The 71,679-nt window shown below is 44.4% G+C and overlaps 4 protein-coding genes across 4 annotated transcripts in view; 1 reads left to right on the top strand and 3 right to left on the bottom strand.

Moving 5' to 3' along the window:
• The first annotated feature begins 2,420 nt into the window (after nt 1-2,420).
• Nucleotides 2,421-11,397, top strand: klhdc10 (kelch domain containing 10). Its single transcript, XM_056301639.1, has 9 exons — nt 2,421-2,607; nt 6,490-6,711; nt 7,413-7,567; nt 8,235-8,383; nt 8,709-8,793; nt 9,204-9,270; nt 9,364-9,411; nt 9,629-9,768; nt 10,182-11,397. The coding sequence occupies exons 1-9, from the start codon at nt 2,517-2,519 to the stop codon at nt 10,389-10,391; spliced, it is 1,167 nt and encodes a 388-aa protein (XP_056157614.1). The 5' UTR covers nt 2,421-2,516; the 3' UTR covers nt 10,392-11,397.
• A 1,862-nt stretch (nt 11,398-13,259) lies between these two features.
• Nucleotides 13,260-30,447, bottom strand: cax1 (cation/H+ exchanger protein 1). The gene is made up of 20 exons (XM_056301642.1): nt 30,396-30,447; nt 28,705-28,878; nt 25,535-25,665; nt 24,125-24,233; nt 23,320-23,436; nt 23,171-23,232; nt 22,022-22,201; nt 20,744-20,929; nt 20,170-20,269; nt 19,011-19,152; nt 17,674-17,857; nt 16,572-16,671; nt 16,353-16,471; nt 15,901-15,938; nt 15,648-15,775; nt 15,082-15,221; nt 14,209-14,303; nt 13,813-13,891; nt 13,580-13,688; nt 13,260-13,333 (listed from the first exon to the last, which is right to left on the bottom strand). The coding sequence occupies exons 1-20, from the start codon at nt 30,445-30,447 to the stop codon at nt 13,260-13,262; spliced, it is 2,319 nt and encodes a 772-aa protein (XP_056157617.1).
• Nucleotides 30,448-40,116: 9,669 nt separating this feature from the next.
• On the bottom strand, nt 40,117-62,531 carry smo (smoothened, frizzled class receptor). The gene is made up of 12 exons (XM_056301641.1): nt 62,272-62,531; nt 59,729-59,937; nt 59,140-59,349; nt 56,859-57,031; nt 55,499-55,718; nt 48,154-48,277; nt 47,551-47,643; nt 46,219-46,327; nt 45,394-45,579; nt 43,337-43,485; nt 42,327-42,461; nt 40,117-41,517 (listed from the first exon to the last, which is right to left on the bottom strand). Exons 1-12 carry the CDS (start codon nt 62,525-62,527, stop codon nt 40,886-40,888), a joined length of 2,496 nt encoding a protein of 831 aa, XP_056157616.1. The 5' UTR covers nt 62,528-62,531; the 3' UTR covers nt 40,117-40,885.
• Nucleotides 62,532-65,884: 3,353 nt separating this feature from the next.
• tspan33a (tetraspanin 33a) overlaps nt 65,885-71,679 on the bottom strand; it is a 16,998-nt gene continuing 11,203 nt past the window's right edge. Inside the window, exons 5-8 of the mRNA XM_056301626.1 lie at nt 71,602-71,679; nt 69,455-69,583; nt 69,016-69,177; nt 65,885-68,350 (exon numbers count right to left, since the gene is read on the bottom strand). The exon at nt 71,602-71,679 is cut by the window's right edge and continues 18 nt beyond it. Of these exons, the coding sequence (XP_056157601.1) occupies nt 68,249-68,350; nt 69,016-69,177; nt 69,455-69,583; nt 71,602-71,679 (471 nt within the window). The 3' untranslated portion in view covers nt 65,885-68,248. The remainder of the gene's footprint in view (nt 68,351-69,015; nt 69,178-69,454; nt 69,584-71,601) is intronic.

The raw sequence follows: 71,679 nt of genomic DNA on the forward strand, positions 1-71,679 counted from the left end.
GTTGGTGCAAATCCTTCCCACAGTGCAACATCTAAATCTTTTCCATCCATCCATTATCCGAACCGCTTATCCTGCTCTCAGGGTCGCGGGGATGCTGGAGCCTATCCAGATATGTCAAAAACAATCAAGTATCTCATCCAACACCACCTTGATTCTTTCCGACTTCCCGTCTATTTCAGCAGCGCAATTTATAACCACGGTAATGAACGCCAAAAAATCTTCTCTTGTCCATGCAGATATTCTGGTCAGCTCCATTTCTTTTTCTGCTCCGGTTCTTTTTGCACTTTCACCATCTCGTCATTTCTCCCCACTCTCTTAGCGGCTTCGGCGTAGGACAATTCCCTTTCTGCTCTCATCGTATTCACTTTCTTTTCGTTAACTCTTGTTTTTCTCCCCTTTTCTCACCAGTTGTATCCGGCCAATTACCCCACTCTTCCGAGCCGTGCCGGTCGCTGCTCCACTCCCTCTGCCGATCCGCGGAGGGCTACAGACTACCGCAGGCCTCCTCCCATACATGTGGACTCGCCAGCCACTTCTTTTCACCTGACAGCGAGGGGTTTCGCCAGGGGGGACGTAGTGTTTGGGAGGATCACGCTATTCCTCCCAGTGCCCTCTCCCCCCTGAACAGGCGACCCGACCAACCAGAGGAGGCGCTAGTGCAGCGACCAGGATACATACCCACATCCGGCTTCTCACCCGCACACACGGCCATCTGTGTCTGTAGGGACGCCCAACCAAGCCGGAGGCAACACGGGGGTTCGATCCAGCGATCCCCGTGTTGGTAGGCAACGGAATAGACCGCTACGCTACCCGGACGCTCTTTTTCGTTCATTCTTTTTTTGGACACCGTGCTGACGATTTCCCCTGCAGTACAGCATCTGTTGTCTGCAGTTCGCTTGTTTCCTTGGCCAGAATATTTATAGTTTATATTTGATATTTGAACTACTTTGGTTCTCCTTGCCCACTATGTCCTGTTGTCAATTCCGCCTTGGTGTTTTTATGTTTTGTCTTTGTGTGAGAGTTGTTTTTTTTTATACTGGCTGCAAACTAATTTCCCTGCAAGGGACAATAAAGATACTTTGAGTTTGACACTTTGCTTACTCTTTCTCAACTTTACACTCCTCCACTTTGCAGCTGTCCTCCCTGCATCTCCTGACTCCACTGCATACTGCAGCAACATGTCCATATTCTCAACAAAAACATATGAGAGGAGCTCTCTCATATGGCCTCACCTTGTCACTCACATTATCAAGGTAAACTCTTTCCGGCATCCTCCCGCACCACACCACCGACGGCAAGCGCTTTCTAACGTTTCTAATGTTCACTAATAAACATATTAGGAACCATTTCTACAGCAAAAGGAAAATTACTCCACGAGGGAGATTTATGTGGAACTCCAATTTTTTTCTAATATTCATTAAATGGTATGGCTTCTCCCATATAGTACATTTGTTATACCCAACAAATTGAAAGAAGTGCATTACAAAACTGCACACAATATTTATCCCACCAACAGAACAATCTCAAGATGTGTGGATATCGATTGTGAAATCTGTAAAAACGAAGAAGAAACTGTTAAACGTCTATTTTATGAATGTCAGTATACACAGCAGGATTCTGTGAAAAAAATTGAGGATTATTTTGTTGTTATTACTTTGTTATGTTGTTATTACTTTAAGCTGGAAGCCAGGGATGTAGTACGATATTATGAAAACAAAAACCAGAAAGTCCAGCGGACTGCCAGTCCTTTTAATTCTATCCATAAAGCACCGTGCCTGGGGCCTCGCCCATCGTTTGAGCCTTTCAGGGAGGAATTCAGAGAGCATTTTGAGTCTATCCAACTTATAAATAATAAGAAATGTATTCGTGCGGTTAGTATGCTATAATAATTTATTTTTTTTGAAGAAGAAACTTGAATTTTCTGCCTACCTCTGCTTAATTATTTTTATTGTCTTTTTATTTAGTTATGTTACATTTGCAACAACAACGCAAGTAAGCAAGCAAGTGCCGAACGAGGTTGAAATCCGACAGGACAGGAAGACAAGAAGAAATGAACACGGACGACCTGCTGTGGCGTCCCCTAACGGGAGCAGCCGGAAGTAGTAGTAGTATTTTGTTATGTTACATTTACCCGACGCCTCGATAACTTATTGATTGTAATGTCGTATTGAGAATGAAGTCATACTGTGTTATATGATCCTTACTTCCTAACGACGCCTTAATATGTTCTGTTTTTGTCTCAGTGTTTGCAGAACGTTTGTTACTGTAATACTCGTTGCTTCAATAAAGAGACAGTGAGGAAAAAAAACAAAAAGCACCGACGGCGAAGGGCTCAACAACGAGAATTCTTATTGGTCAGTTTTTGACGGGCCGGGCTAAAATTGTGAATGGGGCCCAAATAACCCGAGAAATGGAGGCGTTATGATTTGGGATGTTTTTATCACCGACGTGGGAAGATTCCGTGTCCCCTTCGTATAACGTTTCGGCCCTGGACTAGATTGGAAAACGAGGAGACAATGTCTGACGCCGACGATGCTCGCAGTCCGGACCAGCTCAACAAATTCGAGAGACTGACAGGGAGGCCACCGCACGATGTAGTGCTGGCAGGTCGGTCCAAAACATTAGCACGCTAGCTAAGCTAAACTGCAGTCAGATGTCAAGCTAGCGCGGATCAAGTTAACCCGGGAGCCATGAGCTTTGCACGGTTGAGCAGTGACGTTTTAACATTTTCCGAGATTGATCTTTCTCGTACGGGTTGCATTTGACTAGCAAAGAACACACACACACACACATATATATACATACATACAAAAAAGCAAGAGTGTTGTCTGTCTAGGAATGATGAAGCTAATGGTTACCTTGGTTAACCGCTGGGTGGTTGATACAAAGTTGTTGAGCTAGTGATCGAAAAAGAGAGCGTCGCTGCGCGTGTTCCTGTTTTCTGTGTGGTCACCTCAAAAGACGGTGTGGAGTTGAATTTGCGGTTGTGCGCTTTTGTATTTCGGGTTCATTGCGCTGACAAAAACACACGAGATGCAGCAAACTAATTCTGCAGTGCACAGTTAAAAAGTTCCCATTTAACAGTGATCAAGTTGTCCTTTTTGAGTCCCTGTGTGTGCAAGTCCCCTTGCATGTGTACTTGCAATGTGGTAAATGGCAAAATGCATGCATCCACCCATCCATTATCCAAACCGCTTATCCTGCTTATTCCTCTGTAAAAGTATATCCGCCCTATACGTCTGTAGCAGTACCAAAATATATTGCGGATGGCATTTCGAATGTGCTAATTGTCATTTATGAGCCACCCGGTCCTTGTATAACCAAAGTGAGAGCTGTGTCCGCATTCTCGGCACAAAGTCAAACACGTTTTCGGTGGGTGTCGGACTCCGCCAAGGTTTTCCCTGGTCTCCGATGCTGTTCGTGCTATTCACGGACAGGATCTCAAGGCGCAGCCAAGGTGAGGAGTGTGTCCGTTTTGGGAACCTCGGAATTGCGTCTCTGCTGTTTGCAGATGATGTGGTGTTGCTGGCCTCATCAGAACGCGACCTCCAGCGCGCGCTGGGGCGGTTTGAGGCTGAGTGTGAGATTGCCGGGATGAGAGTCAGCGCCTCCAAGTCCGAGGCCACGGTTCTCTACCGGAAAATGGCGGATTGCTCCCTCCGGGATGGGGATGAGTTGTTGCCTCAAGTGAAGGAGCTCAAATATGTCGGGGTCTTGTTCGCGAGTGAGGGTAGGATGGAGCGGGAGATTGACAGGCGGACTGGTGCAGCATCAGCAGTAATGCGGACGTTGTACCGGACCGTTGTGGTGAAGAGGGAGCTGAGCCGGAAGGCAAAGCTCTCAGTTTACCAGTCAGTCTTGGTTCCAACCCTCACCCGTGGTCATGAGCTTTGGGTGGTGTCCGAAAGGGTGAGATCGCGGATACAAGCGGCTGAAATGAGTTTCCTCCGTAGGGTGTCTGGGCTCAGCCTTGGAGATAGGGTGAGGAGCTCAGAGTAGAGCCGCTGCTCCTTCGCATTGAAAGAAGCCAGTTGAGGTGGTTCGAGCATCTGATTAGGATGCCACCTGGGCGCCTTCCTTTGGAGGTTTACCGGGCACGGCCAACTGGGAGGAGACCCCGGGGTAGACCCAGAACTCGCTGGAGGGACTACATGTCCAATCTGGCCTGGGAATGCCTTGGGATCCCCCAGGAGGAGCTGGAGGGCGTTGCTGGGGAGAGGGATGTCTGGAGTGCCCTACTTAACTTTCTGTCACCACGACCTGACCCCAGAGAAGCGGCTGAAGATGAATGAATGAATGAATAATTGTCGTTTGATAAACAACAACATCGGTTGTCTGTCATCATTTCAATGCCTTCCCTATATTTGACATTATTTGATTGACTTGTTTGTTTTAGTGTTTTGTGTGTCCATATTGCCTCTAACCCTCCAGCCTTTTGCTGAGACAAAGCCCATCCTATCGTACAATATAGGTCGGTGGTACAATATAAATTTAGACCATCAATTTGTGAGGATCTGTAAAAAATTGAAACTTGACAAAAATTATCCAATATCGGATGCCTGGAAAATGCCACCAAATCATGTTCTCTGACAAACTGGCATGTACAAGGAAATAAAAATGCTTTCATGAGAACACAACGACAGAAGTTGCACCCAAAACTGTAGTGCAAGACTAAGCTTTGCAATCACGGGGGTAATTTATCATCTCTGTTGCTGGTTCATGACAGATTCAACAGCAGGGCTAGATTTAGCCCTAGGTTCTAGTGCTGGCATGGGTGTACAAATCCACTCCTAGCTAACTGTCTCCATCACTTTGAGATTCTCATTTGCTGTAACAATTATACAACATGATTGTTCTAGACTGATCAAAACAGAGGGATCTAAATGTTCCCCTAAAGGCCAAAAATGAAAGGTTGACAGACTTCTTGTCTACTGTATGTCCGACTATCGTTTTTTTTTTTGTTTTTTGTTTTAGTACAAGATGAGATTTGGTAATTTAAATGGACAAATCACCATCGGGAATAAGATCTGGGGGGCGTCTGGGTGGTGTGGTGGTCTATTCCATTGCCTACCAACACAGGGATCTCCGGTTCGAATCCTCGTGTTACCTCTGGCTTGGTCAGGCGTCCCTACAGCCACGTGTCTGCAGGTGGGAAGCCGGATGTGGGTATGTGTCCTGGTCACTGTACTAGCGCCTCCTCTAGTCAGTCGGGGCGCCTGTTCGAGGGGGGGGGGACTGGGGGGAATAGCGTGATCCTCCCACGTGCTATGTCCCCCTGGCGAAACTCCTCAGTGTCAGGTGAAAAGTAGCGGCTGGCGACTCCACATGTATTGTAGGAGGCATGTGGTAGTCTGCAGCCCTCCCCGGATTGGCAGAGGGGGTGAAGCAGCGACCGGACGACTCGGAAGAGTGGGGTAATTTGCCGGACCTAATTAGGGAGAAAAAAAGGGGGACGGGGTAGAAAAAAGAAAAGGAATAATATCTAGTATGTTTGTTTGTTTGTGCGTGTGTATGTGTGTGTGTGTGTGTGTGTGTGTGTGGTCGTGTCACCTGTTTTTTTTGTATTTTGTTCTGTTTTGTTTTTGATTTGTCAGACACTATGGGGTAACTTTTATAAAAAAAAGTTTTATAAAGTAGACTACCTGGATATAGTATTTCATTCGCTGCTGAGAACCAAATGTCCAGTCCAGCAATGGTCAAAACATAGACGGGCCACAGACACGGCGAGAGGATGATTGTATGAGTGGGAGTGTGTTTTAGTGTAAGTGAGAGAGAGAAGGATTTTTTTTTATTGTCAAATTCGTGGATGCACATTTGGGGAAGTGTCTTGTGATCGCTCTCTTTATGGAGGGTGAAACAAGAGCCCTCTATTCCAAGCATGTCTTTTTAAAAGATGTTCTCCATCCCCTTAGTCATCCTCAATAAATTGAGGAGCCCTTTCCAGCTTGGTGAAATATTGTTTTGTTCCACCTCCTTGGCCTAGCTTATCCTGAGCATTAGCCAGGAATGCCCACATTTACTACCCATTGTTAGGTTCTTTTACTGTAATCTGTGCTGTGCTGTACAATACACCAGCAACTAATGAGTAATTTTTTCTCTGGCTTGGTCGGGCGTCCCTACAGACACAATTGGCCATGTCTGTGGGTGGGAAGCCGGATGTGGGCGTGTGTCCTGGTAACTGCACTAGCGCCTCCTCTGGTCAGTTGGGGCGCCTCTTCAGGGGGGTTTGAGAACAGGGGGGAATAGCGTGATTCTCCCACGTGCTACGTCCCCCTGGCGAAACTCCTCACTGTCAGGTGAAAGGAAGCAGCTGGCGATTCCAGCGGCTGGCCAATTGGGGTAATTGGCCGGATACAATTGGGGAGAAAAAAAAGGGGGGGGGGGTCCAAAAAAAGAGAAAAACTAATGAGTAATTAAATCAGGTATCTGTTCCCAGCACATTAAACCCATTTAATGTGATTTTCCTGTCTTCATGATTTCATCTTCCAGCCCATCGTACACCACCTGCCCGGAGCGGGCATCGCTGTGTGGCTGACAACACTAACCTATATGTGTTTGGGGGTTACAACCCGGACTACGATGAGTCTGGTGGCTCGGAGAACGAGGACTATCCGCTGTTCAGGGAGCTTTGGCGGTACCACTTTGCTACGGGCACCTGGCAGCAGATCCGCACAGAGGGCTACATGCCCACGGAGCTGGCCTCTATGTCAGGTAATAATCCTCACATTCCCAATAGTTTTCCATACAGGGAAGCAGTCAAGCGCTTCAGCAGTCGTCATGATTCCGTCCAAATAGCAGGCAAATTTTAAGCAATCTTTTGAAATTTTGGAAAAATTCAAATGCAAATTAGTTGAGCAAAAACACTCAAGAGAAAATTTTTATTTTGCTCTTTATTCCTTATCTACTTTATCAACTCTATGGACATGTCAACTCTTTCCACCTCAGGGGAGCATAAAAACTTGTGTGATAATTGTAAGGGTTTTTCGAATATTCACTTTTCACCGTTTCTTATTTTTTACTTCAAAATGTTTGCATAATAATAATTGTTTTCTGATGAAGAGTACTTTTTGTGGATGTGGTTGATGAGCAAGTCATTTTGGGTATAGAAATGGGTTTGCACTTGGATCCGCTCCAGGACAGGTTGTAGGGAGGGCTTAGGGATTGAGAATTGAGGCTAAGCACTGAAATGATTTATGAAAGATATCACATGGTCGTAACATCAGTTTGTAAAACTATGATAACCTAAAAAGCTTGAGATATGTCCCAGAATTATGATCACTAAACCTTCATTGTTCTGCCTCAGTTATTTTGTGGGACAAGGGGATAATCAGGATTCTTTATAGGTATCCACAACAATTCAACTTCAATTAATTTTCTCTGAAATTTATTGTTCATGTCTGTGTCCCCTTCAGCTGTTTTGCATGGCAACAACTTGCTGGTGTTTGGTGGCACCGGCATCCCCTTTGGTGAAAATAACGGGAATGACGTTCACGTCTGCAATGTCAAGTACAAGCGATGGTCGCTGTTAAATTGCCGGGGGAAGAAGCCAAACAGAATCTATGGACAGGTAGTCCCAGACATCACAGTCTATAATCTCCCTCCTTTTTAGGGAGCTCTGAACACTGTTCGTGTTTGTATTTTAAAAGGATTGCGGGGGACATCCGGGTAGCATAGTGGTCTATTCTGTTGCCTGCCAGCACGAGGATCATCGGTTCGAATCCCCGTGTTGCCTCCGGCTTGGTCGGGCATCCCTGCGGACACATTTGGCCATGTCTGCAGGTGGGAAGCCGGATGTGGGTATGTGTCTGGTCGCTGCACTAGCGGTCGGGGCATCTGGTCGAGGTGGAGGGGGAACGGGGGGAGCAGCATGATCCTCCCACGCGCTACGTCCCCCTGAGGAAACTCCTCACTGTCAGGTGAAAAGCGGCTGGCGACTCCACATGTATCAGAGGAGGCATGTGGTAGTCTGCAACCCTCCCCGGATCGGCAGAGGGGGTAGAGAATCGACCGGGACGGCTTGGAAGAGTGGGGTAATTGGCGGGATACAAAAAAAAATAAAAAATTGTGAGGTGTTGGTTAAGACCTAGTTATCTTGACTGACCTTTGAGCTTTTTGGGCACACTGCTCTCAAACATTTCTTATTTTCCTGCCAGTTACTATTGTTTTGTTATCAAGTATTTTTATTTTTTGTCCTAATCAGTCCCATTTTCACAACTTAATGTATCCCCCTATAGGCGATGGCTATTATCAACGGCTTCCTTTATGTGTTTGGAGGGACAACGGGCTACATTTATAGCACAGACCTGCACAGGCTGGATCTCACCACCAGGGAGTGGATCCACCTCAAGCCTAACAATCCCCCAAACGACCTTCCAGAGGAACGGTAGGACATCATTTTTTCAAGACTCTTCAGGATCGAACCGCACTAATAAGCAATTCACTCCAATACAAACACTAGATAATGGTATACCCTGAGGGGTTTGAGCCATGATTTTTCTGACCAAAAACCTAAACCAGCTGAACCAGTCATGTGTTCATTGTGCATATAGTAACAGTGTATAGAGCGATGTGGGTATAGTAATTCTTGAGCCCCAAAAAACAAACCAGTCCTGGACATTGCAGTGAAATGTACAGTAGTATTAAATGAAAATGTCTCACACTGCAGTGGTTTGCAAGCAGGAAGTGACACATTGCTCTGCGGCTCACAGGTACAGGCATGAGATAGCACACGATGGACAGAGGATCTACATTCTGGGAGGGGGAACCTCATGGACATCATACCCACTGGACAAGGTACCACCATACCATACACCATTAGTCTTTAAAGGCTGATTTTTGCGCAAGTATCTTTTGAACTACTACATGTTGAAGCACTGCCCCAACCCCATTTTAAAGGTCTGTATTTTCAAAGACAGACTGAGAAAAACAAGGACTTGGGATTTGTAACCTGGTGTTCTTATTTTCACAACATCACTGAATATCTGGTTTTAGCCTCTGAGCTGTCCTCCCTAGAATGTCGCTGAAACCATAAAGCCATTAGTGTTTGCATTTTTTCACATTTGAGTAAATGAAAATTTGCATTGGAAAACACGTACTCTTCAGCTAAATAAAACTCACATGATAATGATGTGTGAGAGAAAACTATTGTTATTTTTTTGCTGATGGCATGTAATGTGATTTTCATTTCTTGCTTATTCTTTTAGATTCATGCGTACAATCTAGAGACCAATTCCTGGGAGGAGATTACAACTAAACCTCATGATAAAATAGGTTTGTATGTTGAACCAACCGTGTGACCTGTTTAAAGTTGTTGTCCTTGCTGTCCCAGAGCAAACTATTGCAACATTTCTATGACTCTGACAGGGTATCCTGCTCCAAGGAGATGTCACAGCTGTGTGCAAATACGAAATGGTGAGCGTTCTCCGTCTACATCAAATACCCCAGTGTGAATGTTGTCACCTCTCAACCAAAACTGTTGCTCTACCTCTATGTTGATTAAACGAGTTTTAATAATGAATCATGTCCATATCATGTCAGTTCCTCTCTAAATCATTTAAAAAATGGACAATGTCCGGTTTAACTAGTAGTGTAGTTCCACACTCCTGATGTTTATCCTTCGATTTTGTAGATGTATTTATTTGTGGAGGTTACAATGGGGAGTTGATACTGGCTGATCTGTGGAAGATCAACCTGCAGTCATTCCAGTGGAGTAAACTACCTGCGGTGATGCCTGAGCCGGCCTACTTCCACTGTGCTGCCGTCACCCCAGTGAGTACCACAATGCACCAGGGTCCAAGTGTCAATGGATTTTCCTGGAATAGCAGTATTCCTGTACTTAATGCCCCTTTTTCCAAGTCATTATTAGTATTTTTCTGTGTGCAATCAGCAAATGAGTTCGTTAAAATCAAGAAATTGTCAAAATTAAGATTTAAATGTAGGTATGTCAAACGTTCTGTAATACTTGTCAGCTCACTTTTTCTGTTTTCTACCCCCCCAAGCTGGTTGAATGCAGTGTTCCGCTAAAGACACTGACTCCATACCGTCTCATGTTCTTCCTTCCCATTTTGTAACGGATCAGAGAGCGAAAGACAGTCGCGTGACTGCCAAGATGAGTTAAGACGACGAGCTGTTCATATGTCAAACACCTCATCCTTCTCCCGTTTCTCTCGCTTTGTCCCCAGGCTGGCTGCATGTACATCCACGGTGGCGTGGTGAACATCCATGAGAACAAGAGGACAGGCTCCCTGTTTAAGATCTGGCTGGCGGTGCCCAGCCTGCTGGAGTTGTGCTGGGAGAAACTTCTCAAGGCTTTCCCGCACCTTGCCACATTCCCCACCATGCAGCTACTCAACCTCGGCCTCACACAGGAACTTATTGAGCGGCTTAAATAGGCTGCACAGCAGAGACTGGATAAATGGATAGACAGAGGGATGGGATGAAAGGAGATGACTGTTGACAGAGCACAGGATTTATTTTATGGAACAATTCTCGGGGAAAGGACCCCCATCCTTCCCCTGCCTGAAGTAGCCCCGCCTTAAAACCAAAAAACTATGGGATGCCTTTTATTTTTCTTTCTTTCTTTGCACTTGATAAGATAATTAGAGAAAACAAACGTGGAATGTTTTGTTTTATAGATTTACTCATATCGCCATGCCATCGTTTACCCTGCCCGCTCCCACCACTTTGCCCCGCAACCTCTCCATTTTTTTCCCGCCTTTTATCTGCAACAAGGATTCTCCTCGTTGCCTTTTTTTTCCTCCACCTCATGAATTATCCTGTCTCAAAGGAAAGCTGCATGTGTATTTATTTGAAAGACTAAAGCGTATTTTCATCATCAGATGATGCTGTTTGCACATTCGCATACTTGTAGGCATTTAAATTTCAGCAGAGGCACAAATGAGGCTGGACCGGCGTCCAGGTGGTGGTGTCTAGACTGTTGTATCAGTGGAGGGCAGTCGTCAAACTGCCGGTCAGAAGTCGACGCCGTTCTTCTTTTGTCGTCTCCACTGTGTGGGTTCGCTGTCTATGCGAAGAGCGGTCAAATGCTGGGTTCACCATAATTCTTTTACAATTTGATTTTCTGCAATACACAACTTGCTGTCTGCTTAAAACTACCACTAAACAAAAACTCAAGAGGATGGATAAAAGCTTTCAGCGCATTGATGCTTTATTTAACAACTGCGCGTGTGTGCTTGCAGTTCTCATTCAAGCAAACCATACATCACTGTGAAATTGGTGCTCCTTAAAACAATCTTAAAAAAATATTTTATTCAAATAAAATCTAATTTAATTCTGTGGACATTTTTACTTCCTGTTCATGAAATTTAAGTACTTTCACAGGAGATTTGCCTTTTAGTAGCAGGCAAATAAGTTACGTTCCTATGATGCAGTGCCTTTTTAAATGTTGAAATGTGTAGGCAGATTTAGGCAGGTGAAGCATGTTCTCTCTGCATGTTTGAAACACCGTTCCCTGGGCAAGAAAACCACTGCAAGGTTTCCTTGTCACGCGATTCAGCCATTCCTGTTAGATGTACTATCATTAATGAAGGTTTCGATTTTTTTTTTTTTGGGATTATTTTTAACTAGGCTGCATTTTATGTCAGACAGCAAAAATTTGAATTTTGTCAGATTAAGGCTTTGCTTCCGTCATTGTTAATCTTTAGATACAGTGATATGCTTTAAAACGGGACATGGCACACTTGCCTGGCCTGTGGTATTGCGGAGGACGAGGTACCACAGTGTTTCAAGTTTTTTTTAATGCGGTGTCACAGTAATATGATCCAGTTTTCATCCAACTGAAGACACGACTGATGCCAAATACCGTTGCGCCTTGAGCAGAGTGATCCTTAATGAAAGGTCACGATTGGATTTTGCCAATTTGATTGCTTCCCGACAATGCATGAACATGCCTGCACCTCTCATCACCACTGGCCCCTTTTTGTTTGCCAACCTTCTAACAGCATGAAGTCATGACCCATTTTTCTTCTTTTAGAGAATCGACTCTGGACAGTAAATCCTCACTTGGTGAAAAAGTTTTAAGGCGACCACTGATGTTGATGTATATTATGTGAATGTTGTGTTTTGAGTCGTCAATAAAAGCGTACTGTAAATAGCTTTCAGCTTCGTTACACTTCACACCTTTGCTTAACTAACAGCCCGGCATGATATTTATATCCGAATTCACGAGTTCTGAATTAAGTCCAATGTTGCATGAAATGTACTGCAGACAAATGACAGATTGCACTGGAAATAATGCTTGGAAAATGTAAGAATCTAGGTGAAACATTTGCATGGAAACTTGCGTATCACTAGTAATTTGGCAGTCATACATTTGTGAAAAATGGTAGTGGTTGAGATCAAATTTAGCGGTTGGGGGGGGGGGTCCCTCGCTCTCAAAAAGGCGAAACTGAATCTACACATCTCGAAGAAGGTCCTGGGTTCGAGCCCCAGGGTAGTCCGACCTTGGGGGTCATCCCAGGTCATCCTCTGTATGGAGTTTGCATGTTCGCCCCATGTTGGCGTGGGTTTCCTCCCACAGTCCTAAGACATGTAGGTCAGGTGAATCGGCCATACTAAATTGTCCCTAGGTGTGAATGTGTGCGTGTCGGCCCTGTGATGGTTTGGCGGCCTGTCCAGGATGTCGCCCCGCCTGCCAGCTAATGACTGCTGGGATAGGCTCCAGCCTCCCCGCAACCCTGGGAGCAGGAGAAGCGGTTTGGATAATGGATGGATGGATGAATCTACACAATAAAAAGGTTTGTGTAGGTATTTTAAAAAGAAAAATGCAGATGACAATTCTATAAATTTATGCATTTAATTAAACAACCACGACAAACCATTTTATTTACAATAATCTATTCTACTTCGTTACATAAAAAAAAAAAAATCAGTACCTCTCAGGATGGACAAGTTCAAAAATAGGGCACACGTTACAGTGCAAGTGCAAAGAAATGGTACCGGGTCAGATTTAAGGGTTGACTGATATAAAACAGACCCAGTGCTCAGAATCCTCTTCCTCCAGGATGCCCAAAACATCTCAGGCGAAAGACTTTGCCCTCAGTAAGCTAAATGCCAACATTTGCGACATGACAATACACCCGTTTTTCAAAACTTGGATCAATTTGATCCGCAACCTTTTTTTTTTTTTTTTGAGGCACAGATATCTCATAACCCACATTACATCTAAATTAGCTGGGAGTCTCGCTCTAGTGGCAAAAAAAAAATAATGCAGGGACTTTGTGTCCATTTGCACAAGGAGATCAACAAGAGCGCGGGGAGGGTGCAAAGAAGTACAGAGCCAGAAGGATGAGGTAGACCACCACAAGAGCTGTACCTGCAGAGAAAACGAAGGCACTTTTACAAAAACCTGTTTAAGAAACTTTACAGAGGCGAGCATGTGGCTGACTGGAATTAGCGGTTGGGGTGGAGGCCACGCATTATCCCGACAGCTACGTTAGACCACAGGTGGATGTACTCTTTTCCTTGGTCTCGCATTCAGAAAGCAGCAGTTTACTAAAACCCATTTGTGAATTTTCTGATCATTCTGGCTCTGTGGTGAAACCTCTGCATTACTTCTTACCCTGAAAATAGTCACATTTCCCATCCATGAAGATGTAGTTGACCAGAATGACACTGAAGATGCTGGCCCAGAGGTGGATATCACTGAACACAAGCACGAAACCCACATCCTGGGAAAAGTTAACATGGTTGTGACATTTCAGTTGCTAATTTAAAAAAAAAAGCTGTACAAAACTGTTTTACTGATCACACACACACACACACACACACACATATATACATACACATACTTACATAAAATGCATTGAAGAGGATGAGCAGGGGGATCTGAATCATGCAAACCTGTACAGCTATACAGCTTCCCACTTCAAGGCTGAGAATGAAAAAAAAAAACCCAACTGATTAATCTCAACTTTGCACCAGCTTTATATAAAAGTACTGACCTTTGTGTTAACCTCTGGAGAACTTTCCCCAGTGACATAATAATGCTGTGTAAATACTTGAAGACATCCTTCATACATCATGGACTGACAGACATAGGCATTAGGAATTTTCAAGTATTTAAATCATATGAATGTGTGCTATGTCTTCATAATTAAGATGCTGATAATCCCTTATAAGGACAAAAACACTGTCATATGGTTTATAACAGTACTGAGAATACTACAAAACCAATTTGCTGGTTCATACCTTAGGCTAATGTTGTTCTGCAAGGCAAACTGGATCCCGTTGACAATCTCGGGTAGCTCAGGGACCATGGCCAGCACTGTGACACCAATGAAGTACTGCAGGGGACAATGAAGTCTTTTATTAGCTCAGAGTATAGTTTATGGGAGACCAAATGTCAAGCCTAGCAAATGCAGTATCTTATGAATGAGCTGCTGGGCTCAGACAGTGTGCTTGGTGATCCCCCCCCCCTTCTCCCCAATTGTACTTGGCCAATTACACCACTCTCCCGAGCCGTCCCGGTCGCTGCTCCACCCCCCTCCACCGATCCGGGGAGGGCTGCAGACTACCACATGCCTCCAACCGATACATGTTGCTTCTTTTCGATGACAGTGAGGAGTTTCGCCAGGGGGAAATAGCGCGTGGGAGGATCCAACTATTCCCTCCAGTTCCCCCTCCCCCCTGAACAGGTGCCCTGACCGACCAGAGAAGGCGCTAGTGCAGCAACCAGGACACATACCCACATCCGGCTTCCCACCCGCAGACGCGGCCAATTGTGTCTTTAGGGACGCCTGACCAAGCGAGAGGTAACACAGGGATTCGAACAGGCAATCCCCGTGTTGGTAGGCAATGCAATAGACTGCTATGCCACCCAGAGACCTGTGATTTTGATTTCTAATTGTCAGCAGTGGGGGGAAAAAAAATTAGTTGCTCCCTAGTTAAAAGAGGTGGCGTTTAGTAGTAACAAAAATACACTTTGCCCTTCAGTCTTTCAACTCCAATGTGAATTAAATGTTAACAAGACCCTTTGTTTGCCAAAACGGTATTATAAACCAAGGATTCAGGGAGCAGACTTCCCCCACCCCTTTTGGAAAATACAGCATTTTATTGAAGTACCTGTGAAATGGAGGAGTGAAGCAGGATAGGCTGGATGTTCTCAGTGGTGAGATCAGCGCAGGCAGCCATCAGGAGCGTAGCAATGATTAGCACTGCCAGAGCCCTCCATCGGGACCAGTGGACTACATGGTGGCCATGGCCTGTTGGTAACACAAACATGCACAGACAGAAGTGGTATAAAACTTGTGCATGTGTTTATGAGCAGGCAAATTTGTAACTTACCTCACTGGTAGGCGAAGGCTTCCTCTTCTCCTTGCACAAACAAGCAAGCACAAGAATTATGACGGCTACATGCACAAACGTGTTTACATGCAATTCCGCTCAGTTTCAGTGTTGCCACTCATGCAAATGTGGACAAGCTGACATGCACAAACCTTAATCCAAAAAAAGCACATGGACAAGCTTGCATGCACAAACCTTACCCAGAGAAACACACACACCTGTTGTACTGAGGCTGGGTGCAATATTGTGGGCATTAATGCAAGTGTGGCCTGTGAAAAGACTGCCAAACATGACCTCACTATTCGGGTGGTAGGGATTGCTGGTGCCTCCTTGTGAGCACTGACCATGTCCATGGCCCCCGTGGCCATCACTGATTTGGATATCATAAATGTGAGAGTGGGTCTTTAGTGTGAAGATGAGGCCGATCAGGTAGGCAGCAGGCAGCAGCACAGAGATGGTGTACACCAGGGGCCTGGAGACCAACAAAGGAAGTCGAAAATTTAACAAGTCGCTGTTCTTTGCATTTTGCAGAGCCAGTTTCTTGAGGTACGGGTTTTAAGTTTAAACGCTTTTATTGTGTGCATCGACAGAACTTACTCGATATGGGAGAGCACCAACTGCTGTTTGGTTTCAATCTGCAAGAAGAAAAAAAAAAGGGGGGGGGGGTTATGCATTATACCATAACACAGCTACCAAAACATTTTCTTATCAATGTGGAACTTCGAGTCCCATGAACTGTTACCCATGGAGTTTCCATTTCTGTTTCTATCGTGGAACTGTTTTGACACAAATATGAAAGCAGCATTACAGAAGTGCGCCGCACATGAATCCCACTATTGTTCAAGACTGCTGTTCCCCTGTTAGTCTATTGTGTTGTCCCCGAGCTGGAAAAAATGGGATAAAACTCATTTGGAAAAAAATATAAACACTAGACTGCTTTGTAGATGCAGCCTGTCGTAACAGAGAGCTTGGAAAGCCCACTAAAGTCATGAGATCGCTTGATGTGGTACGAGTTGGGACAGTCAGAAGATGATGACGAGGGGGCCCACCGTGTCGTAGTGACAGTCTTTACAGATGAAGGGTGTGCTAGTATTGCCTTGGGTGTTGGTGCAGCCTTCACACACCAGACTACCATAGGTCTTGGAGAAGAGGGTGGGAGCAAACACACCTGGGGGCAAGATAACAGAGGGTATAATGGGGCTTTACAAATCTATTGGTGGCAGACGTATTAAATGTTGTGTGTCTCTGTGGTTAGCTGCCATACATACCCCCAATAGATATGAAGAGCAAGGCTGAGCTCACCCCCGCTGACCGGCTGTTGAATCGCTGCTCTCTATGTTTAATGCCCCCAATAATCATACAGATACCCTGGGCAGGATGGACACACACACACACACACACACACACACACACACACACACACACACACACACACACACACACACACACACACACACACACACACAGTCAAATTGTGTGTGTGAGACTGTCAGTCTCAGGTAATTACAGGGCTGATGATACACCCCAGCAGTGTTTTGCTTGTTAGTATTACAAACTGAGCACAAAATAAAACTGGTAAGTCGCCAACCCATCCACACAATTACACACACACACACACACACACACTTTCCATTTATTCATACATCAAAAAACAAACAAACAAAAAAAACAGCTTAAAATCCCCCCCCTTTTTCTCCCAATTGTACTTGGCCAATTACCCCATCCTTCTGAGTCGTCCCCATCGCTGCTCCACCCCCTCTGCCGATCTGGGGAGGGCTGCAGACTACCACATGCCTCCTTTGATACATGTGGAGTCGCCAGCCGCTTGTTTTCACCTGACAGTGAGGAGTTTCACCAGGGGGATGTAGCTCATGGGAGGATCACACTATTCCCCTCAGTCCCCCCCCACCTGAACAGGTGCCCCGGCCGATCAGAGGAGGCGCTAGTGCAGCGACCAGGACACATGTACCCACATCCGGCTTCCCACCCGCAGACACGGCCAATTGTGTCTGTAGGGGCGCCTGACCAAGCTGGAGGTAACACGGGGATTCCAAACAGCGATCCCCATGTTGGTAGGCAACGGAATAAATCTCTTCACTACCCAGACACCCAGCTGAATATCTTATGTATTTTGTTAGCCTGTCATGATGTAGCCATAGCAACTCACACTCTCAATAGACCGATAAAGTAGCACACAGTAATCATGTTGTAATGCTGTCATTTGCAAAAAGTAATTGCCGACACCGGCAGCAGTATCAGACGAGTACTACTTGACTTGCCAAGTGTATTTAAACCAAACTGTCTTGTCCGCCGTCGGCTTTGGAGGTTGAAATGAGCTTGTTTTCTGTGCAGGCCTTCTAAGACACTCACGGGTATGAAGAGGATGCAGCCAAGCAGAGTCCCAGCGAGCGCAGCCTTGACAATCTCCTCATAACACTTGGTTCCGGCACGATGGCCTTGGAGCAGGGCTGTGATGTAGAAGGTCATCTCTGTGATGGAGCCAAAAGTAGCATTCACCACCGCCCCCACCGCGAAGTTACTCTGTGCGGAAATGCTAGGGGAAGATATGCCACTTTAAATAAAGAAACCATTAACAACGCACAGCACCAAGCAAACCCCCATCAATCATGACAAGTGACAATGTGGTCTGCAGAAATAAGTAGAAAAATTAAATGCTTCAGACAGTAAGTCGATTTTCAATGATTTTGAAATGGTTCCGATTAAATCTTACTGCTATTCAAGGCTGTTCTTGCACTTTACTCAACCAAATTTCTGATTGGCTGGACAGAGAAGGGCAATGGAGGCAAATCGAACTACATTCAGTGAGGGTGCTACCAGTTTGCAGTTTTTTTGGGGGGGGGGATTCCCCGCCCCTTTTCTCCCCACTTGTACCCGGTCAATTACCCCACTCTTCTGAGCCATCCCTGGTTGCAGTTCCACCTGCTCTGCCGATCTGGGGAGGGCCGCAGACTACCACATGCTTCCTCTGATACACGTGGAGTTGCCAGCTGCTTCTTTTCACCTGACAGTGAGGAGTTTCGCCAGGGGGACGTAGTGCATGGGAGGATCCCGTTATTATGTTAATTACACGTAGTAGCCATGTGAGGGAGATATAAGGGGGCAGCAGTGACTCAAGAGTTTGAGCAGGTCATCTGGTAACTAGAGGGTTGCTGGTTCAGTCTTCAGCTCCTCCTGACAAAAATGTTCAAGTGTCCTTGAGCAAGACACCTAACCAGTAACTGCTCCCAATGAGCTGGATGATGGAGCCGATGACCTTGCACGGTCGATGCTGCCATCGGTGTACTGAGTGTGAGAGTGTGTGTGTGTGTGCGCGTGTGTGAATGTGAGGCGTTCATTAATTGTAAAGTGACTTAAGTGTCTGTTGCAGCTAGAAAAGCACTACGCAAAATCGGTCCATTTATTTAGCATTTATGTCATTCATGCAAGCCTAAGATGGCAGTGGTACAGCTGTGCTGAGTTGGCAAAAAGTCGGTATAGAGAGGATGTGGCTACAAGATGGCAGAATGGACTGGTGAGTCATCTTCAAGTGTTGTGGGTCTAACTCAACATCAGTGAAGGAAAATACATGACTTGATAACACCGATGATATGCCGACATAACAGACTCAACCCTGTAACATTTAGATTTGACAGTGAAGTCAGAATGGCCACCTATGACAATGCTGTGATTGACATGTGGATCTTTACCTGGCAATTCCCATGCCAATGTAATAGGACAGAGGAATGATGGAAGCAATGGCTAGGGCAAACTTGGTCTCCACACTGGTGTAATGGTTGCCTTTATCCAAGTAGCCAATGAGCAGAGTGATTGCTACAAATGGAAGCAGATCTATGGGCAACACAGAGTTAAGGAACAACAACGTAGCGGATAACAGATAAGGAAGCGCAGATAAATGATAGTAGATTCATAAAGCAGGTTCCAGATTTACTGCTTCAGGTAGCCAGAAATGTCTGGAATCAGCAAATACCATCTTAGTCATTTAAAATGGCTAACGACTTCCAATTTTAGCTCATCTTTATTTGATGTTGTAAATGAGGACCAACAATACCAACACTTGGACACAGATATTGAAATATCCATGGGAATATGCCCAGCTCCTCCTGGTCATTGTAGGAGGTGCACCCAGTGGCTCAAACTTTCCTATGGAGTTGGAAGTTCACCATTTAAAATGAACCATTATTGTCCCGTACAGTTTCTGAATTTTTGTGGGGGGTTCCCCCCCCCTTTTTCTCCCCAGTTGTACTTGGCCAATTACCCCTCTCTTCCGAGCCATCCCTGGTTGTTGCTCCTCCCCCTCTGCCAATCCAGAGGGGGCTGCAGACTACCACATGCCTCCTCCGATACATGTGGAGTCACCAGCCGCTTCTTTAAACCTGACAGTGAGGAGTTTCGCCAGGGGGACGTAGTGCGTGGGAGGATAACGCTATACCCTCCAGTTCCCCGTCCCTCCTGAACAGGCGCCCCGACCAACCAGACGAGGTGCTAGTGCAGCGACCAGGACACATACCCGAATCTGGCTTCCCACCTGCAGACACGGCCAATTGTCTGTAGGGACACCCAACCGAGCCGGAGATAACACAGGGATTCGAACCGGCGATCCCTGTGTTGGTAGGCAACGGAATAGACCGCTACGCTATGCTACGCTGGGTTTGAACATGTAAATTATCTTTATGCTGTGACCAGACAAGCACTCTTTAATCTCAACAGTTCCTTGACTCATTACGAATAGATTACCAATGAATGCAATTTACTGCAATGCACTCCAGCATTGTTGATATTTTTTTTATTTTTTTAGGTGTGAATCACATCCCTTCACTAAGCTGTTCTTTCAGAGCAAAAGGATACTGAGAGCAAAGATGTTGATCCCCTGGACGGTGTATTTGTAGTAGTAGATGTTGAAGGCATGGTAGCAGCATAGGAGGACCTTATGTTCACAGCCTTGGTCCTGAAGAAAGGAAATGAAGAACAATGCCATCAAGTTGAAAAGTCAAATTAGATGAAAATATCTTAGAAGGTTTAGACATCAAAACCAATTTAAAAAAAAAAGTTAAGACATTGCATTATTTATTTGACTTTTCAACTCGGGCTACAACTGTCAGCTAGAACGCAGTCAACAGCAAAGACTAGAAGGTCATGCAAAAGTGTAGTTTTTAATTATTACAAATATAATCCTTAAGATTTTATTTGTATTTTGCCTTTCCAGAGGTCAAGGACACTTTCAAAGGGTAAAAGAAGAGCAGAGCTACACCAACAGAGCAAGAAAAAAAATTTCAAGTTACTGGCAACAATAGTCAAAAAGAGGACAATAAAAAGTGGAAATAAAACTTTCAGGGTCTGGCCTGGGATACATTATTTGTAAATAAAAAAAACAAAACTTTGCACTTAAAACAGCTGAGAATTAAAGTAAAGTTGCACATACATTTTTAATTGTGTGGATGTGAACATCTTCTGGCGGCATGAGGAGTATGCTGCCCAGGGTGCGGGCGTTCATCTTGGCTACAGGGATGGTGAAGACCAGGAGCCAGGCCATCAAACAGGCCAAGGAGTGGGCCACAACCAGGAGAGGGTAACCCAACAACAGCCACACGTAGGTGCTAAAGCGACACTAAATTGGATGTGCAGGGACCAAAATCATGCATCATCACAAACAGCAGCTTACAAAACACACACACACAGTCATTATAAAACAGGAGTCAGTTAAAAACCAACCATGTTCCCATTACTCATCTATACAGAAGGGTGACAAATTAAAGGAAAAACCAACATAACGTGTCTTAGTAAGGTGTTGGGCCATCACGACCTTCCAGAACAGCTTCAGTGGTCCTTGTCATAGATGCTACAAGTCTCTGAACTCTACTGGAGGGATGGAGCTCCATTCTTCCAATGCCGTTCCATCCCAATGCTTTGGTGGTAGAGCGCACCATCTAACATGTTGTTCAGAAATCTCTCATGGGTGTTCAACTGGGTCGAGATCTGGTGACTGTGAAGGCCATAGCATATTATTTACATAATTTTCATACTCATCAAACCATTCAGCAACCCCTTGTGCCCTGTGGATGGGGGCATTGTCACCCTGGAAAAGACCCGACCCATCAGGATAGAGATGTCTCATGATAAGGATAGAGGTGATCACTCAGAATAACTTTGCACTGATTTGCAGTGACTCTTCCCTCTGAGGGGACAAGTGGACCCAGACCATGCCAGGAAAATGCCCCCTCACTGTAGGGGTCAAGCATTCAGGCGTTTCCTTTAGTTTGTCACAAGTCTGTACATATACCCCTTTTACATCAGAATAGCGACTCAGGGAATAAACAAATTAACCCCCAACAGGTGTACAGCACCAACCAATCCCGGTCAAGCATCAAACTGAGCTCCACATGGTGGTCAAGTTCAATGTTGAACCCAAGTTGGGAGCCACAACTCCTCGGGTAAATTAAAGAAAAATAGTGTTAAAACACTCTCCAATGAAGATACAGCATAGTTGGCAGCATGTGTTGGTAGTTGCACCAATCCATCTGGTTTCATGTTAAGTCCTGTCACCCTTATACCAGATGTCAGTATGTCACTATGGTACTATGTTAGCAGTTGAAATGTGTCTGCTTAAACTGCAGCAACACAGATTCCTGAGTATTTTACTTCAATCGATAAGAGTATTTTTCTCATACTTGGTATATAAAAGTGGTTCCAACTTCCTCACCCAATGGCTGGAGGGCTTTTTTGCCGGGACAGGCACTTCAATGGGGACAGGCGAAGACACTAGGAGGGGAGCAGACTCCTTTGGTGTGGTGAAGTCGCCGCTGTCCTCACTGTCTCCCTCCTCGGGGATCACCTCACAGGTGGGGATCTTCAAACAGCACCTTTTCTCTCCATCGCCAGCCTGAGCACACCCAAGTGATTGACAGACACATTATTTCAGATACTGAGCGTGCATGCCAGTTACAGCTGTATTTGAGATAAGCCAAATCTTCATGCACTAATATCCCAGTATATGTAGATTTTTGGGGGATTTTGATATACTTTATTAATCCCTCTTGGGGAAATTCTTTCTCTGCATTTAACCCATCCTAGCTGTGTAGCTAGAAGCAGTGGGCAGCTACCATGCAGCGTCCGGGGACCAGCTCTGGTTCGTCTTGCCATGCCTCGGTCAGGGGCACAGACAGGAGTATCAACCCTAACATGCATGTCTTTTTGATGGTAGGGGAAACCAGGGCACCCGGAGAAACCCCACCGCAGACACGGGGAGAACATGCAAACTCCACACACAGATAGGACCTGGGATGACCCCCCCAAGGTTGGACAACCCTGGGGTTTGAAACCAGGACCCTCTTTCTGTGAGGTGACAGTGCTAACCACTGAGCCACCGTGCAACCAAATGAACAGAATATTAAACATTACAATGGAACAGGGCCTAAAAACAGTAGAGTTTCGGATGCTTCTGCATTCGACCCCATTGTCAGCATATCCTGACAATGGTATTCAGGTTTTAATTCAGAGTTGGGATAAGTGCCATTGTAAAAAAAGGATACTGCATTCATATGCACACTATTTTAAAGCAATATATCAGTATAATAAGTCTACTACTAAATGTTTGCACTAAATGTTTGGCATTTGCTTTTATTTATTTACACTGTTTTTATTTTTAACTCTTATTTTTGCCTTGTCTGGTTTTATTTCTTGGTAAAAAACTTTGTAACATTGTTTTAGAAAAGTGCTATATAAATAAAGTTATTATTATTATTATTGTTATTACTACTACTTTCAGTTTCGGTATTTCATTATAATGAGTAATGGCATATTAATGTAAAACCAAACTGAAAATCTGTTTTCAGACGTTCTGTTACATTACCTTCTCTATGGATTTCCCAAATGGCCAAATGAAGTACCCCGTCAACTTCCAGCACAGTTTCCCTAGAGAAGGAGAATGTTATCAGACTCTGCATGCCAGAGATGAATTTGTTGACACTTGAGCTGTGCATGTTAATGAACAGTGCGTACCATAGGGAGCGCCACAGACAGTCATGAACATCACGGGACAGATCAGGAAGTAGATGAAGGAGAGCCACCATCCAAATAAAAACACATAGGCTACGTTCCCACATGTGACCACAGAGCCTGAAACGAGAGAATTTAATTTAAGTTTCCTTTATCAATCCCCTTGGAGAAATTCAGTTACTGCAAATTAACCCATCATAGCTGTGATCTGTGTGGCTAGGAGCAGTGGGTAGCCACCGTGCAGCCCCCGGGGACCAACTCCAGTTCTTTCCCCATTGCCTAGGTTAGGGGCACAGACAGGAGTTTAAACCCCAACATGCATGTTTCTTTTTGATGGTGGGGGAAACCGGAGCACCCGGAGAAAACCCACCACAGACACGGGGAGAACATGCAAACCCCACACAGAGGACGAACCCCCCAAGGTTGGAGAGCCCAAGGGTCCGAACCCAGGACCTGAACCCAGGACTTTCCTGCTGTGATACAACAGCGCTAACCACTGCGCCACCGTGCCGCCCAGAAGAAATCATCAGTACATTTACTGAACTCAGCGATCATTTAGCAGCAATACAACGAAACGAAAACTTCCTCTTGTCCAAATGACAATGTGATTGATTTCACCATATTAAGATAAGCCTTTACTGTCTCAGGAGACATTTGTCTTGGGCATTTGAGAACACAGTTGATGTAGCAGCACACAGTCTGTCCATATACACACTCAATATACCCATTTACATGTATAATCAAACTACAGTTAACATGCAGTATCACACACAGATCCTAAGGAAAAAAAGAATCAAAAGCGATGGACCTGGTTCAGACTTGAGAATGCTGAGATCAGAGTGGAGCTCCCTCACAACATCGGACCGGTCCTCGAGGGGCCTCTCGGTGACATTGCCTTTCCACTTTCTGAAGCCAAACTGAGAAGGGAAAAAAGATGGGAGTTTTAACCTCATTAATTTGTCAAATCAACATAAAAGGATACAAAGGGATACACAGGAGTCACATATACACTGTCAACTTCAGATGTAGTAAGGAAATACAGTGTGCATTCACACCGTAGATCTAAAAAAAAAAAAAACCCAACAACAGCCTTTGTCTTTGGGGTAAATTCACTCATAGCCCTCTACTGACAACATTAGTAGTCCTATTTGTTTTCTATTGACTCCAACATAATCTATCAAATTTCAGAATTTTAACAACAAGGTCCCGGTCAAACAAATTATATTAATTACTTTTGATGATTCTGATAGATTAAAGATTTAACATACTCAAGATTTTATTTCTTTAATTGAATCCCATAGGTTTTACCTGCATTCATCCACGCAGGTTGTCATACAGGAGGAGGTGGTTAGCATCATGCAGACTTTTTTTTTTTGCCCCCCTTTTTGCTCCCCAATTGTACCCGGACAATTACCCCACTCTTCCGAGCCGTCCCAGTCGCTGCTCCACCCCCTCTGTTGATCCGGGGAGGGCTGAAGACTACCACATGCTTCCTTCAAAACATGTGGAGTCGCCAGTCGCTTCTTTTCACCTGATAGTGAGGAGTTTCACCAGGGGGACGTAACGTGTGGGAGGATCACGCTACTCCCCCCAGTCCACCCCCCCCCCGAACATGCGCCCTGAGCGACCAGAGGAGGCACTAGTGCAGCAACCAGGACACATACCCACATCTAGCTTCTCAACCGCAGAGACAGCCAACTGTGTCTGTAGGTACGCCCCACCAAGCCAGAGGTAACACAGGGATTCGAACTGCCGATCCCCGTGTTGGTAGGCAATGGAATAGACCGCTACACCACCCAGACGCGCCATGGAAAGACTTTTACATGTTTGCCCACCTCAAGGTATAATTTCCCCCAATTTAAGTGCCCCTGGTTTATGACTGATGTTAAGGGTCCCTTGCTCAACTTTTATCTGTAGACCTTCCAAGATGAACTCTATACTATTTAACAACCAAGTGTGATACAATTCTCATTCTAGGTAATCTCACTATCCATATTTCATGTCCAAACCAGACACTCACCGGAAATGTTTATGCAGTTATAAGTTGTTTGAACCCAATTTTCCCCCATCTCTAGTAGGAACTCTCCCATAAAGTGTACCACTGTTTCCACAAAAGTCATTAAAGGACTTTCACAGTTGGTCCCAATATTATTTTTTTAATATACAAGAGTAGAGAAGGGGGCAGATGATGGCTGTCTTAATCAGCATATAAACTCACCTTGTAGTTGTTGGCTTCTCGGTTTGCCTCCACCTCATTCTCGGCTCTGATGGTGGTCTTGGTGGTACCTTCATGCCAACCCTCCTCACCATATCGTGAGGGAGTAGACCGGCCGGATGTGCCAGACTGTCCTATTTAGACCACAACAGTAAGTTAAAAGATCTATGCAACAGAAAAAAAAGGACAATGGGATGCTAAATCCTTCCTTTATTTAATAAGTTGATAATCCCCATCCTGTGCCTACAGTGCCTTTACATTCTATTTGACCCCCTAGATTTTCTGTCCTGCAATGTGTGGTGGTGCAGCCCAAATTCATGGTCACTTTCATTGTCTCTTGTAGGAGAAAACTGTCTTAAATCAGAGGACTTACTGCATAAGACAGACATGTCACAACAAAAAACACTTCAAAATACTGACCTGAATTAAAATAAATCCATCACACTGTCCACCCCTTCCACAAAACATGCATCACAATATTCACTATTAATAAGTTACACACAGACGTCTCTCGCTGTACATACTTACAACCATGTAGACAATTAGTAAAGTCAATTCTACTCTAGGTGTCTGACTGTCCCTCTACCCCCTTGTCTCTCCTCCACGAGTTGCCATTTCATAAGTTTAACCGATAGAAGGACAAATGTATTTTTATAGCAATTATGCTTGTATAGTGGGGCTCAATACCTCTTTCCAGAATTCATTAAGTCATACTCGGAATACAAAACATGAGAAGGATCAGATAGAATCCTATTGGCCTGCAGAACAATGGACAGCTCCAAAATGTCTCGAGGGGCACGGAGTATCTCCATAATTTTCCCTGCTGTCTATCAGACTAAAAATGTGAGATTTGAACTTCACACTTAAGATTCCCAAAACCAGGGGGTGTCCGGGTGGCGTAGCGGTCTATTCCATTGCCTACCACCATGGGGCTCGGCGGTTCGAATCCCCGTGTTACCTCCGGCTTGGTCAGGCATCCCTACAGACAATTGGCTGTTTCTGCGGGTTGGAAGCCGGATGTGGGTATGTGTCCTGGTTGCTGAACTAGCACCTCCTCAGGCCATTTGGGGCACCTGTTCGGGGGGGAATAGCGTTATCCTTTCACGCACTACGCCCCCCTGGCAAAACGCCTCACTGTCAGGTGAAAAGAAGCAGCTGGTGGCTCCACATATATCGGAGGAGACGTGGTAGTCTGCAGCCCTCCCCGGATCAGCAGTGGGGGTGGAGCAGCGACCAGGATGGCTTGGAAGAATGGGGTTATTGGACAGGTACAATTGGGGGGAAAACGGGGGTAAAAAAAAATCCACAAAAAAAAAAAAAAAATTAAAAAAAATTCCCAAACCAGCCAGTAATGCCATAATGAAGGTGGCTCTATAAAAGATGATCATGATATTTCTACAGACACCATGAACTCTGGGTCTCTGAAGAAAATGGAGGCGCTGATGCATACGTGTACGAATGTTTGCAACATTAGTGTGGCAGCTAAGAGCCCCGTGGACCTATAATGATTTGTAGGTGGTGACCTCTCTGATGTCATGACCATGTATGAAAACAGGGCTATGATCTCCAATAGACCTGGGGTCTAACACAATTTCTTTTGTTTTACTGACATTAATGTACACGTGATGGCCATCACATCAGTGTAGAAACCTGTTAACCTCAGCTTTTCAGAAGCTAATGTCAAAGTTCTTGTCAAGTGGGCTGAGAATGACGGTATTATCAGAAAACTTAACAAACTGGTTAGATTTAGAGCCGACAGTCATTTATATACAGAGTAAACCGAATGGGTGAACTAACGCATCCTTGGGGAACCCCGTATTGCTTACTTCAGTGTCAGAGAGATGTGACCTGTTGTGGCCTGTTTGATAAAAAAAAGAAAAAGAAAAAGTAATACCACATGGTCAAGAAGGGATTCACCTTGGGCTGGACTAGTTTTTCAGCAGGATGTATAGGCTAATAAATAAACAGCAACATGACATGAGCAGCAGGACTTTCTAAGTGCATCAGGGCAATGTGGTGTAGATAGCATCGTCAGTGCTACGATATTTCTTATAAGGCAAATTGGTACTAATCTAGGGATGGCTCTACCTCCCTGTGAAGCTCCCCAGTCATGAGCCTCTCAAAATTCAAAATGGATTTAAGAGGTGTTTTGTCAGCAGTCTACAAGAAGTCTTGCTTAGTGACAAAGAGAAAGCATTTTGCATTTTTACGAGGCTACTGAAAATTTGTTTTAAATATTTCCCCTTCCTTGCTCAACACATTGCATAAGCAAATTTAACAGAATAACAGCTGAAAGTCCTCTTCTTTCAGTTGGTACATCTGGCCTCTTCTGGACACTGCCACATCGCCAACAGTACTGCACTGATTTATCAGTCCTTAATACCGCCATCACCTCTCATGATTGCCTCTTTCCCACTACATGGTACCGGCTCAACTTGACTCGCCTTTTTTTTCCCCATTTTCATTTTCCATTACTGGAAAGTACCGGCAACTGTTACCACTTTTCTGGTACCACCTTTGTCGAGATTCCAAATAAACTGGAGCGGGTACCAAAATCAACGCAGACCTCTGATTCATCAGAGAAACGCATCACTGCATCATTTTGCGTCATCAATGCATGAATGGTATATCACCTGGCATTTTTAAATACCGAAGCGGTCGAAGTGGAGTTATCTTATAATTACATTTTGAAATTGAAAAAAATGGAGAGCCGAAAATCCAGCTACACTGAGGGGATAATGTTACGGTAATGGAAAACGACACAGAAGCGAGTTGAGACCATGTAGTGGAAAGGGGGCATAAAGGTCCACCTTTCCAGGCTCCTCAGTTAAGTCAGACAGGTAGCTTCACAAGAGTCTGGATATCTCCATATGTATTCTTTCAGTTTCCTCCTATAGGAGTCTTGCGTACTTCCAACACTTTAGAAATTGTTTTATACCCATCCCATCTATACATTCTCACAATATGCAGAACATACAGGGGAATAAACACCTTCTGAAAGCACTTCATACTGGAACATCACTAACTGAGATGAAACAAACTATAGATGTGTGGTACAGGTGTGGGCACTTGACTTCATATAAATTTTCTTTCACAAATCAGCGGCCAAATGTTCATTTACAGCAGTACTCCCCGTTAAATTCATATTAAGATGCAGCTGTGTGTAGGCTCACCCCTATGAACGGTAAGAAGACATTTGGGCGTATAGTGGCAGAAGTGATGGGAGGCATCGGGTGACGGCGTCTCAGCCACCACCAGGTCTGGGTGGAGGGGGCCAACACAGAGTCTGTCACCTTGGGAATGCTGCCGCAGAAATTTGTGGCGCTGCTCGCCATCCGTATGGTTCTCTAAAGTTAGGGAAATAGAAGGACAACACGTTTCCTTTGGTTTGGAATAAATCACATTCCACTTACAGATTTTACCACTGTTAAGTAGGGCTGAACAATTTTTATGTATTGCAATAAAGAAGATAAGACAGCTGTCCAAGTCAAATTCAGAACAAAATATATCATTTATCAGATGTGCTAGAATATTTTTCTTTGAGAAGTCATAAAAAAAAGCAGATGTAGCTACGAGTTCACTTTCAAACAAGCAAGAAGACTTTAAGCCCAACATGAGTGATGGGCCCAACTTGCCTTACACAGCATCCATGCTTTGCAATGTGACTACCGCACGAGCATAAAGTGATGTTGATTCTGAAATGATACACGGTTCAGCCCCAGTCAGAGGCAAATTCAAACGACAGTCTCGCTTTCACATCTTGTTTCTCGAATTTACATCATGTTTAATTGAAAAGCCATTGATAAAGAACCCGTTTACCGAAATCACTTTGCAAATAAGGCATATTGCCTTATCTGCACACTTTGGGGTTTCTTTTGTAATCCTTGGAGTTGTAAAACTCATTAGGCTGAAGGTTAATGGCTTCTGACGGTCCCATGGAAATCTCTGTTACTAATAAAAAACTGCTGACAGTCATGCATGCACTTGTACGCCTGTCCTCAGCAGTGTCATGCTATGAACGCCCCGTCCAATCACATTAACGATGGAACACGTTGCAAAACATTTCTTTTGCAAGACTTGAGCTGGTTACCCCCCCCCCCCGAAAGGCTCAGTTAATATCCCAAACCAAGCCAGCCCCTCCATCATACATGCAAACCGTCCAACTAGTTAATTTATGACATACCACACGCCATTCTCTCTGTCGTCTCGGCTAATCAGAGAGGTGGCGTGCAATATGAATTAATGCGTCCATATTAACGGATAACGTTTTCGAGACGGCTCAGCCAACTTGGCTGGTTTTTAGTCTCTTCGGAGCTTTGCGTTCAAATTACCTCTGGGGAGATTTTGGCCTACGTGGTGACACCAACAAGTGGGGGGGGGGGATCTCGACGCACGAGGAATTAATTACGTATTCTTCTCCTCTCCGATTATCTCCCATTAACGGTGGGGATGGTAAAGGGCCCCGGCGGGGGGTGATCAGCCGGGTCGTCGTCGGGGTTCACGTGAAGCTGAAGTAACAGCTCACCTGTCACAACACCAACCACGGCGCCACTAAACTGCCACGTTCTGACCTTTACCGGGGAAACGGGGGGGTGGGGGAAACAGGGGGGGGGGGCTTTACTGGAGAGGCCAAAGCCGAGGTGGGGTGACAGCAATAAGGGGATCTGCCCACCGAGAGCGGTTGAAACTAGCGTGGTTACGGTCAAGCTGGACGCTGAAAACTTGGGGGGCAAAGCCCGTCAGGGGGGTGGGTGGGGTAGGGGGGCGCCTCGTTGTACGTGTCGGTTTTAAATTAGGCACGAGAAACAAGACATTTGGGGAGAGGAACGAGCGGGAAAACTCAGCAAAACAAAGCGCGTCTTACCTGAGCCGTCGGTCATGGAGCGCTTCCGCGGGTTTTCCGTGTCGCCCGGCATCGCTGCGGACTTGCTGTTGTGAGGCATCGCCGTCGTTTGAAGTGAGCCGCTCCGGCTTGCGTGTGGGCGGCAGGCGGCCGGCGGAGCCGCCCCGGTTTAATGCGGTTGGCGGAAGCCCAGCGCGGAACCCTGGGAGATTTCACCGCCGGGGGCGAGGAGGCAGCCGCGTGCAATCAGCGTCCGGTTACCCCGTGGACAAACGTCACGCAAACACTCTTCAAACGACACCATCGCCCTGGCCGCGTTTCATACGCGTGCCAGTCAGGTGTCTCGGAAGGGTTTTGGTGTCAGCAAAACTGGCCAGTTCACTCCTGTAAGCAATTCACTTGGACGACGCATCTTAACGGTCATGCGTTTTACACCAGCTTCACGTTATTAGAAAATAAAAATAAAAAAGTAATCGGCGTCTGCAACATTGTTCATTTACCGACACTGAAATCTTTGAGGTATCAGGTCAGGATAAGATTTCTACTTCTATCGGCGGATTAAGACGGGCTGAATTGGCAGAGAGCAGCTTAATCCGTTTAATCGTATCTTATTTCCAAAGCAACCTCCGTTTGGCTTGGGAACCACGTTGTTTTATTTTAATGTAAAGTATAGTGGCGACATCAGGGGGCTGCGCCGGGACGCGAGCCACATCCGTGGTCGTGACACTACCACCACCCCCCCCCCTCCGGAAAGCGCGTCCCCGCGCTTCAGCTCCCTCACACCTCTGGGCGCAAGCGCTTCCGATGGCCTCACCGTCTCACCATCCCACTTATGACATCATTATAGCGAATTCAGGGGGGCAACCGGGAACCGCCGCAGCCGGGACGCGGACCCGGGTCTCCCGCACTACGGGCGACTACGTTGACCAGTCGACTAAGGGGTCCGACCCATTAGTCAATCGGCTAGCAAGTCTAGTCACTCGTGGTTGTTACACTGCCCCCCTCCTTCGGGATGCGCGTCCCCGCGCTTCAGCATACTAGCTCCCTTATGCTACGTTCGGACCAAAGGCGGCGCGAATTTTTTGGGCGGCGCGAATGCATGCAAAGCCAATGGGAGGAGGCGAATGGGCGGAATAATTCGCGGCGAAATTACGGGCGGCGCGAATTGGGCGAATCGAGCGACGAACGCGCCTTCGCGGGAGTTCAAAAATGTCCAACTCGGGCGAATATTTCGCCAGGCGACAGCCAATCACCTTCCAGTAGGGTTAGAACCCGCCTTCGTGTTGGGAAAGAAGACACGCCCCTCCCGGAATTCTTTTCGGACGCCGTCCAAACGCAACTCCTGGACGAGCCGGTGAAATTCGCCAAGCTGGGCACGTCTCCGGTTTATGCTATGAACCCAAACCGAACGCTGACGCCGGTTTCGGCGGCGCAAGTTGATATAAAGCAGAGCCGCCGCAACTGATCTCTGTCGCTCATCCATGATGATCACAAGTAAACACAAACTGCTCGTGTGTGGTATTTGTTGTGTGCGGTCTAGCAAACTTGCTAGCAGCGTTGGTGTAACTAGCTGCTTGTTGTGACGTCAACACAGCGAATTCGCGTTCTGTTCGAACACACCTGGCGGAGCTGGCGGCCAAACACGGGCGAACAAAGCGGCGCGAACTCTCTCGCCGCCTTTGGTCTGAACGTAGCATTACGCCTCTGGGCGCACAAGCTTCCGATGGCCTCATGGACTCACCATCTCATTTCTGACGCCAATGTAGCGAAATCAGAGGGCAGTCGGGAACCGCTGCAGCCGGGACGCGAACCCGGGTCACCTGCACCGCGGGTGACTACGTTAACCAGTCGACTAAGGGGTCCGACCCATTAGCCAACCGGCTAGCAATTCTACTCATTCATGGTCGTTACAGTATGTTGTGACAGCTTTGTGAAATGATGATGATGATGATGATGATGAAAATGGGACTCTACCACATCTTGCAAGACCTCGACTCCCCAGAGACGTGCAAGGATCCTGTTCAGCTCGACATTCAACACCATCATCCCAGAAGTCCTCCTCACCAAACTCACCCAGCTCACTGTGCATGCCTCCATCTGTCAGTGGATCACCAACTTCCTGACAGACAGGAAGCAGCAGGTGAGCCTGGGGAAAATCACATCCAGCACCCGGACAGTCAGCACTGGCGCCCCTCAGGGATGTGTGCTCTCCACACTGCTCTTCTCCCTCTACGCCAACGACTACGCCTTAGGAGACCCATCTGTTCAACTACTGAAATTTGCAGATGACACAACAGTCATCGACTTCATCCAAGATGAGATGAGTCTGAAGTGGGAGTCCAACATCAACACAGTCATCAAAAAGACCCAGTCTGCAGTCAACGAGTCTGTTCTCTGCACTTCCATCACTGTCTGGTTTGGATCGGCCACCAAACAAGACAGCAACAGACTACAATGGACACTTAGGTCTACAGAAAAGATTATCAGTGCCGACCTGCCCACCATCTAGGACTTTTCCATCTCCAGAGTCAGGAAACGGATAGGGAAAATCACTGCAGACCCCTCACACCCTGGATACGACTTGTTCCAACTTCTCCCCTCTGGTAGGTGCTACAGAACACTATACACCAAAACCACCAGACACAGGAACAGCTTGTTCCCCCTCACCATCACACTTACCAACAGTTAACCCACTGTGCAGCACCCCTGGAACACTATAATACCCACTCTACCTACAAATCATATATTGTAACGTGCATGGATAAGTAGACACGTTGGTCCTTGGCTAATGGGTTTGACCCTTTAGTCGACTGGTTAACGTTGTCACTTGCGGAGCGAGAGACACAGGTTCGCGTCCCGGCTGTGGCGGTCCCGGACTGCCCCCCGAACTCGCTACAATATACATTTATTTTAGTCTAAAATACAAATGTGCAATACTTTTCATTCAGTACTGTATTTCCAAACACACACACACACACCCACACACAGGTGTGTGGGTGTGTGAGATTTTTAATAAATTCAAATTCAAATGGCTTTATTGGCATGACGTAACACTGTACATATTATTTATCTCAGCACTCCTTGCACTCTTCACCTCTTTATTTGTATTGTGGCGGACACTAGGGGCTATGCCTCTCACCCAGCAGGACTGTGAGCTGGGGGCGTGGTTTACGTTCCCGGGCTCACCGGTGCAGGGTTGTTCCTGCTGCAGTTGGTTTTTGGAGTTGAGGAATAAACATCAAACTCGCCTTGTTCTCCTGTGTTTTTCCTCATTCCTGCCACATTGGTGACCCCGAATTGAACATGTTTGGAGCAGAAGAGGAGTGTGAATCCACTTCGGCCACGCCGCCCCAACTCTCACAGCCGGCCGCTCTCGCCGCGGCTGTGAAACTCCCAGAGTTCTGGCAGAGCGACCCGGCCTCGTGGTTCCAGCATGTCGAGGCGCTGTTCCACCTGCGTGGAATCTCCGCGGACGACTCCAGATACTATCTGCTCGTCGCTGCGCTGGACCAGCAGTCCACACGCCGGGCCATGCAGCTGTTGCGCGCCCCTGCGCAACACGATAAATACGTCGCCCTCAAACATCTTCTGCTCCGGAGGTACAGCCTATCTACCGCAGAGAGGGCAGATAGAATCCTTTCCCTATCCGGTTTGGGCGACGGGACGGCTGTGGATCTCATGGACAATATGCTGTCGCTGCTAGGCTCAGACGAAGGTGGGTTCCTTTCCCCGCACGTTTTCCTGCGCCAGCTCCCGTCTCCTGTGCGCGCGGCTTTGGCTAACTCCCCGTGTCTGGCCGCTGGTGACTGCCGAGGTTTGGCTGAGGAGGCCGATCGGGTCCTGCTGGCTACCAGACGGTTCTCTGTGTAGAGTGTGGCATCGGAGCCTCTGCAGCCGACGTCGGAGGACGCGGTCCCGGCAGTGATGGCTGAAGTGACTGCCCGGAGACGGCGCGGGAGCGGCCTCTGTTTCTTCCACCAGCGGTTCGGCGGCAAACCGAGGCGCTGCGTCCCTCCGTGCACGTTTGAGGCGGCGGGAAACTCCAGGGCCAGCGCTCAGTAGCAGCTGTGGGCGCTGGCGGACGTAGTGAGCTGCTCTTCATTAAGGACACGATGTCAGGAAGACGGTTTCTGGTGAACTCAGGCTCGCAAAAGAGCTTACTCCCTCCTGCTGAGACAGACAGGTCGGCCGAAGGCGGCGGCCCACAGTTGAGTGCAGCTAACGGTTCGTCCATTGCGACGTTTGGCACAAGGTTGGTGACTGTTTGCTTCCACGGGCGCCATTTTGAGTGGGAATTTGTAGTGGCCGCCATTACTGTTCCTATTATCGGCGCGGATTTTCTGTGTGCTAATGGTCTGCTGGTTGATGTTGCAAACCGCCGTTTAATTGATGCTGTGTCTTTCGCCACTGTTCCGTGCGAGACAGGGGGAGCCGGGCCGTTAACACACGCTAACCTTTTAGCATTAGGGGATGTTTTTCAGCGCTTGCTGGCGGATTTTCCATCGGTGACTACGCCTGCCTTTTCCACCGCGGTTACTAAACACGGGGTACAACATTTCATTCCCACGGTGGGACCGCCAGTTTTTGCGCGCGCGCGGCGCCTCGACGCGGTAAAATTGGCTATAGCTAAGGAGGAGTTCGCCATCATGGAGCGTCTGGGTATAGTGAGGCGTTCCAACAGCCCGTGGGCCTCGCCGCTTCACATGGTGCCCAAGGCGGATGGGTCGTGGCGGCCTTGCGGCGATTTTCGCCGCCTGAACAACGTCACCGCAAATGACCGCTATCCCATCCCACACATACAGGACTTTTCCATACGCCTGGCAGGTACCACTATTTTCTCTAAGGTGGACCTGGTGCGCGGCTATCATCAGGTTCCCGTGCGCGCAGAGGACGTGCCCAAGACCGCAGTGATCACCCCGTTTGGGCTTTTTGAGTTCATGCGCATACCTTTTGGCTTGAGGGGGGCAGCGCAAACCTTTCAGAGGCTGATGGACTCGGTGTTGCGTGACCTTGCTTTCGTGTTCGTTTATCTCGACGACATATTAGTGGCCAGTCCGTCAGCTGAAGAGCACCTGGCGCACCTGAAACAGGTTTTCCGTCGTCTGGACGAACACGGCCTGATACTCAACCCGGCCAAGTGTCAGTTTGGACTGCCGGTGATTGACTTCTTGGGTCACCGCATTTCGCCGCAAGGCGCGGTCCCGTTGCCTTCTAAGGTGCAAGCGGTGGCGGAATTTCCCCGCCCAGTCTCTGTTAAGGCATTGCAGGAATTCTCGGGCATGGTGAATTTCTATAACCGTTTCCTCCCTCGCGCTGCCCACCTCCTTCAGCCACTTTACGAAGCCCTGCGGCTTAAGAAGGCTAACGACCCTGTCGAATGGACTCCCGAACAGGTCCAGGCCTTTGACGGACCCAAGTGCGCCCTGGCTAACGCTGCCCTCCTCGCCCATCCCACACCCACGGCGTCCATAGCTTTAACAACCAATGCGTCTGACATAGCCTCGGGGGCTGTGGTTGAACAGCGTGTGGCGAATGCGTGGCAGCCACTCGCATTTTTTAGCCGCAAAAGCCGAAATGGTTTCACGTGTATATAGTCATTCCTTGTGTATATTCCTGAAGGTTGTTGTGCCGTTATGCGGTGTATGTATATTGACAGCCACTAAACCGGAGTCAGATCCCTTGCATGTGTGAACACACTTGGCCAATAAAGACGATGCGGATTCCCACATAACACTTTTGACAAACTTGACTTTCACACATTAAATCCCCTTTCGTGCACCCTGACCCTTTGGCCACCCATTATGACCCATTACAGACACACACCAGGCCACACCAATTCACCACGTCAACGCCAGAGCTTCCAAACAGACACAAGGGTGTATGATAACTTTTATTAACATATACAAAAAGTACAGCTGCACAATAAAAGTGACATTTTTCCACGGCTAAGTGGATAGACGACAGAGAGAAAGCCGAACTGGCACAAAAGGCTTAAATTCCATTCTTCTGACAGTTTCAAGGAATTATGACAAAAAAAACCCCAAAAAAAACAGAGGGATTTCTTTTTCATTGACTCAACAGTCGTAAAAATCCTTTCCAATCGGTTTGACATAGGCAGAGAGCAGTTTCATCATATTTCATTTCCAAAGCATCCTCCCTTTTATCTCATAATAACATTCGTCGCATATCATCTTGTTGAGTGAGTAACAGCTACAGGCTAGTTGTGTGGTGCAAAACTCCAAGTACATGACTCACTAATACTACAGTGTTCGTATCATAGCAGTGCTGTACAACCGACTTAACTAATAAGACACAGTAATTATATAAATAATCCTCTCACAGACAACACATACCAAGAAGTAGGCACTTAATGGACGAACTAGTTAGTGTTAGGCAAGGACTATCAAAGTCTACTTCAGCATCCTCGGTCCACCGCGAGTGTCAAACCACATGGTAATATTAGTCGAGCTTTTGGTTACAGCACAGGCGCATTAACAGCACGACTACCATTAGCGTATTTGACTCGTCCCTTTTCCTCTTAGCGGGGTCAAATCAAGAGACGCGCAAGAGAAAAATGGACAGATGAAGATCACAACAAAGGGTCTATATACACGTACATCGAGAAAGACGGAAATCGACGGATGGTGTTTTGGGGGATAGAAAACATCGAAAGGCTACTGGGTAAAAATACGTACAGCATAGAAAAGCCACGCAATGACAGCATTGAGTGACAGGAAAAAACATTTTTTTGAAGCCAAGTTCCACCTTAAATATGTACAAGAGAATCGAAAACAAATATTGCTGCAAAAATAACTCTTAGACATAACAATATAGGGTAAGGTGAGTGGTGGCTTACTTTTCCTTTCCAAGCAACAAATAAAATAAGAAAGAAAAAAAAAGCTGCGGATTGTCTGTACCAGACATTAGTGAATACAAATACTGAGTATAATACGTGTTTTAGCTCAAGTTATAAACACCATATGCCACATACACAATCATGTTAATATTACTCTGCTCATGCCCAAAATCAATTAAGGGAGGGAGGGCTGGGTGGAAATAATGCAATTAATATGGGGGGTGTCCCTTTTTTCTTTTGGCAATTTGTTTTCGGTGACTTCCCGGGACTCACACGGTGCAGAGCAGTCAATGTATTTGAGGTAAACTGGAACAAAACAATAAGGAGCTGAAATTTTGTGTTAGACCACCATTCTCAGTTGTCATCCACACTCGGTCTATTCCCTGGTGTGCAGGAACCTGCGTGTTGGCTGTTGGTAGCATCTCTTTAATCAAAATAACCACGCCACATGCCTCGTACCTCATGATAATAGTACACAACAGAAACACGCAGCATATTATTGACCTGAATGTTGCCGGCAGGGATGCAGCTGTGCCCAACCGTGACTGTGAAGGCCTTTCAATATGACCCAGTATAAATGCTGGATCCCAAGATTAACAAAAACATTTTATATTACAGTATAAGATTATAAAATTACAGCATACTGGATTGTAATTTTATGATCTTATACTGCTGTAAAACAATTTTTTTCATATTCTTTAGCTTTTTGAACTGATGAGGCATTTGACAAATAAAAGAACTTGAACTTGAGAGAGGCGATGTTTACCACATAAGTTTACCACATAAGGACAATCCGGATAATGTTAGGCAACTTGTCAATCACATATACAAGTGATATTCTGACATGTTTCTGTGAATTTGAGCCAAAAAAACCCAGAAAACACTGGTGTAAATACTAGTTGACCCTAGACAACTTCAAATTCAAAATAGATTGGGTCATTAAAGCTGCTATGAGGAGTTTTCCATTATTCGGTCGCATGCCCCTGCTTCATCACTGACAATCAAATGACACCATCAGTGAGAATAGTAGATATTGTTATATGATACTAAATACTTGCCTCGGTCGGATTCCCCATGAAATCTGGCGAAAAATTTTACAGCACCCAGACGGGATACATATCCACAATTAAGAGATATACACCCATCAGCCAAAACATTAAAACCACCTGCCTAACTAATATTGGGTAGGTCCCCCTTGTGCCACCAAACAGCACTGACCCGTTGAGGCACGCACTCCACAAGACCTCACAAGGTGTCCTCTGGTATCTGGCACCAAGACGTGAGCAGCAGATCCTGTAAGTTGCAAGGTGGGCCCTCCATGGATAGGACTTGTTTTTCCCGCACATCCCACAGATGCTCGATCGGTTTGAGATCTGGGGAATTTGGAGGCCAAGGCAACACCTTGAACTCTGTCATGTTCCTCAAATCATTCCTGAACAGTGTGTGCAGTGGGGCTGGGTGCATTATCCTGCTGAAAGAGACCACTGCCATCAGGGAATACCGTTGCCATGAAGGGTGTACCTGGTCTGCAACGATGTTTAAGTAGCTAGTATATGTCAAATTAACATCCACATGAATGCCATACTGTTGATGCAGCCAAACCGGAAGTTAATATTAAATTATGGGTCGCCACTGTTGACTTTCTAGAGACTTTTCAGACCCTCTAAGCGACTTATTTCTGCACAAAAGTGACAGACAATTCAGGTAAACTCAGTAAGGACAATTAACCCTTTTTAACTTATTCGTGATTTGTGTGCATGAGTGAATAAGGTGAGACTCTGTTCATGTTTCTTGAGCTGTATAGCAACTTTATCTTCTGTGTAACATGCCTTTGTGTAATGTTATTTTCCAGATTGTGTTTTTAAAATTATTGCTGCGTCACGAACTTAAATGGCGTCTGTCCCTGTCCTCTTGCGCTGCTGTGTTTGGAGTGAGAGGGAGTTACTGTAATTACGGGATAGTCAAAAAAGTGGACGTTACAATTTGATTGATTTGTTAATACAATAATTTCATGTGTGTGTGTGTCTGTGTGTGTGTGTGGGCCCTGTGATGGCCTGGTGGCCTGTCCAGGGTGTCTCCCTGCCTGCCGCCCAATGACTGCTGGGATAGGCTCCAGCATCCCCGCGACCCTGACAGCAGGATAAGCGGTTTGGCTAATGGATGGATGAATGCCAGCACCCAAGTTTTCCCAGCAGCACATTGCCCAGAGGATCACACCGCCTCCACCGGCTTGCCTTCTTCCCATAGTGCATCTTTGTGCCATCTCTTCCCCAGGTAAATGACCCACACGCACCTGGCCATCCACATTTAAAAGAAAATGCGATTTATCAAACCAGGCCACCTTCTTCCATTGCTCCATGGTCCACTTCTGACACTCACGTGCCCACTGTGGGTGCTTTTGGCGGTGGACAGGGGTCATCATGGGCACTCAGACCGGTCTGCAGCTACGCAGCCCCATACACAGCAAGCTGTGATGCACTGTGTGTTCTGACACCTGTCTATCACAGCCAGCATGAACTTTTTCAGCAATCTGAGCTACAGTAGCTCTTCTGCGGGATTGGACTAGACAGGTTAGCCTTCGCCCCCCAACAAGCATCAATGAACCTTGGGTGCCTATAACCTTGTCACCGGTTCACCGGTTGTCCTTCCTTGGACCACTTTTGGTAGGGTACTGACCGCTGCATATCAGGAACAACCCACAAGACCTGCTGTTTTGGAGAGGCTCTGTTCCAGTTGTGTAGCCATCACAATTTGGCTCTTGTCAAAGTCGCTCAGATCCTTACGCTTGCCCATTTTTCCTGCTTCCAACACATCAACTTCAAAAACCGACTGTTCACTTGCTGCCTAATATATCCCACCCTTAACAGGTGCCATTATTATGAGATAATCAATGTTATTCAGTTCACCTGTCAGTGGTTTTAATGTTTTGGCTGATTGGTGTATTACCTCAGTGCCGTATACCTTGAAGCTTTCTCCAAAACGCCACAACGCCCGTCATTCTTCTCTTCAAAACAAATGCTCAAAACTATCAGAAGGTGAATTTTGCAACAAGTGACAATGTTAATGTGAAATCAAGCCATTCCTGTGGGAAACACTATTGCTTTTGTCCACAGGAATGCACAAAATCAACAAAAAATCCCATACTCCTCATAGCAGCATTAAGCAAACAATCCTTGACTGATGAGTAACCTTGTTTGACACCCATGCGACTAAAATAGCCATCCAACCTCAGTTGACCAGAGCAGTCTTACAGGGATCAATGTTGTGGAGAGCCAAGCAGAGATGAAATAAGCTGCATATCATATTAAACATGGGGTTGCGATGTGGTGAATAATCGTTTCAAGCCATGACGACTTTAGCTGCCTCATTTGTTCTGTCATCATGGGGTCGTCTCTGACATTTTGTTGAAAAACAAACTATAAAAAATATTTTTTTCCATTCCCCTATTTACAACATTTATTGACGATATTTTCTTTTTGCACTTCCCTTTGTTATATAAAAAAAATATATGTATATCCTGACCAGCTTTGATCCATCTTGACCACTGGGCTCTTCGAGCGGGTGCACCATCGTAAGTCAAAGTATCCAGCACTTTTTCTTAGCTTACTGTCTGTGTACCACAAAGCAACACCCACAATGTTATCCAGATGTGCTCTCAGAAGTCTGAGTCAGCATCCATTAGCTCTGCCTCCATTAGATTGGTCCGGGAGTGGATGGGTCCAAATGCTGCCCTCCGGCCAGCTGGTATCCGAGCTACACGGGAGGACCTCTCGGATGCCCCGGTGGCGGGATTCACCGCCCCGGGGTAGTGGAAGGATCCACTAGCTTGCCAGGAGGAAAATGAAGGTTGACATCGAGGGCCCAGGCCCAGATCCTCAGGGCGGTCGCTGGAGGTCGGGAGGTTGAAGAGTAGGCTTCGGTCACTCCGGCTGCTCTGATAAGGTGGGTAGGAGACCATGCCGGGGTAACTCTCCTCATAGGGCAGTGGATGTGAGGGGCGGAAATCTGGATATGCCCCCGGTAGGATATCTTCCTCCAGCTCCAGCTGATTCCGCTGCTTTTCCCTCAAGTTGGCAACCAGGCTGGTGTGGCCGGGCAGTTTGGGCAGGCGAGGGACAGAGCTTGGGCCAAATTCACGGCGGCCGTAGCCCTTATGATCTGCTGCCGCCTCCTCCATGGTTCGCAACTCCTTTTTCCTCCTCTTCTTCTTCTTCTTCCTCTTGATCATCTCAGGTGAGATCTCAGCCTCCACCATCCACAGCTTATTTCTCTCCTCTGGGGGCGGCACTGGAGAGAAAAGAAGAAAAAACAAACACTCGTATTTTAGGTTTGCCTTCTCTCTTTGAGGGAGGGAAGGACAGAAAAACAAAAGTAACTAGAGAAAGGGGAGGAAAAGGAGGGAAAGGAGGATTTTACACAGTAGATTCTGACTTGGAAGCATACCCGTGAATCAAGAAACTATCCCAGGGTTTCCATCCTCTACACCAGTGGTTCTCAACCTTTTTGGGGTCCTGGACCCCCTGCGTATTTTTGATCTACCCTGAGGACCCCTCCACCTGATCTTGGGGGAGGGGGGTTGCAATTTGATAGAAACAGTAGAAACTGCATTTTAAATTGCATTATAGCATTTATTCACTCTTTGGGGCAAAAATAAGAGCTTTCAGTTGTAACTTAGATATAGTTAACAAAACAGAATTCTTATGCAGTAACTTTCAGATATATGTAACAAAACAGAATATGTATTCAGTAACTTTCAGATATATGTAACAACAGAATTTTTATGCAGTAACTTTTAACAATGCAAACGGGAGCGAGATCTCTTATTAAAATACAATAAATTACACTTGTGAAACAGATGTAATTAGAGAAAAAAGTCCTGTTACCCTTTATAGTTTAGGTAGATAAAGGTCTCAGTCACATTTGAGTAAAATAATCCTATTTCTATAAATGTCATAGGATCTTTTTTTAAAAGATATTTTATTTTCACGGACCCCTTGCAATTACACCACGGACTACTAGGGGTCCGCGGACCCCCGGTTGAGAAACACTGCTCTACACAACATCATTGTTACGATAAGAAAATGGGCAGCTCTCACCTGGGGTACCCGTGGGGGTAACAGAGATATCCTGAGGCAAGATGGCTCCTCGCCTGGCCACCATCTTGGTCACATGCTGTGCCCAGGCTGATGACATGTCGTTGGACGCCTCATTCAGGTCAAAATTGATTCCAGCTACATTAGAGAATAAGAAAAACATTAGCTCTACATTTGGAAATATCTAGGGATTGCTTATACAATGTCCAGTTAATGATAGGCCCGTGATGAGTTCCAGTACACCAACGAGTTCCAAGGAAAACGCACATACGCCACAGCAGCCTCACTGCTTACACTACCAGATGAATCTGCTGCAGAGTGCTTAGCTGCAGACATAACAAATGTTGCTGATGCTGGAAGCTTACCGGCCACAAAAAAAGAAGCAGAAAAAAAAATCATTCAGCCCATTCTCGAATGCAAAGAGAAAATCACAGGCACATACAACACCATTTTGTTTTGGAAACGTCGTATTTGAAGGTTAAAAGAAGGGCTGCTCGGCATGTGGGCGAGGGGGGGGGGTAAAAAGTAAATAGTAAAAAGGAAATATTGAGAGCTGTGAGAATGCGAACAAATGATTTTAAAAGGAATGACGCTAACTGAATAGTTTTATCAAGGCTGTCTGCAGTACCAGTCCTTCACCACAAGGTGGGATTATGTTCAAGCAGCGATTGTCGACAACGTGATGGTGCTTATTCAGCGGCTTACTGGCAGGGTTTGCTCTCCGGGACAAGAGTAAATATCCAAAAACTCAGAAAAATATGTAAACGTGTGGGTCAATTCACTGTAGATATTTTTTCTTACATTAAAAAAAAAAAAATCTAATTTGCCTTTTAATCATCCTGATGCGGTAAACCCCCTCATACTGGTTTTTGAAGATGAAGGCAGCACATCCAAGAATAAAATGGTATGGAAGAGTACCCAACACAAACAATTACCAACTACCACATGACCTCACACACACACACACACACACACACACACACACACACACACACACACACACACACACTCACCCACTGGTCCGTCGTGAGAAACAGTGTGCATGCTGAAGGACAGCTCCTTCTCTGGGTCCTGGTGGAGCTCCTTGCGCTTTGAGAAGGCCTTGGCAATCATTTTACTCTTCTTGATCCTTTTGGGTTCATCATCACTACGGCCAATAATCCTGGCAAAAGAAAAAAAAAAGTTTCAGAAACCAATGACATTCACGCGCAGACAACGTAGATGACATTTTTCCCCAAAGGAAAAAAGAAGTCTGGAGACTTTGCATTGACATTTCTGATAAGGAAAACTGGGATATTCAATTGTATCCATATTTTTAGCAAGATGGGACAGTAGTGATTGACAAAAGGAGGGTTAAGACAGGGGATGTGGATGTGGACATTACACATTCCAGGTTGGGTTCAAACACAGAACAATACTGTTAGGTCTGACAGCTATTGGTAGGTGAATTATTTGACTGAGCGACTACACTGACCTGAGAAAGTCAATTACTTTCTAGGGAGTCCTGGGTCAAATATTAAGGGAAATAATTTGGTTTAATCAAATAGATGGTTAGATTTTACCAGATCACCTTTTGCAACAAATCCCATCAGGTATCTTGGTAGAATAAAACCAAGTATTACATGTATCTGCCAATACCATTTGGGTTAGAGTCAAGAGTCCTAGTGCTGGATAGTAAAGGTAAGAAAATACGAAATATGGGTAGCGCGAAATACGGGTAGCGCAGCGGTCTATTCCATTGCCTATCAACACGAGGATCGCCGGTTCGAATCCCTGTGTTACCTCCGGCTTGGTTGGGCATCCCTACAGACACAATTGGCCGTATCTGCGGGTGGGAAGGCGGATGTGGCTATGTATCCTGGTTGCTGCACTAGTGCCTCCTCTGGTCAGTCAGGGCGCCTATTCAGGGGGGAGGGGGAACTGGGGGGAATAGCATGATCCTCCCACGCGCTACGTCCCCCTGGTGAAACTCCTCACTGTCAGGTGAAAAGATGCGACTGGCATGTATCAGAGGAGGCATGTATCAGAGGAGGCATGTGGTAGGCTGCAGCCCTCGCCGGATCGGCAGCGGAGGCGGAGCAGCGACTGGGACAGCTCAGAAGAGTGGGGTAATTGGCTGGATACAATTGGGAAGGAAAATGGGGGAAAATTCCAATAAAACAAAACACCGACATGAAAAGGTGACAACTGTTATGGATGTGCTATTGAATGGGGGTGTGCCATCTGGTAAGGGACACCATCACATAATGAAAAGGTCATAAGTTCGACACCCACAATAACCAATAGGTCTCCATTTACTGTAACGTCCGTTGAAGTTTCCGTGATAAAGACAATGTTTAGCCACTCTGGGTAAGAGAGGTTTATGCCTGAAGTGAAAACTGTAATTACCAGTGGTTGAATTAATGTTTTTTCAGCGCTGAAGAGAAAAAAAATTCCTGTGAGCAAAATTCCTGTCACAGTCATCCCTTGTGAGCGGCTTTACGAAACTAAGGATTAACTTTAATTCATGAAACATGCCTACTTAGGCTGGGCGCACGCTAAGATTTTCACCAGATTTTAGCCCCTATCAGTTTCTTCTATAAATTTAAAGTGGTTCGGGCTAGATGACTCATCTTCAGTTTTTTTTTTGCAGCAGTCAGACCTTGGATCACATGGCTGGCATTGAAACTGGATTACTTTATGCTCGATCAATCAGTGTTGAATCCTCACAAAGGCGATTCAGTGCACTTTTATTGTGCAGATGTGCACAAAAACTGCTCACATTGCTAACCCATCTTCAAAACCAGATATGGAAGTAGTCTAGTTGGCTTTGTGGCTGGATTTCTACAGCCGACAGCCTGTCCATGCAAGCGATGCAAAGAGAAAGGGGTGGAAAAGAAAAGCGGGAAAAATAATGAAGACACAGACTGAAATAAGTACAGTTACAGAGGACACAGAGCAGTGTGGATATATGGTTATGTTATCTCCAGAAACAACCTCCAACATCCAGGAATTAGAATGAAATAACAGCACACTGAACTCACACGTTTAACAGTAGCTAAAAAGAGCGGCGCGTCATGTTAACCCTTACTTGCACCAGGTGCGTTTCCAGATGAGGATGGTGGCTTTGGTCCAGACCCAGGTGCTCATGGCAATACCGGTCCCAAACATGGAGAAGAGGTTTATCTTCTCCACCATGAGGCTGGGGCGGTTCTTAATGGTGCATTCTGGGATCGGCTTGTTGGTCTGAGAAGCGATTGTCACGTTGGCCTCACACCTGTTTGGAATATTGTGGGTATGCTCAGTTTTGACTCACAACATGCCATTTGTGCATAGGTAATGGTAACCCCTCCCTCTCTCTATTAGGTCATATAACCGAGGTATATTCAGATGCTGCATATGTGGAATAAGAGAGTCTTTCACTTCTTTGGAGCATGAAGGGAAGGGGCGGGTTACATTTCTGAGAGAAACCAATTTTAATTCAGCCAATGTCAACTAAGTGGGGAAATAGGGCTGCATTCACTACCGCAAACAGGTTCAGCAGTGGTATGAAGTCTCAACAGTGTCAACATGCCTCAAACTTTTGAGCACCTCAATAAGCTGAGGAGATAGCTGTGATATAAGTGCTTAGGTGTAAAGCAGGGAGGCATGCAATGCATGTGTTATATGAAATAGAGTGTGAATGTGTACAAGTGTGCATGTGTGTTTGAGAAAGATTGTAGTATGTGCATGTTCATCCTGGCTTAAAATAGGAACTTGATCATCTAATAGTAAACCCGGGGTGGTTTCTGCTACCTTTATTGAATTGTTTGTCCATTAGAGCCTATTAACATAGAGATCTGTTTAGGATTGGATTTACTTGTTACAGAAGTGGTACGGTATCTCAGAAAAATAAAAAATTGTTGTTGAAACTCACAGTACATATTCTCTGAAGCTCCTCTCCCACTCCGCCTGGTTGAAGAAATCATAGAAGTGGCAGCCAAAGGTAATAAAGACAAAGCCAAATGCTAGGAATCCAAATATACCTGAAAAAGTGAAACAGAGCGACACCTTAAATGAGAAATTCCAGAAACTTAAGCCTTCCCAGTTTTCTTCATTTAGAAAGGAAAGATTTGCACAAGTCATTCTGAAATAACGTTACATGGAACGACAATTAGCAAGTCTAAAGAGGCATCAATCTTCAAATGTTAGTGATTGTCATGCCAATAATACATTTTTGTTTTGTTTCTTACCGGCACTCTTTTTCACACACAACGTATGAATATTACATTATATTGATACTGGTCAAGTCTGTGCTGGATGCCTCCACACCAAGCCTTATTTACATTAATGTCCAACAGGGGATCTTCTTACAGCTTGGCATGGACTAAAGCTCTCCAAACAGGAGCCGTAGCCATATAAACCTTCACATAATTAGCTTGCAGGCCCACACTATTTTAAATTAAACAAATTGATTTATTTTTGAGTGCAAACCTTCCAGCTAGTTCAGTGACCTTATAGGACCATTTAAAATTCATCAAAAGCAGATGTGCACACATTCTGCGTTCGGCATGTGGTAAAACCTAACCTTCCAGACAAGAAGTGACACATGTTAAAGCTGAAGTCCTGAAGACTGTCGTTTTTGTTGAACTTGCTGACACCTTCTGTGATATTGGTAGGTCAGTGGCAACTGACCACTTCAAATACCTGAGATCCATTTGAAATGAAACAAAATTGCCTGTGCTTTTGTGTCAGTGCACCTCCATCTCCACCCAACAAGAACTTTGGTTGAACCTGGGTTTTAGCTGCTGGTATTGCCCTATCTGTTTGAAAAGGTTTTAGACACGCTTTGTCTGGCATATCTGCTTGTTAGCCTCTAACAACTTTGCTTCTTTTTCAGATTCAAAGAAGACATAAAACACTGTGCGCAGTATCGTTTGTTCTGGGAAAGTCGTATCCAATAGCAATTAATGATATGGGCAACAACAAAAGCATTTGTGATTTGGATTAGCAATTATGTTGAATATGCACATTAAAGAAAAATGATATTTCTTTGCTAGTGAGTCTCCAGGATTGTAGCTTTAAGCCATTAACTCTCAAACCAAGCAGTGAGCTGCTGCCACCCTGTGACCTGGATCTTAACTCAGAGCTTGACAAGGGTCTTTTTATGGGGTCACCTTTCTGAGTCAACCCTTTCACACATATGGTTGACTTCCTGGGTCAGCAGTCTAGTATGAGAGAAGTCTAAATAACAGACAAGCGGACAAACCGAGTCTCAGCATCGTCTCGTTGATTTTGCTGGCTGCCTTCTCGCTCAGAAGTCCTGGGTGGTTGCTCTTGATGGAGAACAGCGTCATGACCCCTAAAAAAAGAGGAATGCAAATCCATAATCCATTTGTTGTTGTCAGTGATTGTGTGAGAACGAATATTAAAAACGAGAATCATCAGAATGTCATTTAAATGAATGAAGGCTCAAAGACAGGCTTCGCTGTGTATCACAAAGAAGCAGCTTTTTATGGACACCAAGCTTGAAAGTGAATTTTTAAAAGACCTTTAACAAGGTAGTTGACATACGAGCAACCGCTAACCGCGTCTGTCGCACTTAAGAGTGTCCAACCGCAATGTCACCGTTCTGTCTGCTAAAACTGCATAAACTCTGTGTGACACCTTAGATCGGGGCTCTATTCTTCTTAAAGGTTGTAGAGCCCATATGCAAATGCTATTGATCCTGTCGAAGACATAACTGCTGTTGTAGAACTGGGTTCTGTCTCACTCTGTTTCGAAGGTTGATCATAAAATTGATCTAACAGCAACTTACGCAGGCAAACAATATAAGTGTGTCATCGACATCAAATCTAAAAAAGGTACACACCTCGAATGAGAAAGTAGCCACCCACAACAAGCACCACGCCAATAGGTGCCAGCACAAACCCGGCTCGGTAGTGATAGTTTTTGTAGCCCACAAAACAGATGCCGCTCACCGAGTCGCCATCCACCTGTGGAGGATGATGTAAAAGAAGCACACATGAGGAAAGCAATAAGAGAACCGGCAAACTGAAAACACAACAACAAAAATCTCTTTATTTAGTGAAGACTGGAACTTCATTTCCATATTTTCCAAGTCAAGTTTGGTTTGTGAGTCAAGTGTTTCTGCATATGCAAGGAATTTGCCTTGGTCAGATGCTCAAATAAATATACACAAGGGACATAAAACAACATTCACAAAGTGAGAGTGTCAAGGAATACTTGGAAAAGATTATCGAGAAATTAAGAAGACCTATGTAACTTGCAAAAAAGAGTATCTTTGCATAGGGTGAAAAACAAAGTGTAAAAAAGGAACAAAAAATCTGCAAAATAGAAAATCTATGGACAAAGGTTCTCTACTGTATTTTATCACTGAATTTTCCAGTGTTTATGAATTATATATCAATATAGTATGTATATTATATTCATATTGCAAACAACACACATTAGCAATTATCCATGCAGCTGTCTTGAACCTTGGTTGCTATTTCTTCTGTGCATTCATTTCAGATATAAACAGGTTGGCTGGTGGAGAAATGATCAGGGATCATGAGGTTTTTCAAAGATAATTCCGCTAAAGTCAGAGGTTTTGACAATACGTCTGAAGATGGCGCTAGGAGAGGAGTAAAGCTGCTGAGATGAGCTTTTCACTGATCATTTATCAGTTTCACTTTAATTTTTTAACTTAGTTTTTATTTCAATTTCAACAACTTATACAACCAATTCACAATTTTGCTGGCTGTTTTTTTTTCTTCCTTTTTGTAGCTGTACCTATTATGGTTTACAGATAATTTAACAAAAGGGAGTTAAAAAATAAGGAAAAAACCAACCTTTACTTCAGCTTGAAGTGTTAGTTGTAATGGCGGTATAAATTAAAGACATGAATAATTTAAAAAAAAGAAAAAAAAAAAAAAGGAATATTTGTAAAAGGCATTTGGTAAAAGGTATTTTTTAGCTCTTCCATCAATCCCTTCCGGCATTAATCCCAGTAATGCCATCTTTGGATCTTTTGTGAAGTTTTGGTGGAATACTTCTTTAAGTGCCTCAAACACCTCTTCCCAAAATGTTAATTAATTTAGGGCATGTCCAAAATATGTGGGTATGGTTGCCAATTTGTGTTCCTTAGTTTCTCCAGCATTTATTTGAGTGTGTTGGGCCCATTTTAGCCACTATTTCTGGTGTCTGAAAAAAATCTCATAATTGCCTTCCATTTGACTTCCCTCCATGTATTTGAATTGGTTACTAGATTTGCTACAGTGCATATTTCTTCCCACATGTCCTGTGGTATATCTGTATTCATTTTGGTTTCCCATCTTCCCTATATCTGCAGTGTATTATTCATATTCAAGCCTAAAAATATTTGGTAAACATGACATATGACTTTCTTATCCCCGATCCCTGTTTGCAATTTTATCAAGAATTCTTCAATTGGTGTGGGCACCAATACTCTATCCCACTCTTTATGTTTTGATAAAAAAGTCCCTTAATTGTAAATATCTGAAAAAGTCTGTGTTAGGAAACATAAATTCCTCTCTCAGCTGTTCAAATAATTTAAGGATGCCATCCTTATTAAGTTGGTGTAGATAAGTGAGTCCATGTTCTGACCATTCTCTAAAACGTGCATCTATATTGGAGGGTACAAAATCCTTTATAAATCCAATACTAGTTAGTGCAGAAATTACTTTAGGCAATCCAAATGACAGTTTTATTTTCCTCCAGATTTTTAGCGTACCTCTAGTCCATTCACCCATTTGAGTTTCTTTTAAGGGGACATCTAGGAAAGGCAAGGTCTGTAGGGGTCTGTAATGTCCTGAATCCATATTGTTAAAGGTTTTAACTGTGCAGCCCAAAAATAATATCTTAGATTCAGGAGTTTGAGCCCTTCGTGCGGTTTAGATAGCTGTAATGTTTTTAGTCTAATTCTTGGTCGCTTTCCTTACCATATAAATTTTGAAATGAGCCTGTCTAATTTATCAAATATAGATTTAGGAATATCAATAGGTATCATCTGAAATGGATAGAGAAGCTTAGGTAGCGCAATCATGCGTATACTCTCAATATGGCCTAACAGAGACAGGGGAAGTGTTGACCACTGGTCCAAATCCTTACTGATATTTTGAATTATGCTCTTGTAATTTGCATCATATAGCTTTCCTAGCGATGGGGGGATTTGAATACAGAGATATTTAATGCCATCTTTAGGTCATTTAAACCCACTCTGGAGTTTGACTGTTGATGAATTCTACCACTTATATCCATTGCCATTGTTTTGTCCACACTTACTTTATAACCCGAGAAGTACCCATATGTGGAAATAAGATCCTTTAAGTGTGGGATTGTTGTTGTAGGTTCGGCTATATATAAAAGTACATCATCTGCGTATAAGGATAATTTGTGTTCATTTACTGTCAGTCCCTTTATGTTATTGTCGTCTCTAATAAGCCGTGCAAGTGGTTCAATACTTAATATCGAACAGTAGGGGTGAGAAAGCAACCCTCTCTGCAGCCATGTTCTAGGGCAAATTGGTTTGATAGAACCCCATTCACTTTAACAGCAGCATGTCGATTAGAATATAGTGTTTGTACCAACTTTATGAAATCGTTTCAGTGTTTGAAGCAAGTATTGCCAGGATACTTGATCGAATGCCTTCTGGGCGTCAAGGGATAATATCATTTCTTCCTCCTCCTTGACTTTTGGATGAGTCATTAAATTGAGTAGTCTTCTGATATTGTCCCCATAATATCTTCCTGTGATAAACCCAGTCTGATCAGAATGAATAATTTCTGTGATAATTTTATTGACGCGTCTTGACAGATAGCTGTTAGTATACGTAGGTCTCCATTTCGTAGTGATATAAGCCTATATGATTGGCATTTGGTGGGGTCCTTGTCTTCCTTATGTATTACAACTATTGATGCCTCCCTCCAGGAGGGGGCCATGGATCCAGATTGTAGCGCATGGTGGTAAACTTTTAACAGTAAAGGTGATAGTCTTTTTAAAAAAAATATAAAATTCATTAATAAACCCACCTGGTCTAGGGCTTTTATCGTTTTTCAGTGTAGAGATTGCCTGTTGTATTTCCCATTCCTTAATTGGTTCATCCAACTCTTTTGCCATGGTCTCAGGTAACTCTTTTATTTTGATGTCTTTCAAAAACTGTGCCAACTCTTTATCATCTGTGCAAGTGTCTGTGTTTTTGTATAGGGATTTATAAAATTCTGCAAAAGACTCTGAAATTTCATCTGGTTTTGTAGGTGTTGAACTATTAGACTTTAATTTCTGAACTACATTGGATGATTGCTGTTTTTTAAGTCTTAATGCTAACAATCTACTTGCTCTGTTACTATTTTCGTAATATTTTTGACTGGTGAACTTTAAGTTGCCCTCAATCTTTTCGGTGATTAGGCAATTTAGATCTCTTCGTGCTGGTTTTAGGGCATTAAGTAGATTGGAGGATGGTGTTCTTTTATGTTGCTTTTCGAGCTGTCTTATTTTGTCTTCTAATTCATGTTGTTTTGCTTCCCTTCTCTTTTTTTTCACGCTTGTAAATGAGATAATGCGACCTCTAATATAAGCCTTAGCACAATCCCATAGAATGAGTGGTGATATTTCGGGTGAGATATTTGTATCTAAGTAGTTGTTTAGTTCAGTTGTTACAAATGAGATAAATTCCTTATCGTTTAAAAGTGATGCATTTAATCGCCATTGTTTAGTTGTTGGCCTGTGACCTATGTTCCATGAGCGTGCTAGAGGTGCATGATCAGATAGAGTAATTGGTAGACTCTCCATGTCTTCTATCCCGTGCAGTTCTGCTTTGGGGTTGAACAAATAATCAATTCTAGAATAGGATGAATGTCTATGTGAGTAAAAAGTGAAATGTCTACCTTTAGGGAAGTTACATCTCCAAACGTCCACCAGACCTGACTCTGTCGATAAGTGTCTAAGAATTTTACTCATTCTAGAAGTGGGAGACTTTAAATTAGGTTGTCTATCCATAAGCTGAGACATAACACAGTTGAAATCCCCTCCTAGCTGTAAGATACCAGAGCTGTGCTGTAGGATTTTGGTGAAGATTGTACTAATGAAGCCAGGCTCGTCCTCATTTGGAGCATAAATGTTCATAAAAGAGACTTGTATTCCATCAATAGATCCATTTACCAGAATAAATCTCCCTTCAGTATCTTTGTGGATTTTAGTTTGTGTAAAATTAATCTATGTATCAAAATAGATACTTCTCTCTTTCTACCTGATTGGTGTGATGAGTAAAATACTTTGTCCGCCCAAGATTTTTTTTAGTTTCTCATGTTCTATTTTCGACAAGTGGGTCTCTTGCAAAAATGCTATCGGAGTGTTGGCTCTTTTTAACTGATTAAGGATTTTCTTCCTCTTTATAGGACTATGAATAGCTTTCACATTGTAACTTATGACTTTAAGTGATCCCATGACTTAAAGTTAGAATTAGGTAGCGTATTAATTTTGCGCTTGGGTAATGTGATGGGAAAGGAAAGGCAAGTGTGGAGGAGAGAGCTGGAAGTGGGACGTAGTATCAATGTATGTGATTGTATGAGAGTAGGTGGGTGGGTGTAAGAAATTATTTGCGGTAGGTAGGGGTAGATAATGTAGGGAAAGTGGGGTATCATAACAAAAGAAAATATATAAAACTAAAATACATATATAAATGGATATACACGTAAAATTCCCTCGTTTCATTTTTAACATGTGCCTGCACATTGTTTTTAATGACAATAAATTGAATTGAATTAAAATTATGAAATTGTGTGTGAAATAATTAGTAATAGTAAGTACAGCAGTATGATCACCATAATGTTTTAACATTAACAAAAAGCATTTGTATTGGGATAGAGGAAAAGTCAATTTCCCTGTTGCTCTTATTCTTACGGCAGGATCCCTGGGGAACAGTGGGATCTGTGCAAATAGAACTGAACATAAAATAAGATAAACCATGAACTCAACCAGCATTAGCGTCCGGTCACTCTTTTGGGACAGGGTCCTGGGCTGCAGGTCTGAACAGGCAGCTGTGAGAACGGTCTTTAAAAATGTTCGCATTTGCTTGGATATAAAACCAACCATACCAACTAGTGTCATTAGTTAGCACTCAGGTTCCTGCAGAGCTTACTAATAAAACCTAGCAAAGATAACGACACCTTAACCTCAATGTCTCTGTTATCAAAGTAATTACATATATTATATATAGCTTATTGTGAAGCTGGGAAATAGTCACAACCAAGGCAAATACAGAGAAAAATGAAGAAATATAGATAAGTAAATGAATCCTATGGGGATATGCCCCTTGTTCATTACAGCAGGTTTGCATACACATACCTACATCAAATCCATTCCTATAAACACACACACACACACACACACACACACACACACACACACACACACACACACACACACACACACACACACACACACACAGTACCAAAGTGCACGGGCATATTGACATGCAAACGTAGACAACCACAAGGGATTTGCATATTCTGTTAACCTTGCCATTCATAACAAATAAAAATACTCATATTGTCCGTATGGATCGACATTTAGAAAGTTGTCGATATAGACATGTTCATGTGTTACTTATCATATAAAATAAGGATACGTTTACGTTCGGTCACTTGCCCGTATCAGTTGATGGAATGATCTTTTTCTTAACATAGTCCATAGCTTTGGCAGCATCCACGAACGTTTTCTCCTCGTTGTTGAGGGAAATGCGGAATCTAGCGGGGAAGAATATTCCATAACGGACTGCTGGTCTTCCTTGGAGCATCTTCCTGACGTCCGTGAAAGCCGCTCTGGCTTTAGCGACACTGGCTGTGTAGTCCTGAGATATGGCGACTGGATTGCTGTTGTAGTTGAGCTGGCCACCACGGTCACAGGCCTTCCATGGCGCCCCTGTCATTATGTAATTTTGCAATGATCACATGCGGCTTGTCTTCCGGTCTTCTCCGTGTCAGACTTTGGTGTGAGCGCTCCATCTGTACATCTCTGTCCATCTGGAACACTTCCTTCAGAAGTTTGGAAACTGCCGCGGGAGAGCTTGATCCTGGTTGCTCATTGACCCCCACGAGCCGAACTTTACCTCTCCTCATCTTCCCCTCCATGTCCTCACATTTTTCTCGACCTGCTTCTTGAGGTTTGTTGCAGTGATTTGTACCGATACTACTTCATCCGAACATGTTGAGTCCTTCCTCAACGGCCTTTACATTAGCTTAACCTGATCTATTTCTGTGCGGATTGTGGTTGTAGTGTTAGTAATTTCAGTTTTCACTGCCTTTATTTCATTTTTCAGACCTTTGAAATCATCCGCTAAAGCCCTCTTCAGCTCTTCTCTTAATATAGGGGATATATCTTTTCTTAACGAGGGGAGGATATCAACTTTGATCGATGCAATGTCCATGGTCGGATTTACCGCGGGTGTGGGTGAGGCTTGATCGGGGTTACCCGAACTCTTCACTGGTGCATTGTTGGGCCTCGTGTTGATCGGACCGTCGTATTTATATTTTCAAAGATTAAACGCCATCAGCGTTGGTTTTACTGATCTCAGCTACACTTTGGTTTATAAATAACACATTTAAGTGTTTTGCATAATATTTATAATGACGATGTCGTTAAAATCGGGAATTAGCAAGGATTCTGCAGGAGCCCTAAAAAGTATGTTTTACTGCATATGCCGCTCAACCGGAAGTCCCAGTCTCACTTTCATTTTGATGTCACATATAACTGACAAAAAAATGAAATCATCAGCGAGAACACTAGATATTTCCACATATCGAATCCAAATGCTTGCCTCCGGGTCAGATTCCCCGGCAAATCTGACTAAACAACTTACAGCACACAGATGGGATACATAGCCACAATTAGATGCATTACCTAATCGCTGTACATCTTGTTTCCGAAACACCACTACATTTCTCACCCTTCTCTTCAAGACAAGTGCACCAGCTACCAGAGAGTGAAAGTAGATCTTAATGACAAGAGGCGAAGCCTATGAGAAATGAAGTCCTAAAACACTACTGCTTTTGTCCACATGGGTGAACAAAGTCGACAAAAACTCAAAACTCCTCATGGCAGCTTTCAAAATATTGGAAAAAAACTCTTTTCTTTGAGATTGGATGTCCGCTGTCTAATACACTGAATATGCATGACACTGATGGTCTCATACACACCTCAGCAATCGCCAGAATGGCCACGGTGAGGACGAAGGGGATTGACCAGGTGACCATGTGGAAGTAAGACGTTCGTCCAGACAGGGGCTGATGGGTGGTACCCAGGGCCTTGAAGGATGTGTGCCAGGCGTAGGTGAGCATGACAAACCAGATCACGCCAGACATCAGGGAGTAATAAACAATAATAAAGATGGTAACACAGGACAGTGTCTCTGAAGACCTGCAGGGAATGAGGACAGAGAGGGTTGACTTGGTAGGATGACGGAGGGATTTTCAACTTGCAATCATTTCGGGTGGATAATTACTGTTTACCAGGTTTCTTTATGACTTATTTTTGCTCCTGTTCTCTTAGTGTACCAAAGGAGAAACGGAGGGCAAAGAATTGGTTGACAAAAGAGAAAGGGCAGAAAGACAGAAACTCATATACTGTGTCTAATACTTGAGTCATGATTGAATGATGAAGTGCATCAACATGTTGAAAAACAAGAAATAACAGCTTTTGGAAAAAACTATTCTTGGGACACAGCAAACTTAAAGGACCACACCAGTGTTTTTTCATGTTTTAGCTCATTGACCACCTTCCAGGCAGTCATTGGTTTCCATTCATTTCAGGGCAGGATGAAAATCACCTTGCAGAGAAATGATGCCTACATGAGTGAACATTTACTAACTTTTTTTTCAGTTTAGTTGTCATTGCAGGATAATTTCTCAAATCAATCAACACTTTCCAATGCATTAACTTGCAGCAATAGCATGACTTTGACAAAATAATAAAGTTGTTTAAAAGTTTGCTGTGACGGATTGCCCATCTCTCTGCAAAGTGACTTTCATACTGTACTGAAATGAATGGAAACTAATGGCTGCCTTGAAGGCAGGAAAAGCAAATTCAACAAATCTAAATCGCTGTGGTGTGCTTTGAAAAATGATTGAGAGTAACAAAGTATACACCATTTATCATTATTTATTATTTATCATTAGCTATCAGGACTCTGAATTCCTCCCTATAGTCCCCTCCTCACACACTATTGGCATGCATACTATCATTCCACTAATTGTTGTGCATATTATGTTTGTTTTTGCTATTGTGTAACTGTATTGCTCATGATCATATGTGGAGTGTCTACTGTTGGCCATACATGTATTGTGCTGCAGAGTTTAATGTGTACCGAAAACAAATTCCACCGGCTTTGGTTGTGTGGCTAGTAAAACAATCTAATCTAATCTAATCTAATCTAATCTAATCTAATCTAATCATTTACAGTAAATAGGATAAAATATGCCAAAATACCGGCATATGGGCTTTCAGTGACACCAAACATCACTGGATTTCATCACTTATCCCTGGAGGCGCTCCACTTACGAGGGCTCTCCGAGGCGCATGGTGTTGTCACTCTTGCACACGATCTCCTGTCGCGCTCCATCCAGAAACTGAGCCAGCCAGCCAATACTGCCCACGAAGAAACAGGCATTGATGTAGAAAAGAATGACAGCCGGGTAGCGGTTCGAGTTCTTCCAGTCGGCAAGAAACGTGGCCTGACACAGGAGGAAAATGAAAAAGTCAAGAGAGTGGTCAAGTTAGGAACGGGAATGAAATGAAAAGAATGTAGGTTTTTCCCTCCAAAACACAACTTAGAAATGTTTATGAACAATGAGCATTTAAAAGGAAACAATCACAATTCTCAACATTGTCTCTGTATTTACGCTGGAGGGGATAACCCTCCATTAAAAGCAATGATGCCGAGTAGTCTTCAATGTGTTTCTGTGAAATTGTGCAGGAAAGTGTCTGACAGTGACATCATTGGTGGAAAATCCTTGAATCATCGTCTTTATGTGTCGTTCAGTGGCTTTGGCTACAAAAGTTGTGTGTAGTGTTGATATTTGCATTTTCTAATACAGTATAGCCCATTTCAATGGAGCCCACCAAAGGCAAACGAGGGCGTAAGGGTTTAGTTTTCACATTCACGATTGTCTGCCGGCGATATTAAAGGCAGACACTTTTCCCAAACTTTTGGCGGCTTGTCCAAGACACACAGTGTATATATACATATATATATATACATATATATATGTACACTACCGTTCAAAAGTTTGGGATCACCCAAACAATTTTGTGTTTTCCATGAAAAGTCACACTTATTCACCACCATATGTTGTGAAATGAATAGAAAATAGAGTCAAGACATTGACAAGGTTAGAAATAATGATTTGTATTTGAAATAAGATTTTTTTTACATCAAACTTTGCTTTCGTCAAAGAATCCTCCATTTGCAGCAATTACAGCATTGCAGACCTTTGGCATTCTAGCTGTTAATTTGTTGAGGTAATCTGGAGAAATTGCACCCCACGCTTCCAGAAGCAGCTCCCACAAGTTGGATTGGTTGGATGGGCACTTCTTTGAGCAGATTGAGTTTCTGGAGCATCACATTTGTGGGGTCAATTAAACGCTCAAAATGGCCAGAAAAAGAGAACTTTCATCTGAAACTCGACAGTCTATTTTTGTTCTTAGAAATGAAGGCTATTCCATGCGAGAAATTGCTAAGAAATTGAAGATTTCCTACACCGGTGTGTACTACTCCCTTCAGAGGACAGCACAAACAGGCTCTAACCAGAGTAGAAAAAGAAGTGGGAGGCCGCGTTGCACAACTGAGCAAGAAGATAAGTACATTAGAGTCTCTAGTTTGAGAAACAGACGCCTCACAGGTCCCCAACTGGCATCTTCATTAAATAGTATCTGTTAGAGCCTGTTTGTGCTGTCCTCTGAAGGGAGTAGTACACACCGGTGTAGGAAATCTTCAATTTCTTAGCAATTTCTCGCATGGAATAGCCTTCATTTCTAAGAACAAGAATAGACTGTCGAGTTTCAGATGAAAGTTCTCTTTTTCTGGCCATTTTGAGCGTTTAATTGACCCCACAAATGTGATGCTCCAGAAACTCAATCTGCTCAAAGAAGTGCCCATCCAACCAATCCAACTTGTGGGAGCTGCTTCTGGAAGCGTGGGGTGCAATTTCTCCAGATTACCTCAACAAATTAACAGCTAGAATGCCAAAGGTCTGCAATGCTGTAATTGCTGCAAATGGAGGATTCTTTAACGAAAGCAAAGTTTGATGTAAAAAAAATCTTATTTCAAATAAAAATCATTATTTCTAACCTTGTCAATGTCTTGACTCTATTTTCTATTCATTTCACAACATATGGTGGTGAATAAGTGTGACTTTTCATGGAAAACACGAAATTGTTTGGGTGATCCCAAACTTTTGAACGGTAGTGTATATATATATATACATATATATACACACACACACACACACACACATATATATATATATATAGAGAGAGAGAGAGAGAGAGAGAGAGAGAGAGTGACAGAGAAAAAAAATGCTGAAAATTGTAATTGCTTTCGTTTAACAAAAAAGTGAACGTTTTCCAAAACATCATTCAACAAACCTACTGATCTTTCATTTATTTCCAAAGCAGATATATTCATGGCTTGCAATGAATTAATTGAAAATGCAATCGTATCTTAATATCTATATCACCAGACCAAATGACAACTGTCAACTCCGCGTGTTTATCCTCACCGTGAATAATGAAAATGCATTGAGGGGAATTATGGGAATTGTACTTTTACCAAGCAACTCACCAGAGTGAAGAATGTGCAGAGGAGGGTGATGGAGCCGAAGTAGGCGATGTATGCATGCATGTCAGCGTGCTCCTCCTCGGTGAAGAGCGGGTTGTCACACTGGATGCCGCAGCCCTCCACGTCCTTGTACCAGCTGGACTGGATGTCCGTCTTCACCAGAGGAGCTTCACACTGGCCAGACGTGTTGAACTTCAACTTCTGCACCTCGTTCTGCAGGTGGACATAAATGGCAAAGGAGGAGTTTATGTCCAAGTTAGGGTTAGGGAACACCTAGGGGGTGGGGGTCCATTTCAGTGCAAAAATCGCGACATTAAGCTGTGTCGATTTTAACATCCGAGCATCTCCTCCGAATCGGCATGTTGAAACACGAGTAATTGATGCTGTTCATTTTGAAGAGGTGTGATGTGAGGATTTGTCCTCTCTAAACAGAGAGAGGACAAATCAGTAGTGTTGTGTTGGGTTGGAAAGAAAGCCTGCACACACACAGGCACATGAGTATCAGTGACCAACACTATGAAAACACATTTCTTCCGATCCCCGATCCCAACAGAAACAATAGAAAATTATAATGAACCCTGCCAGTACATACCGCGCAGCCCATAGGGAAGTTGTCCATGTTCTCACAGCGGAGGAAGCTGGGCCAGCCTCTCTCCTGCTCCACGATGCTGCAGGGCCGGCGTGTGGACATACACAGGCTCTGACTGGGCAGCTCCACTCGCCCATTCTCACACTTGGGCATGTAGACGGCGCAAAGCAGGGGCTGGATGACCGACCAACAGCCAGGGGCATTTCGCAAACCTGTTGAAGGAACAAACTTGTTTTGTACTTGTATTTCTGCTTTTTATACTTAGCATAGTTCATAGTTGATGTCCAGCTTTAGTTAATCTTATCTTGCTTGTGTCCGTGTGTTGCGTGTAACTTGGAGCAACATACCAAGTCAAATACCTTGTATGCGATTATGTGATTATACTTGGCTGATAAAAACTGATTGAACATACACTTTAGCAACTTGTTGGGCAGAGATAATGGAAATAAGACATCATGGATTTCTTGGTCTCGTGGCAGTTACGTTGATTGTCGTCTAAATGATCATTTAGGGGTGCAAACGTACAATGCCACTGTTATATCTATTGACATAAAAGTGTGGGCAAGAAAGAAGGCAAGAAAAGGAATAGGGGATCTCATGTCATGGTGTAAATTTATGGGTTTAACAACACCTGTGCTTGTTATCTCCTCATTTATATAATCTAACAGCAGGCTGTAACCTCATTGTATGTTTGATAAGGACAGCAGTAGCAAGGATAAGGATAAGGATGGTGTTTACGGGGCGCCGCCGTAGCTGAATCGTAACCGCACATACCACACGGTCACAACCGTCGCTGGTTCGATTCCAGCCGGTGACCTTTGTTGCAAGTCATACACCTCTCTCTTTCTCCCCATTTCCTGTCTGCCTCCACCGTCTAATAAAGGTAAAAAAAATCTACTACTACTACTATTTTTGGCTGCTCCCGTTAAGGGTTGCCACAGCGGATCATCCGTTTCCATTTCTTCCTGTCCTCTGCATCTTCCTCTGTCACACCAGCCACCTGCATGTCATTCCTTACCACATCCATAAACCTCCTCTTTGGCCTTCCTCTTCCCTGGCAGCTCCACATTCAGCATCCTTCTCCCAATATACCCAACATCTCTCCTCCACACATGTCCAAGCCATCTCAATCTTGCCTCTCTTGTTTTGTCTCCAAACCGTCCAACCTCAGCTGTCCCTCTAATATAATCGTTCCTAATCCTGTCCTTCTTCGTCACTCCCAATGAAAATCTTAGCATCTTCAACTCTGCCACCTCCACCTCCTGTCTTTTCGTCAGTGCCACTGTCTCCAAACCATATAACATAGCTGGTCTCACAACCATCTTGTAAACCTTCCCTTTAACTCTTGCTGGTACCCTTCTGTCGCAAATCACTTCTGACACTCTTCTCCACCCACTCCACCCTGCCTGCACTCTCTTCTTCACCTCTCTCCTGCACTCCCCGTTACTTTGGACAGTTGACTCCCAAGTATTTAAACTCATATGTCTTCTTCACCTCTACTCCTTGCATCCTCACCATTCCACTGTCCTCCCCCTCATTCACGCATAGGTGTTCTGTTTATAATGGTAAAAAACAATCTTTACAAAAAAGAAAGGTGGTGTTTATGACAGTGATTGTAATAACAGACACTGAAAAGTTGGCATCATGACAGAACTGCCCTATCCTACAACAGTTGGGAAATATGATGTGAGCTTGATAAAGACAGGTTTTGTGAAAGAAACATCCACAGTGTGACATACAGTCCCTTCTGTGAAAGCAGTTCTTTCAATAATTGCAGCAAGAAAGTATGTGTCTATTTATCCATTAGTTTATTTTTCTTTTTTTTGCATGCATATACGTATATGTATGTTGTAAGTGCACAAGTAGGTAAGTGGAGTTGTATATCTACAAGGATTTATATATTTGTTCTCTCTCATTTTGGTACTTGTGCATCTTTTCGACGATTAATGATACCTGCATAGTGTAAAGTAAATGGTAATGACCACGAGAGCATCATTTAAAGCCTCGTGACACAAACGGTGGGGTTTTGTGCAGTGTAGCTAAATGAAATATGGTAAAAAAAAAAAAACCCACAGGCAAATTAGAAAGGGTCCACCTTTAAGCCACCCCCATAGTTTAGCATGCATACAGTGGCGTGTAATGACACCTGAGGTCATGAGCTGCAGGTCAGTGATGAACTCATGTGCAAGCGAAAGACCTCGTCAAGTTCCCCACATCACCCCCACTGTGTTCCGGCGAACACCTGTGAAGACCACCCCGCGCTGTCTGTCCTGCGTGGCGCTGAACGACCGTTTCCCCTTCAGCCTCTCTTACCCAAGTCTCCCAAACTTGTCACTGCCCTACTTGACAGCACATGTCCCCATCAACAACCTCCCCAAAGCGCGTTTGGGGCTTTCCTTCAAAACATATTCGCTCTCACCTCACCTATCAAGATGCATAACCTGCAGGGGGAAACGATCTCAGCGCAAAATTTGGGAGGACTGTTTTATTTATTTATTTAGAAAAAAAAATTGTGAGTCGTGATTTCTTCCAGATTTTAACCTTACCGGACCACATGGTCAGCTTCTCGAAAGCCTCCTCCTGGCTGGCGGAGTCCTCGGCCAGGACGAGGGACGTGTGCGTGTAAGGTAACGGCGAGCCCAGGCATGTGTTGTACTTCAGCGCCTCGCACGTCGTGGTTCTCTTGCAGACGTCGTTGAACGTCGTCCCGTTCTGCGACACCAGGGCAGCGCCGGCGGCGACCCACGCGCACAGCAGCGTCCCGCAAGCTGCAACAATGGAGCCGCGGCGGTGGGAAGACATCTTGTGGAGACGAAAAACTGTGCAACTTTAGCACACCCCCCCCCTCCACCCACCACCACCACCTACCACCACCCGTTTTTTCTTTAAAAAAAAAAAAAGAAATTAAAAAAAAAATCCTAACGCTTCAAAAACCACCCACCGGAACACCCGGGCCTCGGAGACCCGTCTTCGTTTGCTCCCGAAAAGAAAGTCCCGTTAATCGCGACATCGTCGACTCGACTCTGGCTTTTCCAAAAAAGTTTTTTTTTTTCCTCCCCATGTCCCAAACTTTATCTTGCAGCCGTCGGACGGAGCCCGCACGCAGGCTCGCTGCCTCTGGATCCTTCCATCATCCACATTCCTGCCTTTATCCCCCCCCCCCAAAAAAAACACGTTTTCAGAGAAACCGATGACGACGTCTGATCCCCAAAAAATGAAGAAAAAAAGGGGGGGAGACGGATTGTAGTCCCTTTTCTTTTTTTTTTTTGTTGTAATGTTTCTTGCGGCAGAAGGAGAAGAAGAAGGAGCAGGAGGAGAAGAAGAAGAAGAAGAAACCAGGAGGAGAAAGTTTCGGCCCTCCCCCCACCATGGAGCAGAGCGAGTCTGTCTGTGTAACCCGAGCCGCACCTCCCCCTTCCTCCGCAGGGCCGGAGAAACTACCCTGCGTCTCTATTTACGTCCCTGCAAACTCAAGACTTTCAGATTCCTACACACACACACACACACACACACACACAACTTTGTGATAACACGGAGTACGTCTCTGCCATGATCTTGTTTTAATTTTTCTTTTCTGGTATGCACATGGTGGTGGTGGTGGTGGGGGGGGTAAAATACCCCCTACTCCCATTACTCCCATCCCCCCCCCTCCAAGTGCAAGAATGTGGCTTTTAGGAAGACCAAAATAATATACACAACCACTCCCAATCTCTCTCTGACTGTCTGTCTGTCTCTCCCTCTCTCCGATTGTCTGTCTGACTGCCCCCCACCCCCCTCCTCTCTCTCTCTCTCTTTATAGCTTAACTCTCAAAGCAATATTTCTCGCTGTGCTTTATGTTGTGTGTGGGTTTTTTTCTTTCTCAAAATGTTCAGTTGAACCTCTACATGTTCACACACACACACACACACACACACACACACACACACACACACACACACACACATGCACGTGCAGTTATTGCTTTGTCTTGTTAGTTGAGACAAATTATATTTCTATCGCCCAAAATCCCAATTCTCCGGCGGGTTAAAACAGATTGGTATGGCTTTTTCTTGTCCAAACATGAAGTATAATTGAATTGAGAGGATCTGTGCTGTGTATAGGTGTAATTCAGGGAAATTACCTCGTCCAAGCTTTCACAATGACTACTTAAGGCCCATGAAATACATTTAACCTCCTTTTTCTTTTCCAAATTAAATTTTATTGAGTTTTCTTTCTTCTTTTCTTCCATGAAAAGCACAGTCAGCAACCCATACGTAGTCATATATGTAGTTCAGGTGTGCAAGAAAGAAAACAAGCAATAAACTGTGACAGAGAGGACATGAAATAGGGCAGTGATGGAAGACAATAGCGGGAAGTGAAATAATTAAGATTAAAGATACGGCTGCAGCAAATATGTTTCACTTTTTAAAACGCGCGATGTAAACGATGGTGCGTGTGTACGTTTATGGGGATGGGGTGGGGTTACAGTCGGACATCTCAACAGTAACAGAAAAATAAATGAACATACAATTGAATTAGTTGCCTTGGGGATGCTCATAATGGACGTTGAGGCCTCCTCTCTCCTGGTTAAGGTGGCTTCAAGGTAATTAAACAAAACTTTTACTTTACAGGCGGTGGCTTGAATGAAATATACACCGGTTCACAACATCTATGTTTGAGTACAGTTTATTTTAGGATCATGAACATTTTTGGGTTTTATTGTAAGATTCTATTTTGCAGGGGGGGGGGGAATCTTAAATACGTCAAATCAGCCTTTTGTGTCTTTGTCATCAAATTAATTGGACAGTGCACTTGAGGTATTTGTATGGCTATGGATGCTTTGTTTCTCCTCTGGTGCCGTGAATGGGGAGCTGGGTTAACTTTACTCCCTCCTCGTCTGTCTGGACCTCCTTAAAGCCCAAAGCAACATGGCTGCCTGAGTGAGTCAGAGGCCCAACCGGGACCACACACAGAGTAGAGCCCTCTCTCTCTCTCTCTCTCTCTCTCTCTCATTCCCTCTCTCTCGCTCATGCTTTCCCGCTCGCTCGCTCCCTCTCTTTCTCACTCGCTCTCTCCACACACGCTCACAAAAACACAACAGGAGAGGAGCTGCTCTGCAGAGCGATAAATAATAGTTGCCGTATCTGCCCGTTCCTTCCATTCCCAACAGATGGTATTGACAAATGCCGTTCACCAGTTGCATCCATTTAATTGTGACATGTCACACCTCACACGTTGACAAACATTCCTCCAAAAGATACTGCGTTTTCAGACACGCTCCAACAAGTTTATATAGTATATCAATATATAGCACTGCATCACATCTTACACTTTCTAGACCAAGAGCTATAATGTTATTGTTATTCCAACTGTTTAAACTTACCTCCAAATCCACCGAAATGCAGTGAAGCTGCAATAAGCGGTATTTCACATTCAAGGCTGTTTCTGTTCCCAAAAGGCTGTGGGCATCAGATTTCAAGCGAGGAATGTCTCTCGACTCAGGTCCTTGTGTGCCAGGTGGAGAAACGGTCTGGAAACAAGAGGTTGAGTTGGTTTATGCCACCTCACACTGACAGCTCTGCTATAGTTACCCCGAAGCAAGAATGAACTGTTAACAGTCAACGGACAGATTTGCCATCGAAAACACCCCGAGAAATTTGCCATACATTATCCCATAGTGTTTCACATAACTCTTAAACTCAAAGCAGTGGTTGCCTTGATATTCTTAGTTATGTACTCGGGAAATATATATATATATATATATATATATATATAGTTTTTTTTTTTTTTTTAAAGTAAATGGATGCAGGAAAACTGCGGGGAACGCAATAACTAGTTGCTTGCCAGTGTGATTGGACAAATGCATCCATCACCGCCATCTTTACGGGAATATGCTCTGGTCTCAGATGTCAATTTTGGAGGATAAATAAATACAAGCAGAGATGATGGCATCCATGTCTACATTTCAATGTCACTTTTTCTCTACGACAGTCTCATCCCATGTCCTAACACAACACAAATACAAACTACAGACCACTCGCAAACTCCATTAACCGCAGTACCTAATGCAGAAGCACCATTTTTATTTTATAGTAACCTTTTTATTCAGAGCTAACTTTATTAGATGAGAGAGCCGACGAGGGGAGGAGGTATAACCAAAATCAACCAAATATCTCCAGAATTACATCTCTGTTGGTAATGGAAGAATATTGACTCATCCACCTCCACAAAATCATCAGTGAGTTCATCCCGACTCTCAGCCGGCATAAATGACAGAGAGGAAATGACATCACGTGCCGGTCCACGCAGGACATCGGCCCAACATGGCCATGTTATGAAGATGCCCAACACCAGCGTAAACACTCTAACACTTTGGACTTGTTTTGTAAACCGAAGTGTTTATTATGTGTAGCCTTTTTGTTAGAGGGTTCACAAACGTTTTGTTAACACAGGGCGTTTGTGGGTAAATATTATTTCAAAGGCATGGAGTCTATGGAAGTACAGACAGCATTAACCGAGAAACAAGCATCAAGATGACAAACAAAGTGGCAATATGCGTTGTGCAATGTCTCAAAATTAAAATTGTATACATTATTGAGAGACGCAAGTCGAAACGCATTCACTGAAAATATGCATTTCAGCTACACCACAAAAAGTTACAATTTCAGGATGCAAAACAATGTAATCTAAAGTAAAACCTCTCAACTAAACCTTAAACACAACCCATCTCAGAGCAATGAAGCTACATCTTAGAGTGTGCATAGATCCTTTATTTGACTTTTTTTTTTTAATTGAAATGGTAGGTCTTCATTAATCAATTGAAATTTGAAAATCTCACTTTTCCATACAATACTTTTTTGCTTGTTATTTAGCAAAGCGTTCTGAAAGGTGGATGCAGCTGAAGCAAGTGAAAGACATCAGTTCCCAGTCCGGTTTCCTGTTTCGATGATGAAAATAAGAATAGTAAAAGAATAAAGTAGCTCATCGTGGAAAATAACTAAAACGGTGCCTAGTTAAAGATCAACAAGAGCTCTGGCATCCAAAAAGCTCATTGCCAGGTTTGACACCAAGGTCTGAAAAAGTCATGGATGGGATAAGGTCCATCATCTGGACTGCAGGCCTGTTGTATGTCCACCAGGGGGAGACAGTACTACTAAATAGGACAGCTTCCCAGTTTTCCAGCTGTTTGTCCAAGGTTTGGCCGTTTGTCCAGCTTAAGTCCACTACACATTATTTTAAAAGAGCACAGTTGCTCTGTTCACACGTTTTCACACAATCCCGGTGGTTCTGAAATCATGTAGTACAAAGAATAAATCCTCAGCTCAAGGTCAGATGCTTCCCAGTTAAATGGCAGGTATGGCCCAACTTGGCAGGCCAATATCCCAACCATTCATCATCATTGATCATTAATCAACAGTTGAATGATGGCATTCAACTGTGGTGTAAGCATGTTGACATTGTCAGTGAAGTTTCCAACAAAGGTGATGATGTTCATCCTCTGGGTGAGCCTCTCTATCTTGCTGAACAGGAGCATGATGCGGCGCTCCTCAGCAAGCTGGTTGAGTGGACGTCACTCACATCCCGCTTCCGCGGGCAGAAATCGCATCACACACTCCACAAAGTCGACAGGTAAGGCCTTTAGGTCAAATTTCTCTATGGCTTTGCAGATCTCCTGTGGTCTTGTTGGCCTTTTGTAATGTGATGGCAAGGTTTTTAGAGTGGTTGGCATCCAGGAGGGTGACTGTTTGCAGCTTTCTGGGCTACCTTACTCTTAGTGCAGGAAGGCTCCACAATTGGACCCGGGGATCTTCAAACTTTCCCGGATCCAGCTCCTCCAGTACACGCTCATCATCAATCTCATTGAAGACAATGCCATTAATCTGACTGGGCTTCAGGGCAGTCCAGCAGACCAGTTTAGTCGAGGGTCTTTTCGTCCCGTATAAACAAAATTACAACTGTTCCTTGAAAAGCGATGTAACATCTCCATTCAATGTGTTGAAAGATTTGGCTTACTCTCACGCCAGGAAATAGTCTCCAAATGTCTCATTATATTACTGAATCTTCTGCATTATTTGGAGAAAGTTTTTTTTTTCTGAGTGCAAACCACAATGTTTTCAAAAACAAAAATCCCAGCAGCAGAGTTCGCTTTTGCTTTCGTCTGCCTCTTAATCCTGATAGAACTTGCACAACTGGAGGAAATTGATGGTTTTGGGAATAAGATCCAAGAGTTTGCAGACACTTGAGGATCAGACCGCTGTCTTTCCTTCTTGCCAAGCTACATCTCACTTCACCTGCATGTGGTCTTTCTTTGACTGGTCTTCTTCCCAATGCCCAACACATCACAAATTCACCATAGTCCACATCACTAGTGTGTGTGTGTGTGTGTGTGTGTGTGTGTTTGAGAGTCTCACGCTGAGGATGAACATCGTCACCTTTGTTGGGAACTTCATTTGTTGGGAACCCAACCTGCCATACCCCCAACCCATTGCTGGCTGTGACACCATATTTCTGTTCACATCGATCTGCCGTTGACCCAGACCGGCTCAGCGCCACGGATCGAAGCGGTGCTGGTCATTGTAGTCCTGCAGTTCAATTTGGTCTTTGATCTGGTTGATCAGAATCTGAGACAAGAGGATCCCCACCAGCTGGAGAAGAGGAAGCATACGACAATTAATGGGGATGGAGTCACTACACGTATATTGTGTGCCTTTCAAAAAGTCAAAATACACTATTATTAGCAGCATTATCTAAAGGTTATTTTTCCTCAGTTTTGTTAGTATTGGCAGACATTTTAACCATTTTCTTTACACATGTGAAAGACAAGGAATCAATCCTTATTTTCAGCATTTTCTGTCTACTTATATGTTTTAGGGATAACACTCAATTAGCAGCCATAATACTTAGCTTTCATCTCTGTGTCTCTGAAATGCTGCTTAAATTATGTCCAGCAGTATCATTACTGATGGCATATGTGAAACCATACTTCACGGTTTGTAGATAGGCCACATTGTATAAGAAAATGTGAATAACAATGCTGCATAGCTTACAATGCAGCATTACCATTCCCATTTTCTTACACAACTGTACATAGTGATGCTATATGCATTTTCTTATATAATGCAGCCTTTTGAAAAACTAGGAAGCAAGTTTCCATTTTCTGCACAATTTTGGTGGCCATTTCAGAGGCAAACAGAATGCAGTTTGGTGTTGTGGCTGCTAATGGACTGTCATCCCTACAAGAGATGATGAAAATCATGATTGTTTCCCTTTGACAGACTTATACACCAAGTGCGGGCATGCAGAATCCTACCTGTGGTATAGCAAGTCCCAAGGCAATGCCTCCAAGTAGGAAAAGGTTGCTGTGGATCCAGTTGACAAACTTGTCAATGCAGCCATTGGTGTGAATGTAGGCCCCTGCCTGGAGGTAGTCCTTGTCCTGCATGTCTTGGCCACACATGGTGTTAATAACTGCCTACACCAGCACATAACAGATACACAGGCAAGCATGAACACACACGCAATACATATTACACAGATTAAAAGAAAGATTCCTCAATTTACACACATAAATACACAAATATCCTGTGAAAATACGGATTGCCGAGTGTGAGGCGGTTCAAAGCCAACACACCCCAGAACATTCAACTCGAAGTTTACTCCTTAAGTAAAACGCCATAATCAAAAACTGCTCTGATAGAGTATCGTTTCGTCCGTCTAAAGACTAGAGGAGATACCCAAACACTCCTTACCTTATCATTGGCTATATGACAACATGAGAAGGGTACAGAACAGCGCTCCCTACTGGGATTATCGAGGGTGCAGTTGAAATATACATTCTGAGACCAGTCAGTGTAGGCCACGGCACCGCAACAGCTGAACTAAGGAGGAAAACGGGACATTTTTAGCATGAACAGCAGATATATTTGACACATTAAGAAAAATAAACTTTAGAAAGTCAGATCATATTGATGACTGCACAAACTACTATGGATTCCTTTCCATTGTTGCACTGCGCCCCCCTCCGTTCTCAGAGCAGCTTCCGATAAATCAAAGCATGGACTCAACAACAGGGTTGCTAACTCGTGCAGACTTTTCCCAGTTATGCTGAACTAGCTGGTGGTGGATCTATACTCCAAATAGATAGTTCCAATCCCACACGTGTGGATGGACTAACTCATGCATCGAGCTGAATTGCCTGTACTGTTTACACTGCAACTCTTGGACTACATCAGCCTTGTGGCATGGGGTATTATTCAAATGAGAAAATTCTATTTAAAGGCTGACAAACTAAAGTGATGCAACTGACTGTCAATGATCTTGATGGCGGCGGATGCATGTACTTTTTTAAGACTAGGTTTTGGAGAAATCTAAAACTTCTGCAGGAGCCGGAACGGAGTAAACCAGGCAATGTTTTAACAATCCTTCAGTGCTGTAACTTTTAATTAACCTACTGCAAACGTCAGTTTATTTTTCTGTTGAAAGACGTAGAGCCCTTTTACAGCTGCATCCATCATATTCATGTCAGGGTGTTTAAAAGTGTTTATAATCAAGCATTCGCTTATGGGTCTTTTGGCACCAATGTTGCACTGGACTGTCACATGATAATTTTTTTTTCTTTTAATTTTCCTCGCTTTTTCTCCCCAGTTGTATCCGGCCAATTATCCTACTCTTCCAAGCCATCCCGGTCGCTGCTCCACCCCCTCTGCTGATCCGGGGAGGGCTGCAGACTACCACATGCCTCCTCCGATACATGTGGAGTCGCCAGCCGCTTCTTTTCACCTGACAGTGAGGAGTTTCACCAGGGGGACTTAACATGTGGGAGGATCACGCTATTCCCCCCAGTTTCCTCTCCCCCTGAACAGGCACCCTGGCCGACCAGAGGAGGTGCTAGTGCAGCAACCAGGACATATACCCACATCTGGCTTCCCAACCGCAGACACGGCCAATTGTGTCTGCAGGGACACCTGACCAAGTCGGCGGGGTAACGCGGGGATTCAAACCGGCGATCCCCGTGTTGGTAGGCAATAGAATAGACTGCTACGCTACCTGTGACAAATTTAAGACTAGTTGTTGCGCTGCACATTTCTTGTCAGCCTCCTTTGACCTCTTCGATGGACTGTTTTGACCTCTGACCTGTTATTACCTTGATGTCTTTTAGGTGGTAAACCATTGTAAGTACACATGGGACACAAACATAAAATACCAGCAGTATTGCAGTTTTTGACACTTACACCTGCATGACTGGCACTTATCACGATACCCTGTTCAAATGCACATAATATCTTTAATTCTTGCCCATGCCAAGCTGTAATATTCATAATCACTACAACGCAGGTTACCTTGTGTTGATGCCAGACATCACTGCAACACTGCTGGGCATCATTTTTAATTTTACAGAGTGAGGTGGCATGGCTCAGGAAGTACAGCGGGTCGCCCAGCAATTGAAAGTTTCCTGGTTCGATCCCCGGCTCCTTCAGAGAGCATGTCGAAGTGTCCTCGAGCAAGACACTGAACCCACAACTGCTCCTGATGATCAGCTTGGCACCTCGCAGTGGCGGGCTCTGCCACCAGTGCATGACTGTGAGGCACGCATTGTAAAGCGCTTTGAGTGGTAGGTAGACCAGAAAAGCGCCCTATAAATGCAGTCTGTTTATATCTATTTACATTCTCATGTCGGTTGTTTCAAACCTTCAAAGTTATTCTTTAAGTTAATGGGTGAAATCAACCAGGGATAACGGCTTTCACCTGGATTCATCTGGCACGTCCCTTAATGCTTTGCACACTTAATGTACATGTACTGAGGACAGGAGGGAAATTAAAACAACGTCATAAGGAAGCACCAAATAAAAGAGAGACAAACAAGACAAGTCAGTTTACATTTAGAGTACAAGCTCACCTCTTTCTGACCAAAGTCAATTAGGTTTTGGAGATCGATGTCATCTCTGTAATGGACGATGGCATTGTTGAAGAGATC

The sequence above is a fragment of the Lampris incognitus genome, assembly GCF_029633865.1.
Source record: "Lampris incognitus isolate fLamInc1 chromosome 3 unlocalized genomic scaffold, fLamInc1.hap2 SUPER_3_unloc_1, whole genome shotgun sequence".
Classification (NCBI taxonomy): Eukaryota; Metazoa; Chordata; class Actinopteri; order Lampriformes; family Lampridae; genus Lampris; species Lampris incognitus.

Coding starts and splice junctions, on each gene's coding strand:
- klhdc10 (XM_056301639.1), top strand. CDS start 2,517: ATGTCTGACGCCGACGATGCTCGCAGTCCGGACCAGCTCAACAAATTC. Junction 8,794..9,203: donor CATCATACCCACTGGACAAG/GTACCACCATAC, acceptor TTATTCTTTTAG/ATTCATGCGTACAATCTAGA. Junction 9,271..9,363: donor TAAACCTCATGATAAAATAG/GTTTGTATGTTG, acceptor TGACTCTGACAG/GGTATCCTGCTCCAAGGAGA.
- cax1 (XM_056301642.1), bottom strand. CDS start 30,447: ATGCCGGGCGACACGGAAAACCCGCGGAAGCGCTCCATGACCGACGGC. Junction 16,472..16,571: donor GCTCTTCATATCTATTGGGG/GTATGTATGGCA, acceptor TCTTGCCCCCAG/GTGTGTTTGCTCCCACCCTC. Junction 13,892..14,208: donor CAGAACAACATTAGCCTAAG/GTATGAACCAGC, acceptor TTTCATTCTCAG/CCTTGAAGTGGGAAGCTGTA.
- smo (XM_056301641.1), bottom strand. CDS start 62,527: ATGTCTTCCCACCGCCGCGGCTCCATTGTTGCAGCTTGCGGGACGCTG. Junction 47,644..48,153: donor TGGCTACTTTCTCATTCGAG/GTGTGTACCTTT, acceptor CTCTTTTTTTAG/GGGTCATGACGCTGTTCTCC. Junction 42,462..43,336: donor TTCTCACGACGGACCAGTGG/GTGAGTGTGTGT, acceptor TCTCTAATGTAG/CTGGAATCAATTTTGACCTG.